The sequence below is a fragment of the Medicago truncatula genome, chromosome 7 (assembly GCF_003473485.1).
Source record: "Medicago truncatula cultivar Jemalong A17 chromosome 7, MtrunA17r5.0-ANR, whole genome shotgun sequence".
NCBI lineage: Eukaryota > Viridiplantae > Streptophyta > Magnoliopsida > Fabales > Fabaceae > Medicago > Medicago truncatula.
In genome coordinates, this window is record NC_053048.1 from 22245999 (window position 1) to 22318087 (window position 72089).

The 72089-nt window shown below is 34.1% G+C and overlaps 2 protein-coding genes and 1 pseudogene across 3 annotated transcripts; 2 read left to right on the forward strand and 1 right to left on the reverse strand.

Moving 5' to 3' along the window:
* Nucleotides 1-29546: 29546 nt before the first annotated feature.
* LOC112416838 (uncharacterized) lies at nt 29547-29628 on the forward strand (annotated as a pseudogene).
* Nucleotides 29629-33643: 4015 nt separating this feature from the next.
* Nucleotides 33644-52762, forward strand: LOC11436813 (E3 ubiquitin-protein ligase BRE1-like 1). Of its 2 annotated transcripts, XR_005643126.1 has the most exons (20): nt 33644-34279; nt 35549-35710; nt 35832-35916; nt 39523-39750; nt 39849-40010; nt 42929-43122; nt 43203-43286; nt 44630-44749; nt 44859-45045; nt 45123-45283; nt 45365-45436; nt 46539-46615; nt 46881-47075; nt 49013-49085; nt 49180-49266; nt 49848-49985; nt 50058-50260; nt 50349-50514; nt 51945-52240; nt 52358-52762. XR_005643126.1 is itself a non-coding variant. In XM_003622556.4 (19 exons), exons 1-19 carry the CDS (start codon nt 34172-34174, stop codon nt 52074-52076), a joined length of 2634 nt encoding a protein of 877 aa, XP_003622604.2. In that variant the 5' UTR covers nt 33644-34171; the 3' UTR covers nt 52077-52762. The 2 variants fall into 2 exon arrangements, 1 of the variants encoding a protein (XP_003622604.2); XM_003622556.4 differs by having other exon boundaries at nt 51945-52762.
* A 4150-nt stretch (nt 52763-56912) lies between these two features.
* Nucleotides 56913-58490, reverse strand: LOC11436276 (ethylene-responsive transcription factor ERF034). The gene has a single exon (XM_003622557.4). It carries the CDS (start codon nt 58239-58241, stop codon nt 57534-57536), a length of 708 nt encoding a protein of 235 aa, XP_003622605.1. The 5' UTR covers nt 58242-58490; the 3' UTR covers nt 56913-57533.
* Between the last annotated feature and the right edge of the window lie 13599 nt (nt 58491-72089).

Consider the following 72089-nt stretch of genomic DNA (forward strand, 5'->3'; position numbering starts at 1 on the left):
AATGAAGAAGAGACCTTATACGATTTTGTTGGAGCAGAGACAGATTTGAGGTTGCGGTAGGAATGGGTCGCGGTGGTGGTTATGGAGATGGCGGTGTTAAAGTGAATGATGGTGATATATATGGTGGAGGAGAAGAGATTTTGGGATTTAGTGAAGGAAAATGTTGGGAGGATGAAGGGGTTGCTGAAGAATGAGAAAGAGAAAAGAAATTAACAAAGAGGGTGTGAAGAGCTTTGCTGGGTTTCATAAGTTTATGGATTTTTTCTTTTTTTCTTTTTAATTTAATTTCCACATCAGTGTGTCCATGTGTTTAAAACAATGTCCAAATCAACATTAACTGGTTAAAATTAAGATGGGACTTAACTTTTGCAAAGGGAGTGAAAATTTGGGGACTAAAAGTGCATTTTTAAACTTGAGGGGCCAAAATCGCTAGTTTTAAAAACTTAGGGGGTCAAAAGTGCATTTTATCCAAAATGAAATAAAACATTTGTCACAACATTAAAAGTAAAAGGTTAAGTTTGAGAAAGCAGTTAAAGTCTTTAGAAAATTTGAAGATGGAAACTCTAGTTTAGATCTAAGTTCAGCTATGATAAAACATTACTGCGATTTACATAGCTATAACTTAGGTATAGCTTCAAGTGTCTCTTAGAGCTATAGCCAGCTCAAAGCATCTTTAGTCTTTGAGATACACATGGCTACATCCTTATATAGCTTTAATGTCTCACAGGGCTACAATCGTTTATTAGCCGCTCGCAACTCTGTGATCCATAGAGCTATATCTCTCAATAACCTGCTTCCTAGCGAACCAATTGGTCTTAGGGAGTGTTTCCTCATCCATCATGTTAAGGTTGGGACGACACTCATTTATGGGCTTGATCGATAGACTTAACATGCAACAATTGCTAGGTTCAGGTGTCCGGTCTTTTCACACTAAGGTATTAAGCTATGAGGTCCTATGTGCCATATGACAAGAGTCCTACCAAGAACGTAGCGCTTAGAAAAAGAGTGGTTTAACTTTTGTGACTTAGCACTATGGCCATTTATTAACCTCTTAAGTTAACTATGATTCACAGAGCTATAGCTTCAAGGCTCTTCTATGTTCAAGATAATTAACTCGAGTAGACCTTCTTGATCCTTTCACCAGTGTGGTGCTTAAGGATAAAATCAAGTCGAACAAACATTTTCCACTCCCATACCATGTCGGGATCAAGGACCTATAACATTAGAAATAAAAGTGATCAAAATTTTATTTCTAAAGATTTTGTGTTAAAACAGTTTGGTATAGTAAAGCACGGCGCTACAACTTTATATATCACAAGTAAATAAATAAATCATAATCTCACCATGTCTAAACCACTATAATAGGTTTAGCTCAAGGTGAGTTGAACCATTGAAATGGAAATGAAGATGAATATAAATGAAAACATAAAAAATAAATTGATAAATTAGATAGAGTTGTCACAAGATTACAATCCTTGAAGGAATAAGGTAAGCCAAAGCATCACCACGTAATTTACTCTAAACACTCTATATTCTAGTTACCATACTGATCTATAGAAGAGATGAAATGGAACGAGATCTCTAAAGCTGCTAACCCTAGCCATAACCTGACTTCTCCAATTCTAAGGTAAATTTTTTGACCCTTGACACTAACACATGGGTGTCCTTTTATATTAGAAGGCCACCCACTACAGGTTGTACCCTTTGGTCCTTTTACATGGGTTGTCCTTATCCATCCGTCCTTATCCAATCATACCTACCCATTAATTTATTTCTTTATTCTTCCTAGAATTCCAATCATTGGGGAAAACTCATATTCTTCCTTATTAAGCAATGGACAGACTGGACCCACGTACTCGTACTCGTACTATGTACGACCCGACTAAAGTCCCATGATTTTGCAACTTTCCACATCTTCAGCGATACATCTTCAATCCACGTTGCAACTTCCCACATCTTCAGAGTCATTCCTTAACCTACATCATCAAATATCATAAACAAGCATTACTAGTTCCAAAGTACTAAAAACACTTAAAACATTAAAATCCTAAAATATGCACTGATTATATGTTTAAGGCATTGCAATCACTCAATTACTTGTCCATTATGGGGGCTAAGTGCAACGTGATAAACCACTTATTTTCCGGTTATCACACATCCACCGTTAGTTGAAAAAGGAGTCAATGAAGCACTCTATCTACGACCATAGATTGTTTATCGATGAGATCTAATAGAAAAGAGAACATTTGAGGCATAATATAAATGGGATAAGATTCTAGAAACATCATAAAAAGTAATATAAGTAAGTAAAATAGTTAATGAATACACCACACATCTTTGAGTCAATCATGACATTCCTTTTGATTAGATTCCATTTGAGAAAACCCAATGTCCCAAGAGGAAATAAATTAGTTAATCTAACTTGCTTACATATGGAGAAAAATATGAACAAATTTAAACTTAAATAAATACCATGGAATAAGTATATAGAAGTGTTTTAAGTACATAAATTTTTCATTATAATAAGTAGAAAGGTGTCTACAAATATATAGGAAACAACAAGGTACTTGTGATGCCAATATTCAACATACATAATACAAATGACTTAAAAGATACATTGGCTATGTAAAACGAAAAACAATCTCCGTCACGCGCCACAGGGTCGAAAATCATAAAAATAAAAATAAAAAAACAAGTTAAAAGATATATAAATTTACATTTGGAATATAAATTTGATATGAGTGTGTAAAATGTGTAAACGATATACCAAGAACATGAATACTCATATCCTCACTAGTAAATGTATCCTAAACGAATAAATTTTCTGATCAGTTTTTAACTAGTTAATTTATCCTAAATTTTATGCTAATACTGATACTATCTAACATTGATGCCACAATTTTGTCATAAACTCTTATGAAATTCAGCATAACTTATCATGGAGTCTAGATGTTAAATGTCACCAACATTCAATATTAGGATAACCTACTATAGTTTTACCCATTTATGTACATAATAATAATCATAATAATACATTTCTCAAGAAACTAATAACCTACTTAAGTGTCGTATAGGCATGTTAACAATAATAATCATAATGAGATCATTCTAAATGACTAGGTCATTAAGAACATGGTGTGCTTATACACATAACATTGAACATATATATCACTTACGAAAACTATATGAGCCTCTTAGCCAATAATCCCTTTAGGTTGTGGAAACTCAAATCATATGCACAATCATGATCATATACCATCTCATAACTTAATAATTATTCCTATTATTACATATAATGACATCATAACTCTAAAATAATGTCACTTCATAAAGTCACTAAATGAGGATTAGAGACTAGCTCAAAATCTAAGAAAACATTGAAAAGCTTTCAGCATAAAGCTCATTATAAATTTTCTTAAGAAAACTGAATGGGATAAGTCCTGAGAAAGGGAAGGAGTGTAAAGAAAATAAACAGCACGTGAAATAGAAAACCCATGATAAAGTAACCATAAAAGAAAAATAAACTTAAAAAGTCCTAATCTATTACAAATATATGGATCCAAAATACTACAAGGAATGTCATCCAACTACACCAAATTTATATGTTAAAGACCAATTGATGAGAGTTTATCTGAACAATGGTTTCATTCTCTAAATTTAGAGAAACACATAAGTTTATGTTCTTTTATAGATCAATATAATTTAACCACCTGTTTCTTAGAGTCCATGAAACAGTGTCTTGATTTTTGAAAGCCAAATTAACAATATGTTGGCCAGTCTCCAACTACAGACAATGCCAATTTTATTAAATGCAATGTAAACATAAATTATATCACCATGGAGCTCGTCTTGAAAATTAGTACTAGTGTTTAAGTCCAAGTAAAAACAAGCATTGAAGTATAGTTTTTTTGTCTCTAGAAACTCTTTTAGAAGCACGTGATCATGTGAAGACTTTATCAATGCCATCAATGTTAGACTTGACACAAAAAAAAAAAAAAATACAAGAGGATGTCGAAGAAGTTCCTTAATACAATGGACATTAGGTGAATGAATTTGGGCTAAAAATTCCATAACAATTACAAATTGATACATAGAAGTGTAAGAAAAGTACTTGGTATGTTAAACAACAACAAAAGTATTCTAGCACAGAAAATTATAAGATGGACTAAAATACATATTCTTGTTGTCAAACGAATTAGTGTTTCTGCAAAACTAGATAATATTGAAAAAAATCATAATCGCAAAAATAATTACAATCTTACGTCGTGTTCGCCAAAATTTGTTATAGATATGCATCAGAACATTAATATAAGTTGTGAAAAAATATTGACAACAAAATTACACTTGACAACCATATAGCAACCAATACAACATAAATTTTCATCAATGAGACTTTGTTGTAAAGAAAATCATCAAATCATTATGGATTTTACAAGAAGGGGTAAATTGATTAAAAGGGGCATTAATATCTTCATTGAGGTAAAAAAGATATTATTTCATCTAGTGGATATACCAATTGTACTGGATGAAGGGTATGGCCCACGACCCAAGTTTCATCCATGTTTTGTGGTTTTGACATTTTAAATGAATTGTTCATGGTTATTATCGATTATTAAATATTTAAAGTTTAGTTAAATATAACATGTTTATGATTGTAGGATTATTTGATAAATTTTAACTAGGTAATATATGATGATTAGATTTTCTGGTGTGATATAGTTATTGAATTTATGTGAGTCATAATATTTATTTTATATTTAAAGGAGATGAAATAAGAATTTCAATGTAATGGAAAATATTGTGTTAAAAAATATCCATATATATTTTATTGTTATTGTAATGAAATTAAGCCTACATTAGTTCTCTGAAATTTCGTGTTAAGTTATATTGTAGGATTAAACTATCATGTGAGTATCTTTAATTTTAATCTTATATAAAGACTGGTGATTATAAACTAGTGATAGGCCACTAAGATATTTTTTTTCTTTTTTTGCAAACAATAAAGTATTAGTAAAAGTACAAAGTATGATACATTGGAATACAATGAGATTAGAAATAAAATGATAGAAACATGATTATTATGTAATAGAATATGTCAACATATTATTGCGACAAGACATATTAAACTAAGGAAAATTTGTACTTTCTAAGTCTAATATAAATCATGACTAGATCAATTGTTCTGAATGTATCATCATGTGCTTGTTTTCATGGATAACATGCAGGGCATTTCAAGAATACGAAGTAGCAATTTTGAGGTGTTTATTCATGAGAATAAAGTAGAGAATTATACACTCAATTATGTTATTTTTTCTTTAAAGTTTGTTGTATTCATGTTTATGTTTAAATTGTGTTTTAAGTCTTCAAAATTTTGACATCACGGCCGCGTTTAATGAATTAGTCTTGACTTATTTGTTGGATCTTGAGAAAATAATATGTCTCCTGCTATATTATGACTTATGAGGATAATTGTAAAACTCTAATAAGCCAAAATGTTTTATTTCAAATTATCACATTGAGTTTTTATTTCTAGTGATGATGTTACTCGATGAAATTCATTATTGACATTTCTAAATGTATTATATATATATATATATATATATATTACTATTCTTACAAAACTATTTATAGAATGCTCTCATGAAGGTTGGATGGAAAGGTTTTCTTAGTGATGGACAATTTTGCCAAGTGTACCAAATCCTCACAAGTAATAAAGTAGTAAGTAAGACCATCTTCACAGGAATCTCTGTTTCAACTCGGCAAATAGCGCTACTTATTTAAAACAAAAAACAAAACAAATAAAATAAAGTGAGTAAATTAAGGGAGGAGTTTGCAAAAAACAAAAATTGTACAAAGCCCTAGTGAGTTAGTAACTGGTTTGATTGCAAAATTTTAACGGCGGTTAGTACTCGATATTGCCTTGTTGGATAAAAGACAAATCAACATTCAGTTATAATAAAAGGGTTTTATCTAAGTAATGAGTTCGTGATCTAGTATGTCCCTCTAGCTATCTAGTTTCCTCTGTTGATCAATCTAAGGTTATACACAACACTAAAATGTGCAGGGTGGTCAATCATACATGTTCAAGTAGGCTAATGTACAAAGTCTGACTTTACTCTCTCATAGCTAATTGAAACATAAGTTCTATCTCTCTCTCTCTCTCTCTCTCTCTCTCTCTCTCTCTCTCTCTCTCTCTCTCTCTCTCTCTCTCTCTCTCTCTCTCTCTCTCTCTCTCTCTCTCTCTCTCTCTCTCTCTCTCTCTCTCGTTCAAATGTCTTAATGTTTAGAAACGGCTCCTCCCTTGAAGCTCCTGGTGTTGACCTTACTCTTAAATTGATTTGTTAAGAATAAATAATTGTAAATGAGAGGAGTTTTATTTATAGGTTGATTTCCAAGTGGGGATGGGTTGAAAAACTTTTTTTTTTTCTTTCTCAATCCTATAGGAGAAAAACAGCAAAAAAGTTGTTAGTTCCCAACGCACATGCTTCGCAGTTAGTATGGCGCACCTCAGGAATAGGCACAAAAACAATGATTTTTCAGTATTCTTTTGCACACCTTGGGCGTGTGGTGCTTTCCTTCAATGCATTTTGGCCTTTTTCTTAGTATTTTTAAGTGTTTTCTTCTTTGAAACTTATCTTGGGACCTAGGACATAATTTATCTACTTTGTGATCCCAATTGTTTTGAATTTAACTTCATCTTATGGACTTGAGAAGATAGGATTGGAAGTAGCTATTATTGGCCTTGAAGAAGATTTGGTCTTCTTAACTTTAGAATAGAAGTAGGTTTAGTGACTGATGGTCGGATTAGACAAGTGTATAAAATCCTTTAACAAGTAATAAAGTGATAAGTAGAGTATCGTATCTACAAGGATTATCATTTCATCTAAACAATTTGCATTACTTATTTGGGAACAATAAAATAAATAAAGAGATATGGGTTTAGAGTTTTGAAATTTAATATATTTACAACAGAGCAAAGTTTACCTGTTCTTGCAAAATGTAAGCGACAATTAGGATTCTTTGAATCCCCTCTATTCATTTGTTGGAATGAATTAACAGTAAGTCGCGTTCATTTATTCTAAGCATACTATCTAAGTGATGAGTTCTTTGGGACGTGACAACCTAATTAGTTGTCAAGTTGCACATGTTGGCAGCACGATGATCCTTACGTGCGGGGTTCTACTCTCTCATAGCTTTCAGTATATCCCTCCACCTGTCGAGTTGCACCTGTTCTTCATACGGTGGTGCATGCGTGTGGGGTCTTACTCACTCTAGAGTAATTGAAACATAAACTTAAATTAGAGTTTGTGGGAACAAAATGTGTTTAACATTACCACCTTTAAGTTTTGATGATAACAAAGTATTAAAAGCTCAATTGGGTATGCTAATATTTGTTTAAGTGTGCAGGACTATAGACTAAAAATTTATAAGTCATAAAACAAGATATTGGTTCTGAAAGAACAAAAGAGAGAGAGAAAGAATTTTCAAAGGAAGCTTATGTTGCAAGACTGTGTTGGAACAAAATGTGTTTAACATTACCAACTTAAGTTTTGATGATAACAAGGTATTACAATGTTAATTGGATATGCTAATATTTGTTCAAATGTGCAGGACCATAGTCAAAAATTATATGTCAAGTATTGGTTCTGGAAGAACAAATGAGAGCAATGGAATTTACAAAGGAAGCTTGTGTTGCAAGATTGAAGACAGAGTCTGAAGACAAAGAGCGTTTGAAGACCATCAGAAGATGACTACCAAAAGTTGACGTCATCATAGAGTCTAAAGAACCTCAGAAGCTGGAGTTCATCAGAGTCTGAAAACTGGAAGCTGGAGTTAGTTAAAAGTTGTTATTCTGAATGTATATCATTATAGAAGGAATGGAAGCCTGGAGCAACGACTATTTTAGATGAATTAGAAGGCATTGGATGCTTATCCACTGAAGAGCACAGGAAAAGGACATAGTACAATTGTACAACCACTACTTAACTCCTCATGTTTGCAGTAGTACAACATAACAATTGTGACTACACTGGTTATTCTCTATTCAAGGAATGAATTTGAAATTGTTCCTCCTAGGACAATAACCAAATCAAGAAACAAATCAATGATGATTATCAAGCTTCAACAACGACTCTTTTGATGTGCTGGCAATCAACAACATCTCTTTCACACCTCTATATAAAGGAGTGAAGACTTGAAGATTGTAAGAGACTCGCAAAAATTTTACAAGTGCCAAAACTCTGCGGACGTTTTTTCACATAAAGTTCATTTAGAATTTCTTAACAGCTTTCATATCTTATAAATTTTAGAGTCTTAAGAGTTTGTATCTGATTTGTATCGTGAACACCACTGATTGTATATATAGTGTTCAAACCTCAAACATTTTATGTGTAATTCTGTTTGATTAGAAGTCTCTTACTTTTGTGCTTGAGCATAGGAAGACTCTTACGTGTGTGCTTGAGCATAGAAAACCTCTTGCTTTTGTGCTTGACTAGTTTGAAGTCTCTTGCTTTTGTTCTTGAGCAATTGTAATCAGATATTGATTTTAGTGAACTCTCTTTGGAAGTGCAAGGGGGACAGGACTACTTCCGGATTGTGGAAGGAACCTGTATAATTATTGCTTTGTGTCTTTCTTTTCTCTCTATCTTTTTACATTATCCTCTGCATAAGACTCTAAACTTTGTTCCAGACTCTGAACATTGGACTTGGTTTTGAAAAGAAGAAAAAGCTACAAACCACTCTTCTTGTGTTTTTCTCACATTTTGTTGGTATCAGGAGCCTCTAGTTATGTTGTCTTAGCACTTAACAGTGTAACATATAAAGATCTGAGAAAAACATAGCATCTGTTGAAGGTTCCAGTTCTGGTGGTGCTCCATACAATATGATTATGGTACTTCTGATGATAAGTCATTTGACTCCAACAATAAAGCTCCAAGGTTTAATCAAGATCCTGAAACTTTCTATTGGTAGAAAACAAAAATGAATAGTTTCATTCTCAGTTTAGATGAAGTGATTTGGGATGTTCTTGAAGATGGTGTTGGTGACTTGACCCTAGATGAAGAAAGAGCTGCTATTGATAGAAATAAATACACTGCTGCTCAGAAGAAGTTGTACAAGAAACATCACAAGATCAGAGGCATTCTTGTTGCTGCTTTGCCTCACACGGAGTATCTAAAGATGAATGATAAATCTACTGCTAAAGCAATATAATGTTTGCTTCCTTGTGCGCAAATTATCAAGGTAACAAGAAAGTCATAGAAGCAAAAGCTAACCACGCTTGTTCATCAGTATGAATTGTTCAAGATGAAAGATGATGAAAGCATTGAGGCTATGTACTTAAGGTTTTAGACTCTAGTCTCTGGACTTCAGATACTAAAGAAAAAATATGTAGCTTCTAATCATGTGAACAAGATTCTAAGAAGCTTACATCCTAGATGGAGACCTAAAGTTACTGCTATTGAGGAAGCTAAGGATTTAAAAACTCTAACTGTTGAGGATCTTATAAGCTCTCTCAAGGTTCATGAGATTGGTCTAAATGAACATGAATCTTCTAAGAAGCCAAAGCCTATTGCGCTAAAGTCTAAAGGAAAGTCTTCACATGCTCTCAAGGAAAATGAGTCTGAAGATGAGTCCCCTGCTTGAGATTCAGAAGAAGATCATGCTGTTGTTGAGAAGATGGATATGCTTTCCAACAAAATTTAGTATTTTTCTAGGAAGAACAAGAAGTTTTTTAGCAGAAGCAGTGGCTACAAAGGCTCAAGGAAAGAAGATCAAAAGGGTTGCTTCAACTGTAAGAAGCCTGGACACTTCATTGCTGATTGTCATGATCTTCAGAAAGAGAAATCAAAGGAGAAATCCAAGAAACCAACCTTCAAATCCAACAAGTTCAGAAGACAGATCAAGCAGAGTTTGATGGCCATCTGAGAAGATTTGGATAATGAATCAGGGTCTGATAAGCATGGTGTTGAGGATGAAGCAAATGTGGTTGTGGGGTTAGTAGCTACAATGGCTTCAAATGCTGAACCTGAACCATAATCTAAAGATGAAAATGTGGTATATTCTATTTTGAAATGAATATTTTGAAAGGATTTGAAGGCATTGGATGCTTGTTCTTTGAAGAGCGTTGACATAGTACAATTGTACGAAGTGTACAACCACTATCTACACTACTCAGTTTGTGTCTCTGCTACAAGACAAGAATAACAACTCTGTCTGCAACAATGTTCCCTTATACTTGGAATGGATTTGAAATTGATCCTTCTTAGGACAATAACCATATCAAGCAAAAGATCATTGGTGATTGATCAAAGCTTCAAACGACTCTATTTTGATGTGATGGAAATTCACAACGTCTCTCTCACACCTCTATATAAAGGAGTGATGACTTGGAGAATGGCAAGACTCTACAACAATTTGAAAGCGCCAAAACTCTGCTGCAATTGTTCTGCATCAAAAGTTCACTTAGAATTTCTTATCAAAGTTCACATCTTAGAAATTCTAGAATCTTAAGAGTCTATATCTGATTTGTATTGTAAACACATTTGATTGTATATCAAGTGTGTTCAACCTCAAACAATTTTTTGTGTAATTCTGTTTGAATAGAAGTCTCTTGCAGTTGTGCTTGAGCATTAGAAGTCTCTTGATTGTATTCAGGAGCATAAGAAATCTCTTGCAGTTGTGCTTGAGTAATTTGAAGTCTCTTGCTAAGTTTAGTAGTGAGCAGTTGTAATCAGATATTACATTTTAGTGAACTCTCCATGGAATTGCAAGGGGGACATGACTACTTCCGGTTTGTGGAAGGAACCTGTATAATTGCTTTGTGTCTTTCTTCTCTCCCTCCCTCCCTCTCTCTCTCTCTCTCTCTCTCTCTCTCTCTCTCTGTGTGTGTGTGTGTTTTATCCGCTGCATTCAGTCCTGAACATCACTTCAGAAGCAGAATTATATTTGCTTCTGATTAGTGTTTTCAGCTAAGGACAAAACGAAAAAAAAGCTAACACAATTCAACCCAACCCCCCCCCCCCCCCCCTTCTTGTATTTTTCTCACCTTCAATTGGTATCTAGAGCCTTGGTCTGTTGTCATAACACTTAAAATGTAACAGAAAAAGATCTAAGAAAAACATGTCTGGTGTTGAACCTGGTTCCAGTCAGACTGATAAAGACAACCACACTGTTCCATATGATTATGGTAACAAAAAAAAATCTGACTCTGGAAAAGTTCCAAAGTTTAATGGAGATCCTGAAGAATTTTCCTGGTGGAAGACCAACTTCTATAGTCATGTCATGGGTTTAAATGAAGAACTATGAGACATACTAGAAGATGGTATTGGTAACTTGGTCGTTGATGAAGAAGGAGCTGCTGTTGATAGAAGGAAACATACTCCTGCTCAGAAGAAACTCTACAAGAAGCATCACACAATCAGAGGAGCACTTGTCAAAGCTATACCTAAAGCAGAGTATATGAAGATGAGTGACAAATATACTGCTAAGGCAATATTTGCTTCTATCTGTGCAAACTATGAAGGTAGTAAGAAAGTCAGAGAAGCAAAATCTCTTATGCTTGTTCATCAGTATGAGTTGTTCAAAATGAAAGATGATTAAAGTATTGAGCAAATGTACTCAAGATTTCAGACTCTAGTTTCTAGACTTCAAATACTGAAGAAAAGCTATGTAGCCTCTGATCATGTGAGCAAGATACTAAGAAGTTTACCTGCAAGATGGAGACCAAAGGTTACTGCCATTGAGGAAGCTAAAGATTTAAACACTTTAAGTGTTGAAGATCTGTCAATTCTCTCAAAGTTCATGAGATAAGTCTTAATGAACATGAGCCTACTAAGAAGAGTAAATCTATTGCTCTACCATCTAAAGGGAATTCATCAAAAGCTCTTAAAGTTGTTGAATCTGAAGAAGAATCACCTGATGGAGATTCTGATGAAGATCCTACTGAAAAGATGGCTATGCTTTCCAACAAGCTTGAGTATCTGGCAAGGAAGAACAGGAAGTTTCTGAGTAAGAGAGTTGGCTAAAAGAATTCTAAGAAAGAATATCAGAAGGGATGCTACAAGAGAAGAACTTATGAAGAAGGACTTAGAGGGTTTGACTTCATCTGTAGAACTTATGAAGAAAAACTCAAGCATCTTTGTCAGAAGCTACAAGAGAAGTGTAATCAAAAATCTTTAAGTAAACAAGAAATTGCTCTTGAGGAGTGTATTATGTCTGGTATTGACAGAAGCAAAGTTGCTTCTATGATTTATAGCATTTACAGAAACAATGGTAAAGTGATTAGATTTTCATAAGGGAAACCTAATGAAATCAGTCTTAAAGCATGTTGTGAATGCATCAAGGAAGGGTTGAAAACCTTCTTTGTACCTGAAGGTGCTAAGAGTGAAACTGTTGTTCAGTCAGAACCTGAAGCTACTAGCTCTGAGACTAAGATCTCAAAGATTAAGATTCTGAAGAGATCAGAACCTGTTCCTCAGAGTCTGTTGAAACCACAATCTAGTATCTTAAAGTCTAAGTTTCAGAGGAATTAAACCAAGAGCTATTAAACCTAAGGCACTGAGTAACCAGAAGCAATTAAACTCTCAGCACAAGGTACAAGAAGTGAAGAGTAAAACTTCTAGTACTAACCTCAAAGGACCCATAAAACAATGGGTACCTAAATCTGAAAATGTCAATATTGCAGATATGTCTAATAGCAAAAGTAAAGCAAAACTCATGGTACCTAGACAGTGGTTGCTCAATGCATATGACAGGAGAGAAGTCTATGTTCCTCACCCTCACAATGAAAGAAGGAGGAAATATGAAGTTTGGAGGAAACCAATCTGGCAAGATCATTGGTACAGGAACTATTGGTAACTCCTCTATCTCAATTAATAATGTATGGTTCGTAGATGGTCTTGAACATAACCTGTTAAGTATCAATCAGTTTTGTGATAATGGTTATGATGTGATATTTGAAAAGACCAACTACACTGTAATCAAAAAGGATGACAACTCCATAGTATTCAAGGGAAAGAGGATATAGAATGTCTATAAAATTAACTTCTCTGAACTAGTTCATCAGAAGGTAATTTGTCTTTTATCAGTGAATGATAAGAAATGGATGTGGCACAGAAGGTTGAGACATGCTAACTGGAGGTTAATCTCTAAGCTTAGTAAGTTACAACTGGTCAAAGGCCTACCTGACATTGATAATCATTCAGATGCACTTTGTGGTGCATGCCAGAAATGGAAGATTGTGAAATCATCTTTTAAAACAAAAGACATTGTCTCAACCTCCAGACCCTTAGAATTACTTGATATTGATTTATTTGGACCAGTTAACACTGCATCCTTATATAGAAGTAAATATAGATTAGTCATTGATGGTGATTATAGCAGATGGACTTGGGTAAAATTCCTGAGAAGTAAGGATAATACATATGATGTATTCAGTAACTTCTACACTCAAATACAGTCTGAAAAAGAAATGAAAATTTTAAAAGTCAGAAGGGATCATGGTGGAGAATTTGAAAATGATCCATTTGAATCTTTTTGTGAAAAACATGGAATTTTCCATGAATTCTCCTCTCCTAGAACTCTACAACAAAATGGGGTTGTAGAGAGAAAGAATAAAACTTTACAAGAAATGGCTAGAACCATGATTCATGAAAACAATTTGGATAAACATTTATGGGTAGAAGCAGTGAATCCAACATGTTATGTCCAAAATAGAATCTATATCAAACCTATCTTGGAGAAAACAACATATGAACTCTTTAAGGGAAGAAGACCCAATATCTCTTACTTTCATCAATTTGGATGTATTTGTTACATTCTAAATAACAAGCTCTACCTAAAGAAATTTGATGTCAAGAGCCTAAATGGAATCTTCTTAGGTTACTCTAAAAGGTCACAGGCATACAGAGTGTATAATTCAGAGACACTCTGTGTTCAAGAATCAATGCACGTTAAATTTGATGACAAAGAGCCTGGAAGTGAAGCTCCAAAGCAAGATGAAAGTTTTACAGATGTACAGGCTACTGAAGATACTCAAGAACCTGATCAGATAGTTGCATCTGAAGATAGTACAAAAGCTGAACCAACTTCAGAAGCAGAAGATGAAGATGCTTCTGGTGAAGCTCAAGATGGGTCTCAGCAAGCAAATCAATCTAAGAATACATTCAAATACAAGTCTTCACATCCTGAGGATCATATCATTGGAAACAAAGATAGTTCTAGAAGAACAAGATCATACTTCAGACAAGAAGAGTTTATGATAGGATTGTTATCAGTGATTAAATCTACTACAGTTGATGAAGTACTTTCAGATGATGGATGGATATTAGCTATGCAAGAAGAGCTCAATCAGTTTCAAAGAAATGATGTGTGGGATCTGGTATCCAAACCTCGGCGGAAGAACATTATTGGAACAAAATGGGTATTCATAAACAAATTGAATGAACAAGGTGAAGTAATCAGAAACAAAGCTAGACTTGTTGCATAATGTTACAGTTAACAAGAAGGCATTGATTACACTGAAACATTTGCTCTAGTTGCAAGATTGGAAGCAATCAGGTTACTTTTATCCTATGTAGTTAATCACGGCATAATATTATATCAAATGGATGTCAAGAGTGCATTTCTTATTAGAGTCATTGAAGAAGAAGTGTTTGTCAAGCAACCTCCTGGTTTTGAGGATCTTAAGCATCTTGACCATGTTTATATACTAAAGAAATCACTATATGGCTTGAAACAAGCTCCTAGAGCTTGATATGATAGACTAATGCAGGATGAATTTGTAATGAGCATGATGGGAGAGTTGAAGTTCTTCCTTAGAATTCAAGACAAGGATAACAGCTCTGCCTGCAACAATATTCCTACATATTGGGAATGGATTTGAAATTGATCCTTCATAGGACAATAACCATGTCAGGCAAAAGATCATTGGTCATTGATCAAAGCTTAAAACGACTCTATTTTGATGTGCTGGCAATTCACAACGTCTCTTTCACACCTCTATAAAAAGGAGTGAAGACTTAGAGAATGCCAAGACTCAACAACAATTTACAAGCGCCAAAACTCTGCTCAAATTGTTCTGCATCAAAAGTTCACTTAGAATTTCTTATCAAAGTTCATATCTTAGAAATTCTAGAGTCTTAAGAGTCTGTATCTGATTTGTATTGTGAACACCACTGATTGTATATCAAGTGTTCAACCTCAAACAATTTTTTGTGTAATTTTGTTTGAATTTAGAAGTCTCTTGCAGTTGTGCTTGAGCATTAGAAGTTTATTGATTGTGTTCAGGAGCATAGGAAGTCTCTTACAGTTGTACTTGAGCATTTGAAGTCTCTTGCTAAGTTTAGCAGTGAGCAGTTGTAATTAGATATTACTTTTTAGTGAATTCTCCTTGGAAGTGCAAGGGGGCATGACTACTTCCGGTTTGTGAAAGGAACCTGTATAATTGCTTTGTGTCTTTCTTCATTCTCTCTTTGTTTTATCCGCTGCTATTTTGTTCTGGAAATCACTTCAGAAGCAGAACTCTATTTGCTTCTGATCAGTGTTTTCAGCTTAGGAGAAAACGAAGAAAAACCTAACACAATTCAACCCCTCCTTCTTGTGTTTTTCTCACCGTCATACAACTCCTCTACCGAAGCAAAATTGGAAGAAGTAAAAGTTAGAGAGGAGAACTTGATCAGAAGTAATGAAGATTTCAAGAAAGATATGAAGCAACAAGCAGAAGAGACAAGCAAGATGATGAAACAGATGATGGAAATGTTCCAGAAACAAGCCCAACCTTAGTTGCACACCCTCAGCTTGTTTTATTTCTATTATTTATATCTTTGCATGTTTCTGCTTCTAAACTTATGTTTATATGCTTTTGAGTTACTGCTTTTAATCAATTCTTATGTGCTTCTGAACAGTTTTTGTGCTACTAAATATGCTTTGCTTCTGAACTATGTGTTTACTTATTAGCTTTATTTTAGAATTTCTCACTACGTTTTTCTCATCCCTTTCTTTTTGTCTTTAGTTTTTATACTTTTTGTTGATGACAAAAGGGGGAGGAGATGTATAGTATTTAATTGGTACTGAGCCCCATTAATTTAATTTTAAAAGTTAAATTAATAGGACCTTCTTCTTATCTCTTAGTCTTTTAATGTAAGATTATTCTGAGTGTATTTCGTTTTAAATGATGAATTTAATTAACTTGAATAGAACTCAGGGGGAGCTTACAAACCTCACCTTAGAGTACTATTGTACTTAGGGGGAGCTTACAAACCTCAAATCCTTATAGCCAACTTGTTAATTAGATTAACAACAATTGCACATTTTAAATAATAATGTTTGTCACCATCAAAAAGGGGGAGATTGTTGAAACAAAATGTGTTTAACATTATCCTTTGAGAGTTTTGATGATAACAAGGTATTAAAAGTTGTCAATTAGATATGCTAATATTTGTTCAAGTGTACATGACCATAGACAAAAATTTGATATCTTTATTAGGTTCTGAAAGAACAAAAGAGAGCTAAGGAATCAACAAAAAGGAAGCTTGAAGCGTCTAAAGAGAAGTGCTCCTGAAGTGATGATGTCATCAGAAGCAAGTTCATCAGAAGCATCTCATCAGAAGCAAGATCACCAGAAGTTGAAGTTCATCAGGGGATGCAAGACTTAAAGCTTCAAAGGTTGTTCAATGGATTTAATCACGTCTAAGAATTGCAGAAGACCAGAAGAGTGAAGCAACAGCTATTTTGAAAGGATTTGAAGCCATTGGATGCTTGTTCTTTGAAGAGCGTTGAAATAGTACAATTGTACGAAGTGTACAACCACTATCTCCACTACTCAGTTTGTGTCTCTGCTACAAGACAAGAACAGCAGCTCTTCCTGCAACAATGTTCCCTTATACTTGGAATGGATTTGAAATTAATCATTCTTAGGACAATAACCATATCAGGCAAAAGATCATTGGTGATTGATCAAAGCTTCAAACGACTTTATTTTGATGTGCTGGCAATTCACAACGTCTCTCTCACACCTCTATATAAAGGAGTGAAGACTTAGAGAATGGCAAGACTCTACAACAATTTGAAAGTGCCAAAACTCTGCTGAAATTGTTCTGCATCAAAAGTTCACTTAGAATTTCTTATCAAAGTTCACATCTTAGAAATTCTAGAGTCTTAAGAGTCTGTATCTGATTTCTATTGTAAACACCACTGATTGTATATCAAGTGTTCAATCTCAAACAATTTTCTATGTAATTATGTTCGAATAGTAGTCTCTTGCAGTTGTGCTTGAGCATTAGAAGTCTCTTGATTGTGTTCAGGAGCATAGGAAATCTCTTGCAGTTGTGCTTGAGTAATTTGAAGTCTCTTGCTAAGTTTAGCAGTGAGCAGTTGTAATCAGATATTAAATTTTAGTGAACTCTCCTTGGAAGTGCAAGGGGGACGGACTACTTCCTGTTTGTGGAAGGAACCTGTATGATTGCTTTGTGTCTTTCTTCTCTCTCTCTCTCTCTCTCTCTCTCTCTCTCTCTCTCTCTCTCTCTCTCTCTCTCTATTTTATCCGCTGCATTTAGTCCTGAACATCACTTCAGAAGCAGAACTTTATTTGCTTCTGATCAGTGTTTTCAGCTTATGAGAAAACGAAGAAAAAGCTAATATGATTCAGAAAGACATTATTGAAGCAAATAGCAAAAGCTTCAAGATGCTTTAATGAAGGAAAATTCCAATGGAATTTGGGAAAGAAAAGCTCCTGGGTGAAAACTACTGCTAAAGTTTTTCACAAAGATAGACTATCTGATAAGTATTATGATATGTAGAAGGAGCATAAAGTCCTTCAGAAACTGATTACAGATTGCTTTCTTCATAATGGAGGTGGTACTGACACTATGTCAATAGACCACAAAGTCTTTCTTTATTTTCAAATCATGTTTGAGAAGGTATATTTGCCAAGGTATATGTTCCATTATATGATATGGGCAATTAACGAAAGCCAGAAGAATAATATAAGGCAACTACCTTATGAAAGATTGCTCTAAGAGATCTTTTATCAAGGTAGACTAATCAATGTGCTGTAGAAGAATGGAGTAACTTCTGATGATGATCTTGGAACTATGACTACGAAGATTATCAATGGAAGAACCTTAAGATACATGAACATGGTAAAAGAAGTCATTGTACTAGAGTATGATATGAAAGAGTTTGATGTTGTATCTGACTTGATGGTTGACTTCCCCCTAATATCCAAAGAGGACAACCCTGAGGTTCTAGCTGCCTATGTTGTATCACATTTTGAAGTCAGTGGAGATATTATCAACTATAGTGTTATTCTTGACACTATGGGAGGTGCTCCTCTAAGGGTGAAATGAAAAAGGAAATCAAAGAAGGTTGTTGAAGAATCTGAACCAAAACCTAAGAAAGAGAAGAAGGCCAAGAGAGCTCCTAAGCTGGTTGTAACTGAACCAACTCTCCCAGCAATTCAAGATGAAGTTGCTGACTTAGGACCTGTTGAGGTTCTGAGTACAAGAACAAGAGGTGGTTCTTCAGGTGCTGCTTCTCAGAAAAAGCCAAAGGATCTAAAGAAGAAGGGTAAGAAGCAAATAAGGAAGTTGAAGGTGTCAACTTATACTGAAGAGGAAGATGCTGCAATTGAAGCTTCATCATTGGTTATAAGGAAAAGAAGCGAGAAGGTTGCTGCTGAAACATCTTCAGACCCTCAGACAGTTGTTCAAACTATTGATGCTGAGAGTTTGCAAGATCAGAGAATGGTTGTTCAAGATGAGGTTGTGATTGAAACTACTAAGAGCTTAACAAAAGAGTTGGGAACTTCTGTTGCTCATCTGGTGGAAAAGAAGACAGTTGATGATGCTTAAAAGGTTGTAGAGTATGCATAAGCTATTCAAATCTTAGTTGTTGGTGAGATGGGGATTTATTGAAGGCTACCATGCAAGTGAAGAGGGAACAAGCATGTTCAGAAGTTTATGCTTCAGAACCTGCAAGAGGTAATAGTTATGTTCATATCTCTAATAATATAATAGATATAGACCCATCCTCACCCTCTCACACTAATTTAGATGTTATATCATTGAATAGAATCTACACAAATCTAGATAAAGACTTAGCCACTCACCAACAACCAAAACCACGAAAGAGCCTGATGATCTTGATGATTCTGAACAACCATCCATAGATGAAAGGATTGGTTCTCTGCTTCAGAAAAGAATTGACACTTTTCAGAACCTGCTTGCAGATCATTGGCTTCAACCTCCTTGTGTGAAGCCACTTCAAACTCTTCTTCCTTATGAAAAGTTTGAAGAAGACTATGGGCAGACAACTTCTATAACACAATATCATCTCAACCAAAACCAATTACCCCAGAGTCACCACATACTATTAGAAAACTAGAAGATCATTTAGGTGGTGAACTGCTTGTAACTCCACAGAAAGCCTCTGAGACAACACCTGATATAGTTGTTTCAGAAAACCAACAACACCAACAACCAAACTAAAAAATGGCCTCTGAAACCTGTACTGTTTTGATTATACACCCTTGGGTAAAATTGTGTGGTTCAGATTTCGGGATAAGGGGGAGAGAGAGAAAGTGAAAAGTGAAAATGTAAAACTGTAAAATAGATGGGGTAATTTTTCTTATATATATCGAAACGGTTCAGATTATATAATCTTAACCCGTTTTCGTATTATTTTGGATTGTATAATCCAAAGGATATTTTTCTAAATTTTGCAGGGCATGTAGAATGACATAGGATGAGAAAAGTAATAGTCTATTTATTTATATCTAAGCCCAAAGCACAATTTTTTTTTATCAAGCCCAAACTAGATTTACGTTTTAGTAATTTTTTTTTTAAATATAAAATAACAGGTGGTGGACTGGTGGTGCATAGCAGTTGACCAACCACAACTACCGTTGACCACATTGGTCCTCCGGTGAATCACGACGACGGTTGGTCAGAGCTCCAATGAGTTTACGGCGACTCTCTGACGTTGACCAACATCAATATTAAAATAATATTAAATATTAATAATATATTAAATAACTAATATTTTAATATTAAAAAAATGATTTTTTTATTTTTTCTTTTAGATTTTTTTGTGAATTGTTTCAGTTTATTTATAAAATTGTTTTTATAAAAACGTTATTTTTATTTTATCAAATTAATGTATTTTTATTATTTAAAATTATCCAATGGATTGTTTGTTTTAAAAAGATAATCCATTGAATTTTTAAAATAAGGTGGATGAATCAAATCATGGATCCACATCAATCCGTTAACAAAATTTTTGTTTGGTGGAGGAATTGGATGGATTTTTTTTTTTGGTACAAAAAAATTTGATGGATTTTACGGTGTATGAATTTGATGAATATAGATTTTACATTGAATTTTTTTATGCAAATCAAATCTGCTTCAAACATTTTCATACCCAAAATCCTTGCCTTGCTAGTTTACTTTCCCCTGATGGCTGCCAATTTGAACATCGAAGGTCTGACTCTTGGAGAAGAGGGTATGACCCTCAGGATGGACCCTAACGCATCTGATATGCAGATCCTTGATCACTACCTGATCGGCCGTATTCTGACCGACAAACAGATTCGTATGAAGTATCTGCATTCACGTTTGGGTGAAATGTGGAATCTAGGCAAAGGTTTGGATGTTATTCCAGTGGACCAAAACAAATTTCTTTTCCAGTTGGCTTATCCTCTTGATGTTCAGCACGTACTAACCAACAGACCGTGGATGTATGACAACGCAAACATGGCTATTCAAAAAATATCACCAGGGGTAGTACCTAAGACAGTGCTAGCGAACAAACTAGATCTATGAGTGTAAGTCCATGGTCTTCATGTTGCTTTCATGCAGTCGAAGGCTAGTATAGGATTTGGTGCATATTTGGGTGAATTCAAGGAGTACTGTAAGCGCAACTCTATTCACAACAAGTATATACGACTGAAGGTTGGTCTTGACGTTGATGTGCCATTGAAGAAGGAGCTTAATGTCAGGCTTGATGAAGGTGCTTGGGTTATCGTTCTATTCAAGTACGAAAAACTCGGCGTTTTCTGCCATCTGTGTGGTATAATTGGCCATACGGATAAGACATATCTGAAAAGATTTGAGACAGAAACAGATGATGGTATCCGGGGCAGGAGTAATGACATAAAGGTTGATCAGAGAAGAGGTAATTTAGTGACGAAAAATAAGTGGACCCTTGATCCGAAAGTGGTGGTGCAGGTGCCGGAGATGGCTGCCGGTGGTGGGCAGAATTCGGCCAGCAATCAAGGAGGCATTAATGTGTCTGCAACAAATGCGAAAATGGCTAATGTGCACATTAATGTGGTTGCTAATTCTGTGCAGAACAATAATGCTGGTTTTATGACAGTGTCTCCTAATGTTAATGCGGTCAACATGACTATTCAAGGAAACTCTTCAAACTCTGATGTAGCTCACACCTTACTTTCTGAAGATGTTTTGATGCTAACTAATGTTGTTGAGTCAGAAAAAAAAAGAACATGAAGACATTGACAGTGATGGGGGCGAGCTAAGAAAAGGAAAAGAAGCGCTGAAGACAAGGCTAATGTAGGGTCTACTACTGTATTTATTAATAATAATCCTGTTTATGAGGATGAAAATGTATCGGCAGATCCTGAAACTCAGGCCTGCCGGGAGTCATGAGTCTTGTCAGTTGGAACTGTCGAGGCCTGGGAAACCTGAGCGTAGTTCCGAAGTTAAAATTCCTAGTCCGGTATTATAATTCGGATGCTCTTTTTCTTATTAAGACATTAGTCTAAATAAATAAAATAGAAGAGTTTCGTTATCTTTTGGGGTATGATTATTGCTTTGCTCCTGATAGAGTTGGAAGAGGTGGTGGTATTGCGTTATTCTAGCGCAAATCACTTAATTGTATTATTGTGAATTATTCATCAAATCATATTAATGCTAAAATAGAGGAAAAAAAACAAAGTTTCTTGGTTATTAACAGGTTTCTATGGCTATCCTGAGAATGGTAGAAGAAGAGATTCTTGGAACTTTCTTCGTCACCTTGCAATCAACACTAATCTTCCTTGGTGCATATTTGGAGACTTTAATGACATATTGCATGCACAAGAAAAGAAAGGCCGTGCAGAGAGACCAAATTCACTTATCCGTGGTTTTCGGAAAGCCGTCGAAGATGCTGGTCTTATTGATATGCATATGGAGGGGTACCCATTCACGTGGTTCAAAAGTTTAGGCATTCCACGTGCTGTTGAAGAGAAACTCGACAGAGCTTTGGCTTGGATGCAGATATTCCCTCATGCTCGGTTGGAGAATCTAATAGCACCATCTTCCGATCATTATCCAATCTTGGTAGAGAGAACCCCGATGCAACATCCACATAGAGGTCGAAGGTCTCTCAAATTTGAAAATGCTTGGCGTCTATATGAAGGTTTAAACGAAGTGGTGCAGAATAAATGACTGAATCATAATGATAATAATGTTATAGAGCTCACACATTGGAGCAAAACGCATTGCAATCGCTTACGAGTCGATATAGAAAAAAGCAGGAAAGAGATGTTACGGTGTCGTGGTAATGCAGGAATAGAAAATGAGCAGCATTTTGAATCTCTAAGAAAGTGAATGACACAACTTCTGGTACAAGATGATTTGTATTGGCGACAGAGAACCAAAACTCATTGGTACCGCCAAGGCGATCTCAACACTAAATTCTTTCATGTTGCAGCTATATCTAGAAAGAAGGTAAATGGTATTCCCTTTCTTGAAAATGATGAGGGAATCCGTGTGACTGATGATGCGGGAATGAGGAACATAGCACGACGCTATTTTGATGAATAGTTCGAAGAGAAGGCTAGTATGAAATCCCCTGTTATTGACGTGCTGCAACATATTATATGTAACACCCCATTTTTCCAGCATAAAAATTTCATTTAATTAATCAGAGTAATTCACATAAACGGAATGTCACACTTCTTTTCTTAAAATCATAAACGGAATAATTAACTAATTATCCTTCAAAATTCAATAACATAATATTTAATACTTCGCAGCGGAATTTATTCAAACATCTAAAATAGTCTTGGTACGAAGGCCTCATCAAAACATCTCATAAAAATCCAATTAACAACTTAGTCATGTAAATTCATAAGCAATACGTAAGGAATAGAAAAGCATGCAACAAAGTTCCCATCCCGTTACGTATCAGAGCACCTAAAGACACACGTGAGAGATAATCCACTGACGACAGCAATCTAACAGCAACTTAAACTCGATCACCTGCAAGTTACTCATACGAAGAGCAACATTTCCAAGCAGAAGAGGTGAGATTTCACAAAACAATAATATCAAGCATATAATTCATTAATTATATTTAACAACATAAATAACTTCATCTATTAGTAATAATAATCCTTCATGTAATACTTCTTAAAACTCAACCAACTTCTAATCATTATTAACTTCATATTCATCACATTATATACATCATCACTTAGCACATAATAATCAAATCATAACCATCATCATATAACATCATAAATCATCACATCATAAATATCATATAACATCATCACCATCTCACATTTAACATAAACAACCCAATATAATCATCATCTCTTAATAACCTAATCCACACAACATAATCGTCACTTAATAATAATAATCATATACAACATATTCATCATCTCATCATAATATAACAACACATATTCATCATCTTATAATAATATAAACATCACATATTCCTCATCTCATCATAATATAGCAACACATATTCATTAATATTCCATGGTTTGTCATTATCAACAACTTCAACGATTCGTCAACGACAATGTCAACCTGACAACATAGCCACCTCTTATAATACGACAACGTAAGAGTACACCACCTCTTATAAGACAACAACGTAAGAGTACACCACCTCTTATAAACAACAACGTAAGAGTACACCACCTCTTAAAGAATAACAACGTAAGAGTACACCACCTCTTAAAGAATAACAACGTCAACTACGACTTAAACAACTTAGACAACATTAACAACTTAAGATTCCAATACTTTGGAAAGACAACTAACAACTTTACAACTTAGACCAACACCCGCAACTTGATCAATATGCAACAGCAACAGAAACAGTACAAGCAATTCACAACATAACAATATTAATGAAGAGCATCAACAACTTAAACATCATGCATTTTCCACAAAAGGCATATAACATTTCACATAACCAACAACAGCAACATAGGCAACACTTAAACATCTCAAGATATAACAATATCGAATGCAAGTCATCAACATCTCATAGCAACAACATTAGATTATACAATTCAGGCTTACTGAAACAACAACAGCAAGATCAACAACTTAGTTTCTAACCTCTAAGATCAACTCACATCAACTCATGCGACAAGGATCACATTTAACCTAACAAGGCATTCTGTAACTGGGCAGTTCGCAAGGCGAGGGCCTCTACTCGCCATGGCGAGTTCCAATCTAACTCTCAAAAATTCGTTCTTAAACTATTCCAGGTTCAATCTCAAACTCCAATCTTTCCTAATCATTATTAGACATGTTCAAGCACTCAAAAACATTCAAGGTTCAACTTAAAGGTCAAAATTACGAAATCATGACACCTCTCTGGTCACACTCGCTGGGCGAGTGAATCTGCTCGCTATGGCGAGCTGCAGGGCATGGCTCGCGAGGCGAGAAGAAGTTGCTCGCGAGGCGAGCGATGAAGATCATCCCTCGCTATGGCGAGGATTATCACTCGGGAGGCCAGCGATGAATGTTGGCTCGGGCAGAAGTGCAGTTTTCACGAAAATTCACTTAATCACATGGTTTAAGCCTTAAATCTGGTTCATGTAATCACCTATGGATTATCTAAGATCTGTAAACAGTTTCTACATCAATCTATCAACTTTTCATCAATTAATCATCAATTCCTCACTTTAACCTAATTCTCCAACTTCTCTAAATTAATCCTACACTTGTTAAATTAATCATCAGAAGTACAGACTTAATAAGATTGAATGCTAGTCTCACCCTTACCTTAGCAAAATCGAAATCGAAGCTCTCTTGAAGGTTCTCCTCTCGTCTCTTGACTTTTCTCCCTTTTCTCCAAAACTGATCGTATGTACTACTTTTTCTACACTAGGTCTTCTTCTATTTATATCTCCTCCCATCCATTTTATTTTATTTCCCTTAATTCCACAAAACTCTCTAAATTCACAAAACAGCCCCTATCTCACTATTTATTCTATTTTCAAATCTTATTCTATTAAATACTACAATAAGCCACTTAATAAATCACATAATCATATAAATATATTCTAAACCTATCAAATAATTCAAAGAGGGTGTTACATTATAAGTGATGAAGATAATGCGTAGCTTACCGCTCCTTTTCAGGTTGAAGAATTCAAGGATGCAATGTTTGGAATGCAGCCGGATAAATATTCGGGACCGGATGGCTTCAATCCCGGTTTTTACCAACATTTTTTGAACACATGTAGTGCGGATATATACCATGAATGTTGTCAATGGCTGAATGAAGGTCAATTTCCACCATCACTGAATGCGACTAACATTGCTCTTATTCCGAAGGGTAATGAACAGAGGTCAATGAAGGATTGGAGACCCATTGCGCTGTGTAATGTTCTATATAAGCTAGTGTCGAAGGTCCTTGCAAACAGGTTAAAGAAAATTCTCCATAAATGTATAGCAGAAACAAAATCTGCTTTTGTCCCCAATAGATCAATTCTTGATAATGCGCTTGTTGCTATTGAGTTGGTTCACTACATGAAAACCAAAACAAGAGGTAATGATCGGAGTGTAGCGCTAAAATTAGACATCAGCAAGGCGTATGATCGAATTGATTGGTCTTACTTGAAGGATGTTATGTGTAAAATGGGCTTCTTAGATAGGTGGGATGATTGGATCATGATGTGTGTAGAAACGATGGATTATTCCGTCATCGTTAACAAAGATATGGTTGGTCCGATTATCCCAGGTCGTGGTTTAAGGCAGGGTGACCCTTTGTCGCCATATCTCTTTATTCTTTGTGCATAAGGGCTCTCAGCGCTAATTCGAGATGCTGAAGCAAAAGAAGAACTCTGAGGTGTCCGTGTCTGTAGGAATGCACCGTCGGTGTCCCATTTGCTTTTTGCAGATGATTGCTTTTTATTTTTTCAGGCTAAGGAATGTCAAGCCCGAGTGATGAAGAGAATTTTGAATACTTATGAGGAAGCTTCGGGGCAAGCTATAAGTCTCCCAAAATCTGAAATATTTTACAGTCGAAATGTTCAGCAGCAGCTTCAACAAAATATAACTCATATTCTCGGAGTACAAGCGGTGATGGGCACTGGTAAATACTTAGGCGTACCGTCAATGGTAGGACGTAGTAAAAAGTCAACCTTTGGCTTCATTAAAGACAGAGTGTGGCAAAGAATTAATGGCTGGAGTAGCAAGTTTCTGTCTAGATCCGGAATGGAGGTTATGATTAAGTCTGCCCCATTTTGGTTTACACATTTCATCACATTAGAATTATTCCCACACAAACTTATACTACTTTTAATCTGAAGATTTTTAAGGGTCCAAGTTACCATTAAAGTTAGAACGTGTTCCTTAAAATACCTATTCATACACTTACTCAAGGATTGCAACTAGGTGCTTTTCTCATTGGAGAATTTTCACAATAAAACTTGATGTGGGTATAGCAAGAACACTTACAACACAAAAAATCACTTTCATGTACAAGAAACGACCATTGAAGAGACAACAAAAAATTTATGTCATAATAAAACATTAAAAACAAGCTGCTTATTCATGCCTTTTACAATAAAACAAAACAAAAGAATAAAGTTCAAGGGAGTTTGGAAACACTACGACTAAAGACACTTTATTAGGCTCCCCCCACACTTAGGAGAAGCATTGTCCTCAATGATTTAAAAGAAGAAGAAGAAAAAGAAGAAGAAGAAGAAGAAGAAGAAGATGAAGAAAGAAGAGAAGTAGAGAAGAGTAGAGGAAGAGGAGAGCTCAGAATTTTATTGTAGTCCATAAGGTGGACCTTGGAGGTGAAGGTGTTGCATCATGTATCGGAACATTGGATTGTTTTATTCATTCATTTGATTGCTCCTTAGGACATCGTTTCTTAGCCCGATCATTTCAACACCTTGTCTTTGTTGCTCGGTGCATGTTCTTTGAACTTTGGTTTGCATCCATGCCCACCGTTCATCATTATAGTGTCCACCGGCTTTTTGTTCATGGTGTTGTGCACCTACCTCCTCTTCATCACCACCATCATCTTGTACCTGTGGGTTAGTACCAACATAAAGCAAATTTTCCACCACCTCCGGATTAGTAATGTCCGAATTAGGTAGAATAGTCAAACAATTAGCTCTAATAATTCTCCATTCATATTGGTAATTGTGAGTAGGGTCATGGGTTATAAGGAAGGACAAAGTAGTAAGAGTATATAAGTTTAGATAATAGTTTTCCTCTATCCTCTTGATCCCTTGATTCACACTCACCCTAAACCTCTTAGCAATAAAAGTGATGATTCCACCTGCCATTATGTCACCCTTATCATCCGGTTTCTTTTTATCAATTGAAACAAGATAATCAAGCAAATAATAGCAAATGTTTACATGGTGGTTATAAAGCATGTCTCATAAATAGCTCATCATTCCTCATCAGTCCCTACCTCTTTCCTAGTCTATCCATAGCATTATTATCAGTGTATCGACAAGCATAAATAGATTGAGAGATAAGAGCTTTAGACCTACTCCTTTGCTTGTCATCTTTAAAATTGATGCCATGGTTCTTCAATGTTGCTTTCTCTTTCTTTGCACCACTTCTAGAGCTTTCAATCTCCTTGCCTTTTTTATGCCATTGACCTAGTTGACTTGGTTTGGGTTTTAGGGAAGGTTAGGGTTTGGAAAGGTTGGTTTAGTGATGGGTTAGGGTTTAAGTGAGGTTGATGAATTGATGAATGGAGATTGGTGTTTGAATGGATGAATGTTGGTTTTGATTGGTGGTAAATGTTTGGAATGATGAATGGAGATAGATATGGAGGTTTAAATGTTGATGTTATGGAGGTTTAGAGAGGGAAGTTGAAGGATGAGGGAAGTTTGTGTTTGTGAATGAAGGAAGAAGAAGAAAAGTGAAAAAAAATGGTAAAAGAGGGTCTGGGACCATGGCACGGCCGTGCCACTACAGGCACGGGCCGTGCCAACTCTCTGGAAGTTGGTCAACTATGGCTAGGTCACAGGCACGGCCGTGCCATCACTGGCACTGGCCGTGCCAAGCTTCTGGACATGCAAGGCTCAATTTTCTTCATTTTTCGCATCATATTTGGACAAATACCTACAAAACAAATTAAAACAAAAAAAAAACAAACAAAATAAAAGCAATTAAACCTGTGGGTTGCCTCCCACGAAGCGCTCGTTTAAAGTCATTAGCTGGACAATCAAGAGGTTTCTCTACCCTATACCCAATCATTCCCAAAGGGATAACAGCGTCAACCTGACATTCTCTCCCAAATCAGACATGGCTTTCTCAATGCTTTCGGATCCTATGACACAAGGTATGGGAAAACTTTCTGGATTCTTAAGTTTAGATGGCAATTTGTTTGGAAGTATTTCAATAAAAATTCTAAATTGGTCATCTAACTTGGATTTGACAAAACCTTGTGCTAATGGATTTTTAGGCTCATGAGGTGGTGAAACAAATGGCTTTTCGTTCTCTCCTATAGTTTTCTCACTTTGAGGCTCATCACTTCCTATCTCTCCCTCATTGTTCTTAACTTTCACAACGGGGTCCTTTAATTGGGTACCATCCCTAAGAGTAATAGAGCTTATATGGCCTTTGGGGTTGGTTTCAGTTTGACCTGGGAAGATCCCAGTGGTTTGAGAGGAAGCAGTCACGTGTTGGGCCACTTGAGAGATTTGGGTTTCAAGCATCTTATTGTGAGTTTCTATGGAGTCTACCTTGGATGTGATTTTGGCAAGAGAGTCATTCAAAAATCCAGTTTGATTTTTAAGCTCGTGGAGTTGCTCGGATTGATTTATAACATAATTTTCCATTAAAAGTTCCAAGCTGGATTTTTGAGGGACTCTTTGGTTGTTTGCATAACTGGGTGGTGTTGTTTGTTGTCCAAAAAGATTTTGATTTACTTGCTCAGGACCTCTAACAACACTACCTAGTTGGCAATCAATGCCAATATGGCCAAATACACCACAAACTTCACAAGGAGGTGATACAGGAGCAGGTGTGACAACACTAGTATTCATTGTATCAAATTTTTGTGTTAGTGCGTCAACCTTAGCAGTTAGATGATCAAGGGAGGAAATTTTGTACATACCTGCCTCTTTTTTAGAGGGTGAAGAAGCAGTGATGAGTCTCTCACTTGTCCACTGATAGTGGTTTTGTGCCATGCCCTCGATCAAATCATATGCTGCTGTGTAAGTTTTATTCATCAAAGCTCCACCTGCAGCTGCATCAACATAAATTTTTGTGGTATACGAAAGACCATTATAAAAGGTGTGGATAATAAGCCACTTCTCTAAACCATGATGGGGGCAAAGCCTAAGCATTTCTTTGAAACGCTCCCACGCATCGTAAAGAGATTCACCATCTTTTTGAGTGTATTGAAAAAGCCTCGCCCTTAATTGAGCGGTTTGAGAAAGGGGAAAGAATTGGGCAAGGAAAGCTCGCCTCATTTGGTCCCATGAAGTGATAGAACCAATTGTCAATGAATGAAACCAAGCACTAGCTCTATCCCTTAAGGAAAAAGGAAAGAGGTGCAGCCTTACGGCCTCTTGGTTTGCCTTCAAAGTTCCACTGAGTCTTAGAAAAGTTGAAATATGAAAATTCAGATCCTCAGTGGGTGATCCGAAAAATTGATTCTGCTGCACTAAGAAAATAAGTGCAGGTTTTATTTCAAAATTATTACCCTCAACCGTTGGGTACACAATAGCATCGTATGGCTCATCAGAAGATGTGATTGCATACTCTTTGAGAGCACGTTCCTCAACCATATCGTTATTATTATGTGTTTGTCATCTTCTTTTATGTAAGAATCTTTCGATCTCGGGAACGAATTCACCAAGACTTTTGTTTCTTCGCATAAAAGAATGAGAACCCAAGAAGTTAACGGTAAAAACTAAGAAATAAAAAGAGGAAGAAAGAATAAAAATAAAGAGAAAGATTTTTTTTTTTTTTTTTCAGTCTAATCGTTTAAAAAAAAATTAATCAAATTGCAATAACTCCCCGGCAGCGGCGCCAAAAACTTGATGGGATAAAACCGCAAGTGCACGGTCTTACCGAAGTAGTAAAATAAGAGTATCGTTCCGACAGGGAGTTATGAATTCAATTAACTTTTAATGATGATTAGATGAAAGAATTTTAGATAAAAGTTTGGATTTTTAATTACAAGAAAATAAAAGAAAAGATAAAAGCCTTGGGATTATTGGTTCATCTAATTGACAAGTTCTTCACAAACCAAACTATTAAACTTATAACCTTATGCTAGACCTAACTTCTAAAGACAGTTTCTCTTTTGTTCCTTTAGCAACCAAGCCTATTTCGCTGACTTGATTACTATTAGATTTTGGTCCTAAGTTGCAACCAAGCCTATTTCGCTGACTTGATCACAATTTAGAATCCTTGAAGTTCGAAACTATATGTCTCAAAGATTGTAATGACTATTTCGCTGCCTTTACAATCTTTGTCTAAATTCACTTGTTCGAATATCAAAACTCCACTTTCATTTTATGAATTGATATTTGAGATGATGGACGAACAATTATCAAACCCTCCACTTTCGTTTCCACAGTTTGATAATGGTTAATCCATGTTAAAGCGGTGAATTTAGATTAGAGATTAGGGTTACATAAGATTAAGGTTTAAAGCTTGGTTTGATTAGGATTATGTCATTAGACTTATCCAACAATCCCAAGACAAGAGAAGTCTACTCACTAATGTTCATCGTAGACAAGGAGAAGAAGAGAGAAAGCATAAAAGTAAATAACAAGAAAGTAAATGAACTTTTATTAGAAAGACAATTGTCACATATTGTATTCCAAGAAAAGATGATTATTTGTGATGGATGGCTACTCTATTTATAGCATTCATTCGACTTAAAATCTAAGCAATTACATTCGGGTTAAAAATAGAGTAGCTTAAAATCTAAGCAAAAGCAGCAAAAGGCACTCTGGAGGGTGGCACGGCCGTGCCAAGCTTCTGACTATAGGGGAGACATATTTTGTCTTCCAATCTTTGTATTTTCGTACCGAATCAGCTCCAAGTCCCTTTCTTTTGCTCCAAGACTCAATCCATCCAATATTCATTCCTGAAATATAATAAAATGCAATTTGTAGTAAACTATCTTAAAAAGGAAATAATATTAATATAAAATAAACTAAAATCTAATTAAAACTAAACTAAATAATATCTAGAAATAGGTAATAAATGACTCATCAGGCATGACGGTGCAAGTAATAAAGGAATTCACTGGTTGGCGTGGGATAAATTGTCGGCTCACAAGAGGCATGGTGGAATGAGATTCAAAGATCTTGCGACGTTTAATGTAGCAATGCTCGGAAAGCAAGGGTGGAAATTCCAAACTGAACCGAACACTTTAGTTTCCAAGGTTTTCAGTGCAAGGTATTTTCCTCATGGTAATTATCTCAGGTCAAAATTAGGACATAATCCTAGTTTTGTTTGGCGGAGCATTTTTAGCGCAAAACTGGTTGTGAGGCATGGAGCGCGATGGAAGGTAGGATCAGGTTATGATATTCCTATTTTAGGGGAACCTTGGCTCGGTGTTGGCACTAGTATCACTCCGGTGAATCCTGCACAACAGATGGCTCTGCAAGGTTATTCGGTTGGCCACTTAATTCATCAAGGAGTAAAGTGTTGGAATGAAGAGCTTGTGGGAAATGTTTTTGAAGAAGGAACAACACAACAAATTTTAAATACACCACTGTTCCCACAGGTAAATGATGACATACTAGTGTGGAAATCTGAGAAGAACAGACAATATTTGGTAAGAAGCGCGTACCGTTTGTGTATGGAAGACAAAATGGATAATTCTCATCTTAGGAATAATGGTCATTGGAGTGGCATGTGGAAATTGAAAGTGCCTCTGAAAGTTAAGAGTAGTGTTTGGAGAGTGCGTAGGGAATGTTTACCTACGCGTGTAATACTAAACCGTAGAGGTGTTATGTGTTCGTCATTGTGTGTTAAGTGTGATGATACGCATGAAGACAACTACCACGTTTTCTTCCACTGTTGTACAACAGTAGGCGTGTGGAGAGCAGCTGGTTTATGGCCTATCATTGAGCCGTTGCTGCACAGATTTGACGATGCACCAGAGATTATTTTTTATGTGTTAGAACACGCGGCAGTAGCACAACAGGAATTGTTTGTTACGATTTTATGGAGCATTTGGAAGAGCAGAAATCTCAAATTATGGCAGCAGGAGAGTGAGAACAATCGCAACATTATTGAAAGGGCTAAGCATTTGTTGGAGGGTTGGAAATCTGCCAATAGAAAGAGGCAAGCAGTGCAGCAAACTGTTATAACAGCTGCTGTCACGCTGCCTTCAGCTGTGCAGAATGCAAACAGTAGCATTGTAGGTGTTCGGTGGCAGAAACCGAGGCGTGGAAGAGTGAAATGCAATGTCGATGCCTCTTTCTCGACTTCTATGAATAGGTGTGGTATTGGAATATGCATTCCTGACGAAGAGGGGCAGTTCGTGCGTGCCAAAACTTTATGATTCTCACCAATGTGCTTAGTGGATGTTGGAGAAGCCCTTGGATTGTATCATGCTATGCGGTGGGTTAATGAATTACAGCTGCCAAATGTGGATTTTGAAGTTGACTCGAAGCGAGTGGCTGACTACTTTAATCGAGGCACCGGAGATATCACCGAATTTGGAGCTATTATGGACAACAATATACAATTTTGTGCTACAATTTTAATAAACTCTCGAGTCGAGTTTATTAGGAGGCAAGCGAACGCAGTTGCCCATGAGTTAGCTCAGGCAGCTACTTCCTCACCTAGCTTCCGTATTTATAAAGATGTACCACTTTGTATAAACGATTTGATTGCTAATGAAATGCTATAAGCATACTTTTCTATAAAAAAATAATTTGGTGCATCGAGTTGTGCCACCCTTGCATTTTATCATATAATTTTAATTTCTATAAAATAAAAATCTATTTTTTGACCAAAACCAAATAAATTTCCATAAAAAATAAAATATCCCAAACAGGCCACCACCGATTCGTTGATTCACGCGATCCATACATGCATTCCACTTCACACGCGTGAACTCAACTCATCTATTAAAACGGACCATGTTCAAGTGCAGTCATACATCATTAACTCCATACAGCCAAGAAAGTTTGTACCGTCTGATCTTGATCGAACGATTCATAATTTAACATCAGAATTTTACATTAAACTAACAGAAAACTGTCTTATAGATTCACCGTCAGATCATGATCTTATGGTTATGATATTCTGAGTGCACCTGAATACACATCGTTATAACTGCATCTAATCCAATTTCGTATTAAAATACCCTCCTAAACTTTTATAATTACGCTTTTACCATTCTCCGAAAAAGAAAAATACAAAAACATCCACTTTCTCTCCCACTTCGTGTGTTTCTTTCATTCTTCAGAAAACTAAGAATATGCAAAGAATTTATAGAGAGAGAATTTCTAGAGAGAGAAATCGGAAACACTCGCACAGAGAGAGAAAATCGATACCCTAGCTTTCAATTTTTGCAACAAATTCTCAAACTAGTTCATAGATTCAGAAAAAAGTGAAGTGAAGTGAATTAGTTTGTGTTTTTTTGTTGTTGTAATTTTCAGTGGTTTTGGTTTAAATTAGGGTTTGTGGAATTGGTGAATTAGGGTTTTGTAGTTGAATAGAAGTGTTTGATTGTGTTTATTGATAATTGGTGAAGTTTTGAATAGTTTTTTTTTTGTAAATTTTTCAGTGTTTTGGTTCTGTAAGGTTTGATTTGAATTAGGGTTTTTGGAATTGGTGAATTAGGGTTTTGTATTAGAATTGAGGTTTTTGATTGTGGTTGTTGATAATTGGTGAAGTTTTGATTGAAGATTTTGTGAAAATGAGTGAAGATAGTGGTTTCTAGGGTTTGGGATTGTGAGGTTTCAATGGGGAGTATGGGTGAACATGATAGAAAACGGAGATTTAGCTCCTTGTCACCTACACCTGCTACTGCTAAGAAGCTACCCTTCTTACCAGTTTCTGAGGACAAAAAGGTATACAAATTTTTAATTGAAGCTTTAATTGAAGTTTTAATTGTTAGATTGATATTGGATTATGTATAATGATTAAATGGAAATTTTGTATCTGTGAAATTAAATTCTGAATGCTACTTGTGTATGGTTTTATTTTTTCACTATTTTAATCCATTCTATGGTTAATTGTTGATTGTTGGTTGAATTTTTATTGTTGATTATGTGGAAAATTGTATCTGTAAAATTTTATGGTGAAAGTTAATTGTGTTTGATTTTATTTTATTTTTTAATTTGTGATGCTTTTGAAGTTTTTAAATGAAGTTTTTAATCCAATTGTTGTTAGGTTTAAATTTTTTATGCTTTTGAAGTTTTAATTGTTGATTGGTTCTTGAATTTTACTTGATAGATGTAGGATTATGTAATGATTAAATAGAAATTTATATCTGTAAATATTTATGCTGAAAGTTAATCATGTCTGATTTTGTTTTGAAGTATTTTGCTGCTCATAGGATTATGTATTATGCTGAAAGTTAATTTTGTGGTTAAGTTATGCTGAACTTTTAACTGTTGATAGCTGGTTGTAGTTCTTTGTTCTTTAATGAAGTCAAAGGTTTTTTAATCAATTTTTATTGTGAAAACTGGTTTGATTTTAATTGTTCTCGGTCTCAACGAGGCCAATGGTTTCTAGTGATCTACATAGTTGATCTGCCTTGTGAGGTCAGACTTGTTTGATGTTTATCAAGATACAAGTTTACAAAAACACCCCTTGTAATCTGCCTAGTAGACCCTAAGAACCCTTTTCTGGCTTCATGATGCTTAGAATATATAAAACTATTTTTATTATGGCTTTTTCTTTTGCTCCGTGCATTCAATTTTCTGACTTAGGGGTCGAGGATGCAAACATCGTTGAATGGGACGATTGATCTGTTTACTCTTGATTTCAGAGATAGTACTTATACATCCTTAAATCATTCAATGCCTTTCTTAGCTATGAACACTGCTGAATAACTTGAAAATCAATAAGAGTGCAAATTTGTTTATGTAGGATGATGCTGATTTAGTTTCATTCCTTCGTAAAGATCTTGTAAAAGATTTTCACTGGATGTAAATATTTAATATTCCAAATCTTGTGAAAGATTTTTACCATATGTTATTTCATGGCATCTCATTTAAATGGTAATAAAGGTCAATATACATCATGTATTTAATGCATCGTATGAATTTCATTTGCAAATCTAATAAGGGTTCACTGTTAGTATTTGAACTTATGCATTTTTTCTTATGTTGTAGCTTGATATTGCTGTACTTCAGTATCAAAACCAAAAGCTTACACAGAAATTGGAGACTCAGAAGTTAGAATATGCAGCTCTTGAGAATAAATTTTCTCAACTGAAGGAGAAGCAGCAGTCATATGATTCTACTTTAGCAGTGGTCAAGAAGTCTTGGGAGCAGGTAATGGTTCAATTTCATTTTCGCTACCATCTGTGATATTATATGATTAGGTTACTTTTTACTCTTCTTATTGATTTATATCACTATAGCATACTGATTATTGTTCATCTTCTGATTGTAGCTGGTTAATGATTTAGAGTCATGTTCTGAACATATAAGGGAGTCTAGCAGCAAAGTGGATTCTAGATTTGCATCAAGCACAGATGGTAAGGATTGTTTTCTCATTTCCTTTAATTTCTTTCGTTATCTTGTTGCAACTTGCAAGAATATGTGATTTAATTTTTTTTATTTAATTCCATCTATTGACACAATGTATTTTCTACGTTTCACTGACATTTGAGCCTTGTTTATTTTTTCTTTGATGGGATGGATTGAAAATTTAATTTAATGTTGTCTGATTATATAATTTTAGGGACATTGTTTGCTAGCGAGTTCATTTGTCAGAATTATTTTACAGAAATTTCAGTGTTGGGTGTAGATTATCCATGCAAACACTAGTTGTATTATATACTTTACCTCTCAGAATCTTAATTATGGTCCTTCATTGAAGTGTTACTTACAAGTTTCCATTTTATGTGCCCTGCAATATGAATTTATGTCAGTAAGCATAAAAATGATATAAATTACAATTTTGGAATATCTATTTATTCAACTGGACATCATGCATCTCTTATGTATGCATTAATCTTGCTTTTTTAGTATAAAAAATTAGAGCGATGGATCCTACACTAGCTTTGCAGAAACCAGCCATTTAATGCCTGAGTAATCTCCAGCTATGCTCTGGCTAATTTGGTTCTCGATTCTATTGAAGCTGTGTGACTGATCATTCTTCAATTTCAGCACATTTCTGTTCATTCAATTCAGCCACAAACTTCTCTATTTGCACTTCTCTTTAAAATAATATTTTCCAGAGTGCAAAAGCCAATTGCTTAGTTGTAGCTCTCAATTTCCCTTATGTCTTGTAGAGATCCTGTTGGAACCTTAATGAGGTCAACAACTTGGCTATTTGAAAGTTTTGAAGGCCATGATGTTTAATTTTCATTAGGTAATTTTTGTTGTCCTTATTAGGGTTTCATTTGGGGCTTCAAGTTTACGCTATTCAGGTCTTATTAGGTTATTTAGGTCAGTATTTAATGAATAATGATTAAATGTTGTTTTTTTGATTTTACTGCACCATCCTTTGTTTGGTATTACAATTAATAGGAAGTCTAATTCTTCTTGGGATTAGATTTAGAGCCTTCATTACAGTCTTTCTCATTTAAATTTGGATGAGTGGATATATGGATAATCTGATGTTTCTTTCAATGATCATAAAATTGAAATTGAACTTACTCACCAAGTTTGCTCATTATTTTTGCTAGAACCCAGCTCTTGGCCTGGGCAACATTTTTCTATGACAATTGATTTGTTTCTATCAAAGTTAAGAACATTGTCCGGCACAGTTCTTTTTTCATTCCAAGAAATCACTTTTTATTGGCACTATTTATATCATACCTTTGTGCTTTGGCTTTCAATCCAGTCTTTCATTAGTCACAGGTGCTTGTAATCTAATCTCCTGCTAACCACCGACACAAGTTGCTTGATTTACTGGCTTTACTCCTTGAATCTAAGTCTAACCTTAATTTGTTAATGCTTAAATTGTGATTTGAAAAAAATGGAATTTCATTAAATGGAATTGGGTGGTTCTAGGTTCTATTGTTCAAACTGATTAAATTTGGCTGGATTGGAATTAATGGAACTCGATTGAAATGTATTCATTTTATTACACTTTATCCAATACCCTCTTTTTTTCTTCGACTTGAATATATGAAGTTTGTGATGGAACCAACTTTTCTTCCTGTTACATTATTATAAGAATATCCAAACAATGGAACCAACTTTTCGTTCCATTATGTTCCATTTGATTCCATTCTGTTAACCATAACCAATTCCAAACACCAAAGGTTGCATTTGGTGAGACGAATGCAATTGCACTGTGATAAATCCTAGTTAGTTGGTGGCCAAGTTGGGGAGAAAATTAAGAGAAATTAAGCAAGTTTCCTATAAATAAGAGGAGGGATTGAAAAAGAGGGTGTATTTGTCATTTGAGAGAATTAGGGCCTTTAAGCAGAGGGAGGTCCAGACCATCAAAGTTCTGTGGAATTTTATCCTTGTAATTGGGGTTATTCCTTAAATTCTTTGTAATAAAGTACAGTTTCTTATATATTGAACAAAATAAGAATTCATAAACTAGAACAAGAATCAGATTTTGAATGACATCGAAAGAATTTTAATTTGGTTTATTTGTTCAATTAATAGTGAATAGTTTGTTACTGGCTTAAACAAATTAAATGCTCTTTAATATGAAACAAAAAGCTCAATTGTTTGATTTTTCCCCATGTTTGCATGTGCATGTGCATGTACATATATGAATATGCATTTTTCATATTAATATTATTAGAGATGTACTTTTTTTTAATAAATTTAGGTCATATTGACAAAAAATTGGAATCTCAGCTCAATTTTTTTGGAAGAATGATGTTTTAGAGTATAAGGGAATTAAGCTTAGGACTCATACTATTAAGCTATTGATGGTGGCAATTGGGTGAAGATTAAACAAAAGAACCATAATAAAGAAAATTAATTTGGTGCTAGGCTGGATGGGTTGACAATGGACGTTGTATTCTTTCTATGAGGACTTGTGGAGAGATAGGAACCGAAAAGATTTACACGTGATTTCTATTGATTTGTAAAAGTTGTGTGTTAAGGTGCTTAGAGAGGTATTGTGGAATGCCCTGGAGAAAAAAGAGTTGATATAATTGCTTTTATTCAAGCAAATAAATATATGTAAATGGGAATATTTTACTTATGATGGATGAGTGGACACCAAACATGATGGGATTAGCCTTAGGAATGAAAAGATTAGAGACAGTTGGGACAACACCTACCTTAGAAAACAGTAGTCTTGCCTCAGGTGATTTTGGATATGTGGAGAAGTTTTGTGGAGGTACTTGCAAGTGGTTTGGGGGTAGAGGAAGACCTAAGAAAATTATTGGTCAACTAAGAAGGATTTAAATTTAAATAGTTGTGACCAAACATGCTTTATGATAGGACAGTTGACATTGTTTATCTATGTAGTTGACCCAACTATTGGGAAAAGGCTTTGATGGTTGTGATGAGATTTTAGAGCGGCAATGCAACATGCATGTTTTGTCTCATACATGCTTGAATAGAAATACACACTAGTCCTTTGATTCCATGATTACGTCCAAAATAACATTTCCCTTCACACCAAGCAAAGCACTAGTCTAACAGGCATTCATTCATCTGTTCAATGTTAATTGGTTATTATTTATGCCCTCTGTTTGGTGTTCACTGGCTATGAAAACAATCAGTGTTCAGGATGTGCATTATTTGGTGCATAATTGTTTACTCTTGTTAGTTTATTTATCATTTTAAATTTCTGAAGTTCTCATTTTGTTGTATTTTCTTTTGTCAATTGAAATACAGTATCATAGTATACATGTTTTAATATTGTTCTATATGTAGCAGAGAATCTTAGATGTTTGTTCGGTAGTTTATATTTTAGGTATGCTTCATAATTCTCAATTCAACCTTTTAACCCATCAATACTGCATTTTACTCAGACGCCCCTTGAAGTTTGAAATACTTTCAATGTTGTGTGCTATGGTACCTATCTTTCTGGGGGTTACAGTGTCTATCTTTAATTTATTAAATTATTAAAAAGTTTGATATTACATTAAGACGACATTAATTGTTTATATTTTGGGGAAGTATATTAGCTAATGGTAGTTCTTTGATCTTTTTACCAGATGGTAGTTCGTCTACTGTTCAAGATGTTTTTCTTAGCCGACTCTTGCAAACTGGTGCAACTGAAAGTTCATCCTCTTATCACTTTGCCAACGAGACGGAACAACATAGAGAAATTACTGCTGAAAAAGCTAAAAGCATCTTGAACAATATAGTGACATCTATTAACAACTTTCAGTGTCTGAAAGATGGATTTCATACTGTACTACTGAAAAAGCTTAGAGGAGATGGTAAGCTATAAGTGTTTATTTATAAGACTACGATTATCACATGGCTTATTCCTTAAGAGCAGTCTCTAAGCTTACTTGGCTACATTGGCTGTTTATAGTTTCATGTGGGCAGATGTTATCCAATGATCTGGAGGTTGAAAGTAAAAACTTGAGATTGGCATTAAGTGAACTTCACTTAAAGCACAAGTCTTTAGCAAGTGATTTCCGAACTCACAGGGATCTGGATGCCAAAAATAAAGCCGAGCTTAAACGGTTAAAAGGTAAATTCTCTATAGTATGATCTTAAGCAATTCTTATCCTCATATTTTAAGATATGCAATAAATCTGTAAGTGACTTGTTTCAAGTACAAAATAAAATAGAAATGTTGAAAAGTACATAGAAATTCCAATGGCTGAATAATATGCATATGACTATGTTTGTGTGCACTAAATTTTTTTGGTAATGAGTTGAGGATTAATATGTTTGATATGTATTAGAGATTTGCCAAAAGCTCGGTTGTTCCTTGCCTACTTTTAATTTGGTATTTAATGGATATTAATTAAATGACTGTAGAAATATCAATGGAGCAAAGAAGGAAAAAAACAACCATGGAAAAGATAAGATTCATTTGAACTATTAAAAACTATAACAGCACAAAGAAAGAAAACAATACTTCAAACTCAATGGAAATAAACCACTCACCTTGAGTTTCCATGAGCTAAACACTGGAGCTAGTCATAAAAGAGAGTTCAATCATATAATTGAATGGGCATGATTGCCTCCTTGGCTATACTTCATACCCGTACGCTCAGAAGGTGTGAAGAAAAACTGTTGGAAAGTAAGACACACACACACACACACATATCTGTGTGCGTGTGTAAATGTTTGGGAGATGAGCAATACAGGATCTTCTCATTTTTCCGTTTCCTTGTATTTGATCATTTCCTTTTTTAAAATTTGTGGGATAGGATTACTTTTATACTTCACAACCTAATATCATTTTATAGAATGTGGAATTAGCTAATTGCCTAATTCACCCAATGGATTGATACTTTCGATTGTCATTCTCTACCTTTAATTGTTGGAGTATACTTTGACGGATCAACTTTCCTTTTCTTTGTTCCTACAGAGATCTAGGCCCAATATGAGTTCTAGGATAGACTCCTATACTATTTTAGAATTTGGGCTCAGGGCCTAACTTAACCCGACAAAACTGGCTTGTCAGATGAGGATTGTCTTGTGAACACTACACATGTCAATAGCTAGTTGATCTGTGATTCTTAATACACTCACACTAAGAATTGGATATCGAAAGTGTGAAGTAATGTGGGTGGAATAAGAGGGATTTCAACATATTCAATAGGCATACCGAATATAAAACTAAATAGGGTATTTTTAGCAAAATTGACAATTTGAATTTATATGGGTTTGGATTGGATTATTTGCAGCTCATTCAAAATTTGTTGGGATCTTGCAAATCTGTTGTTATTCCCTCCACTCCTTTTTCTAAGTAACCAAAAAAAAAAAATTAAAAATTCCCTCCACTCCTTTTTCTAAACAAAAATATAAAAATCATCAAGACCAAGGAAGAGCATTTAAATGCGTTAACGTTAAAGGGGCAGCGTTGGAGCAACGGTAAAGTTGTTATCATGTATTTGAAAGGTCACGGGTTCAAGTTCTAGAAACAGCCTCTTGTGTAAAAAACAGGGTAAGGCTACGTACAATACACCAAAATGGTGGGCCCTCTTCCCGGACCTATCATATGCGGGAGCTTTGGTGCACCGGGCTGCCCTTAATGTTAATTTTTATCCCCACAAAAATACCCAACAACTACCAAGACCTATGAAGCACATACATTGACACCGTTCACGACACGGACACTGATAATAATTTGAGAAAATCACATAATTAAGTGTAATTATATGTGCCGGTGTCGTGTCGGACACACATAATCCAACAAGTGTCAGTTCTTCATAGACCAAGACTTATCCCACTAAGTGGGGTCGGATTTTCCAAAAAAAAAAAATACCAACATACACATTTAAATGTATCCACTTATATGGGTAATGGATGGGTTTCTAGTTAAATAAGGGTATGCAAGGAATTCCAACAATTGAAACTTGAAAAGTTGGTCTGCATTGAAGAAACTGGAAAAGGAAAAAATAACTTTTGCAGGAGAGACTAGATAAGGTGAACTACCTACAAAGCTATACATCTAGCTGAATTAACTGCAGTCGGTTACAGTTACAGTGACCTGATAGACTAATGAAAGAAAAATGCAATGCATTAATGAGTAGGTTGAGTTTTAACGAAAGAGCTCTAAAAAGCTCACACATGTTTGTGGCGGGTAAGAGCCTTGTAGAGAAGAAAGATCACACACTAAGCTTGGACATTACAAACACACAGTTGTTGGGAGAATAAAACTGTTTCTTTCATCCTTTAGTTTAATGGAAGTGGGTCTTTTTTCCCTGATACTATCACTAGCAGAAGCATCTATGACTCACTTTTTGAATGATTGAATTAAAGTATTATTATGGACAAGATGTATTTTATGCTATATTTCACAATTTGAGATTCAAACCATGATTTTGAAAACCACGAACAGATGTGTAAATAGTAGGTAGTCTTAGATTTATTGAAAATCCAATGGCACATGATCCAACTCAACAGTTGGATGTCATATAAACTGAGATCAAATAGCAGAGTAGCTGCAGTGTTGTGACCTGTGATTACACTTCTATAATCAGCTGAATTGAATTGAATGATTCTGTCCATTCAAGCAGGGTAGAATTCAGTTCTTCAGTGCTAAGGTTGTAACAGATATGATTGAAGAATATGGTGGTCGCATGCTGACTGAACATTGTATTTCACCATGCCCCTTTGATGTTTCTAAAATCATGAGTATAGACCAATTAAATAGGTTGCCACTACTTAATTAAATGGAAACAAAACTACTACAATTCTGTTTGTTCTTTTCTATCGTTCAGAACTCTTGAACACATGCTTTCCCCTGATTTTGTCACAATTGATAGATGGTATATGATTTAGTTGCTCTGGACATGACTTCCCATTGTTCTCTCCATATAGCCGAGGAAAAGAGTGAAATATAAATCTACTCTTAACAGTAATCTAAATTATGCTTTGAAGGTTGACTTGTAATACACAATTTATTTACCTTGCTCTCATTTATTTGCTTAGGGGAACTGGAAAGCACAGTTGCAGAGTTAGAAGAAAGCAATCAGAAACTTGCAACTCTTAAGGTAGAGAAAGACACAGCCAAAGGGGCAGTTCTCCCAGTATTAGCTGTTGGGAATACACTTATTCCTAATGATAAGATCAAAGACAAACAAAAGGATTTGCAAGATATGGAATCTACTTTGAAGGATTTATTGGTATCATTTCTGGAATTTATTTATTTTTATTTGGTTTTATAATTTATAGAATATTTTATCTTAATTGTTGGGTTTCTTAGGACCAAGCTTCAACACGGGCAGTGGAACTGAAAAATCTTCATGAGGAAAGAATAAGGTTATTACAGCAATTGTGCGATCTACAGGTTTGTTTTTCATTGCTTCATTCTCTACTTCAGTATTTTTTATCCAAATAGTTATCAATACCGAATAGCGGCGCGGAGTTGCTATCCCTGCATCTGGGATCTGTCGAGTAATGTTTTTTATAATAGTTAAATAATTAACACTATATATAGACTATAGATTAATGAAAACTAAAATAACAATTGGTATTTGGTACTGTTCAAGTGTTAATTAAATAATTTAGACTAAAATAATTCCCTCAAAAAAAATTTAGCCTAAAATAATGAATACTATATGTATAAGTTCTGTTTAACTTCATATTTTGCTTATTATGTTTCTTTTTAGTTGCCAAATCCAATTTTTTTGGTGACTGCAGTGCAGTATTCTCGTATAAAATGGCGTCTTCATTAGTATTTATTTTATAAATGATTGTTGAGAATGTTGTTTTTTTTAAATGAATGTTAATTACTCTGTAAATTTTTTCATTGTAGAAATGCAATGAAGGGAGCTGTGCTCAAGAGAAAAAATAAAATAAAATATAGCTTTTATTTATTTCTTTTGTTAGCTAATTATGTTTAATTTTTTAAGTTTGTTCTCAATACTAGTTTTCATGTTGAGACTCTTATTTTTGTTAAATTTTATTGTTGATATTAATGTTTTTTATCATCTACTTTATTTTGTCTAACTGAATAATGGTTTGTCCATAGCATAGCGATTAATATATTTAAACATATCACATACCCAAATAATGTATCGACTATGTATACTTCTCACATACCCAACTCTTTTTAGAGTTGCTACCGCATACTGGATACCTTACCATGTGCCAAAACGAATTGTGAACCAGGTAACATTGGTTCTTCTTATTCTAGGCCCAAATCACTTATCACTTACTATAGGCCCATAGTTCATTTAAGACAAACAAATAAAAATAAATTAAATGTTAAAACCCTAGTTAATAAGAGATGCACAGCGTGAGTAACTAGTTGAAGACATTTCGTAAGTGCTGGACTGGCCAGAAAATGCAAAAGGTGACCGGAAAACGCGGGTGGAGTGATTCCGCAATGGAAGGAAAGCTGTCACACGAAGTGAGAAAATCCACTTTCCCTTTTGTTTTTGAGTTTTTTTCCCCCCTTTTATGGCATGATATTGTTGTGTGCCCAATTTTGTGATTTGGGCCACAATTATGGCCCCTATGACCCTACCATTATTCTGCGGCGCTAATGCTGCAATATAGCGTCTGCCATCCACTCCGCCCGTCTTTGTAGCGCCGCTATTTGGCACTATTGACAACTTAGGTTTTATTATTGTTTATGATTATGATATTATGCATAATTTTTGATATTATTGTTTATGATTACATCAGAACACATTGAAGAATTTGAAGTGTATTACCTCTTCCCATGCATTCCAATTGGTTAGAGATCAGACAGAAAAATCAAAATCTGAAGTGCAGGAGTATCAGGCCTTATATGAGAAACTACAGGTTGTTACTGGTCGGTAGTTTCATTTGTGTCGTTTGATTGTTATTTCATTGGCTAGGATTATCTCTGATGATGACATTCCCGCATCGATTATGCTATATATACTTGTAGGCTGAGAAGGATAGTCTTACATGGAGGGAGAGGGAGTGGTACATTAAAAATGATTTAGCTGATCTTTTTCAAAGATCTGTGGAAGTTTCTGATCTTAAAGTGGCTGATATACGCACTGAGTTACGGAAAACAATAGAGCAAAGAGATGTGATTGAAAATAAGCTGAAAGAGGAAGCAAGAGAACCAGGTTGGTATTTCCACTCATTTCTTTGTAAAACATGCTATTCAATTCCTTTATTGTTGATGCATTTATTTTTGCTTCAGGAAGGAAAGAAATTATTGCTGAATTTAAATCTCTTCTTTCTTCATTTCCTGAGGAAATGGGGTCCATGCAAAGCCAACTAAGTAAGTATAAAGAATCAGCTTCAGATATCCATTCTTTGCGTGCAGATGTGCATTCTATTTCCAGTATTCTCGATCAGAAGGTTGGTTTTTGTTTATATGAACTGTACTTTTTGGCGACACAAAATCACAGTTCCTCATAAATGTTTGTTTCTGAACTCCAGGTAAAAGAATGTGATGCATTATCTGTTAGGTCTGCTGGTCAACTTGCTGAGATAAATAGACTGCTTGCTGTGGTATGTTACTTGTTTGTTGAAAAAATCAGCTATACTGAGTTCTGGTTCTTCAAACTCGCTTGTCCTATTTTTATTCTACTGTAAAACGTTATTGGAATAGTTTCTTTGAAATTTCTCTCTGATTTAGATGCCAGTACTGTGTGTATAAATCATAACAGAGAACAGTTCTCCAACATAGCTTGTATTTATATCACTGAAAGGTGGTATTTTTCTTCTCATTATTGAGTGTAAATTACATGTCAATACTACCGCCTTAGTGTCTTTGTGTAGGCAACCGACATTCCAATTTATTTGGGCCAACAGCCTTCTGCCGACATGATGTGCCTCAAATACTCCAAACTACATTTCCTCTAGTGAGTGACATGAATTTCCAATCTTCGGCTGTAAATCAAGATGTTATCGAAAAAGTCTATTACAAATTTCCTAAGAAATTGCTTGAACACTTCATTTATGAGTGATTGGAATGTATATGGTGTACCTGTTAATCTAAAAGGCATTACCAGAAACTCATAAGTTTGTTGGACTAGAACACGATTAGTACACGTTGTAATAATGCTTGCCCTCAATGCTCCACACTTAGCCTTTCAGTTTGAGGCTTTGGTAGTTATGGTACCTGTAGGGTCTAATATTAGGGGTATGGCTCCATCCTTCGGTTGTATGGCATGGTCTTGCCTTTGTTTACGTGGTAATTGCTTTGGGTGCTTTAAAACATCTTCAAACTCATGCAGAACCCCTTCAACAGCCGCTGAGATCTCTTCTTTGCCAGAATAACCTGTTACAGCATTGCTGCCAACGATTAAGCCCTCCTTGTTTATAATTTTACTTTACTAAAAGTGCAGACATGGCCGATTCTGGCTCTATAGGATATGTTGTATTAGAATATGCATTGTAATATGGGGCCTGTGATTTGACTCTAAGTTTTCTCTCTTTATAATGTTAGTTCTGCCTTGTAAAGAATAAGTTTAGTTACTTATTATGATGCATGTCAAGTGATATAAATGGTTAGTCAGGTCTCTGAGTATGAAGGCAGACAGAGACAGCTTTCTATTCTGTCTTTTCCTTTTTCTTGTTATAATAAACTTCCCTTAACTTTTGATTACAGGTTCAAGATTTACGAGTTACTGAGGATGAGATGAAGTTGATACTGCGAATGTTTAGACGCGAGACCATTGATTCAAGGTTTGTATGATATCCGACTTGTTCTGGTTTATATTTTTTATAACATTGATGCTGCATGGAATACTCTGGATGCACAATTTCCAAAACAAAAGATAATAAAACTTTTGAAAAATGTTAAATAAAGGCTATGGCCGTTTTGTTGACCCAATGATGAGGTAGAATGACTGCTTCTTCTGTTCATTGGCTTGGGTAGTAAGTAGCCCTGCTAGGTTCTTGAATGCATGAAAAAGGATATGTGGAACACTAACAGAGATCTTTGTCGCAGGGATGTCATGGAAGCAAGGGAAGCAGAATACATAGCATGGGCACATGTTCAAACATTGAAATCATCTCTTGATGAGCACAATTTAGAACTTCGAGTTAAGACAGCAAATGAATCAGAAGCCAGATCGCAGCAAAAACTTGCTGCGGCTGAAGCTGAGATTGCAGACATGAGACATAACTTAGATGATTCTAAAAGGTTAACCTCCAACATTGCCTTATTACTTTTTAATTGAAAATGTCCTCCAATCTGATGTGCTTCTTAGTTATTTGCAATTACCGCTATACGCTATCCCACATTTGGAATTGGCCGCTACGCGCCGCTATCCGGGATTGACAAATATGCCATATCCATTTTGTTTTGCCTTTAAGTACATACATATTTGGCGATTTTTTTTGAATGCTTGCATGCACTTTTGGTCTTCTATCTATTTGGTTGTTTTGTTTTGTTTGTCAAGAATAGAGTTGTTTTATGATGGAGATCTTTTGATTTTTCTTCTCTCCTATTCTCATAAAAGATTCTGAGTGGATTTTTCCATTCCTAGTCTCTATTGATTATGGTTTCTGGAGTTGTTTTTTTTTTTTTTTTTAAACATGGCTTCATATTTTTTATGAGCTTCTCTGCACATTTTTCTTGTGCTTCCAATTATTTAAACCAAGTTACTTTGTCAATGTTCTGCAAATGCCATTATATGTTTAAGTTATAGGTTTTAGATAAACGAAGGAGATAAATAATAAGAACTTTGAATTTTATTGATAATAATTTGATTAACGTGATGCAAATGAATAACACTAACCCCTATTTCTAAAGATAAAAAACTCATGATCCTAAAATAAATAAGAAAATGAGAAAACTTATGGTCATAACTAAGTAATATGGAAAGTAATCCTAGGAGATATCTATATAATTAGAAACTGATCCTAAATCACATACTAATATATTCTGACATAATTAATATCAAAGACATGGAGATATTTCATATATTATAAGACTCCCCCTCATCCTAAAGCCTAGATAGCAGCCCTGAGTGAAATTTCATGGCAAGGAATCAAACAATGCAAGGTCCATCCTTCTCAAACCCACATTTGGATCTTCAAACCAATAACACTGAAGACCCAAAATATTTACAACTTAAAATTAAATCTAACAACTGTTTCAGGGATAGAGACATGGCCAGTGCATCTGGGGCAAAGATGAAGACAGTGCAACTTGGATGACAAATATAGGTCAAAGCCCGTGCTTTTGGAACGAAGACGGGAGAGTACATCCAGGATGAAAGCCAAGGCCATGGCATCCATGAAAAATTGTTGGGCTAGTGAGTCATAACCAAGAAAAGTCACCAATGGTATGATCATTGATACGAAAATAAGTCCCCCCTAATATGATTCATCTGTGGTAATTGACTTGAAAATAAGTCCCCGCTAATATGATTCATGTATGGTAAAAGAACCACCACTAGGATGATCATTAATAGGAATAGAAGCCACAACAGAACCCAATGGTATAGATCTTGGTCGAGGATAGAAGGGCAATGCTAATGCAAGAGCTATTTGGAATAGTGGCTACACGTGTGGCGTAGGCGAAGGCTGCCACTTGAAATCACACGACAATGTTCAACTGTGTAAGAGCGAATCCGAGCTCTAGTAGCCCTGAGATCTCGTGATGGCATGGATCGGCAGTCGAAAATTCGATGTAGGTAGTTTCATCGGAAAATGCTCCAACATAGAAGACAGTGGCAGGAGATGGGCTGAAAAACTTGAAAACCTGTCGCAAGGAAGGACAAGATGGCGGAAGAAAGCAGAATTCGGTTGAAACCAATAAGTATATGGTTCAGTAAATAAATTCCATGTACAATTCATTTATAATTACATTCCAAACCTTTGGAAACTCTTCAGCCGAATAGTGATTTATGTTACTTGGCTTTTTCTTCAGTTGTTGGGTGTATTTACTTATTTATTATTTATTTATTTTAAAGTAGATTGGAATTAGATACATGCTAAATGTGAAAGTAGCTGAACGGATCTCATGGAACAATGTTTTAGTTCTCTGTCTCTTTTCAATTGTATGGCTTAGTTCTATGCTAATAATGCTAATCTTGGTTAATTTTTGTAACCCGTGATGTTTGACTTTTTTAGGGCGACATGTAAACAGTCTGATGTCATGAGATCTAAAAATGAAGAAAATGAAGCCTACTTATCTGAAATAGAGGTTGGATTTTTTATCATGGAGGAATGGAGTTCTTCTTTCTTCATATTACTATGTTATTTTTTTGTTTATTGCTGTCTGAATGATTTTCATGCAGACTATTGGACAAGCATATGATGACATGCAAACCCAAAACCAACATCTGTTGCATCAGATTACTGAGAGAGATGACTACAATATTAAGGTATTTATCTTACAATAGGTTGCACTGACAGAAGTGTAATTGGAAAATGAGATATAAAATTGTGGCTTCATAACCAGGTAGGCTAAACTACAAGGTTATCTGGTCACCATTATTTCACATAAAAAAGAAGCCACATAGCCAATCTGAACAGAGAAAGTTCCCTGTGAATTGAAGCCTTTGCGTAACCAGATGCCTGTCTATAGGATAGGAATAATAACTTCTAGGATGACAAAATTAGAAGAAATGCATTACGTTGGACATGCTCTCTTTTGTACCACAAAATCCACATTGATATAATCAGATGTAGAATCAATGCAATATGGAGTAGAATCAATAACCATCATGGGCCGTTGGGTTGAGGGCTGACTGTAGAAACAATGCAATATGGAGTACTTTAATTTTAAATTTGAGTTCAGAAGCAAATTCTGGATTTGGGTTTGGTACACATCAAATTGAAATAATCAGATGTTACTTGCACGGAGAAAAGGAATTGAATTTGCTGTCTGTCAATATTTTATTTTTACTTATATATTGATATTTTTGTTGGTTACTTATTGATATATGTTGCACTGCTGTTGTAGCTTGTTTTAGAAGGTGTAAGGGCTAGACAAAAGCAGGATTCTTTTATCATGGAGATGCGATTGATGGAACAAGAGATGCAGCAATCAAATGTATCTCTGAATTTATACAATACAAAAGCTGCAAAAATTGAAGACCAGGTAGCTAGGTCTTGATTTAAATCACATGTTAGATGTGAACTTGGAAATGACTTCTGTTTCATTGATTTGCAGATGAGATTTTGCTCAGATCAGATTCAAAAACTTGTGGACAATAAACTTCAAAGTTCTGTCGATTTGGAAAATACACAAAGAAGGCTGTCAGATATTAGACCGTCATCGCAACAGGTTAGGAATACAGTGGTGGAAGTGCAATCTAAAATAACCAGTAGTCGGGTGACTCATATGGAGTTACTAGTAGATCTTGAGAAAGAAAGGTATTTAGTCTGTAACGTACTCAAGTGATTCTCTTCAAATATTATTAGTACATAGCAGTTATGGAGCTTTTTGTCTTTTTGGTACTAGGTTTGCCAAAAAAAGAGTAGAGAAAGATCTAGAGGTTGCTAGGAGAAACTTTTCACATCTTAAAGCACAAGATGAAGATTCCTCTGAAACTGATAAGCTTCAACAGGAACTGGGGGAGTACAGGGATATTGTCAAGTGCAGTATCTGTCGAGACAGGACAAAAGAGGTAATTTTTTTTATTGCAGTTTGAACTATTAACTGAATTTTAACCAGAAGCTGGCTATTGATGCTGGAGAGTATCAATGATGGCATGTGGCTCAGTTGACAAACTGATTCACCCACCTGAGCTCCCTGTGGGTGGAAACCCCAGCATCATGTGTTTAGCGTCAAGCTGATGTCAGGATGGGAGTTAGTGAACACATTATCTTACTGGAAAAAAGAAGAAGCTAATTGACATACTTCCAAAATGTAGCTAGGAAAGAGAAATTGAAGATACCAAACTAATTGGGACTTAACCCTTCCATTTGAATAGAGGTCTTTGTAGTCTGAAAATAAATAAATTACTATTCTTTGCGAATCTGGGAGATACTGAAGAGTTCCGAGTCTGATCTTACTATTCTCAAATGTCCATTGCAATCACAGCTAGTATTAGTGTATGATTCATTTTTGTTGAACTATAGATTGTCTACCCTGTCTTTGTATAACAAATGAACAGAAGTTAACTACTTCAAACACCAACTATAACTGTTCTGGATTGCTAGTGTGTTTAGGGAACCCCTCCTTAAAAATTAAAGTAGCTATTGAGCGAGAAGAACCAAGCCTCTTAAATACTCCATTAAGTATCACATCGCACTGTAACTTAGAAACCTTATAATACCTAAGTTCGAAGCATAGCACTGCTATTGAGAACCGACGTCCCAGCAGGTCGACTATGATATTTTTTTCGGCCTTTTCAGTCAACCCCTCCATGGGTAGCCATTTTCAATCCACTGCTAACCAGTTCAGATGTCAATTGATAAGAATCCAAGTACTTGAGGAATCCTCGATGATAAACTTGCTATCAAGGGGAAGAACCAACCTTCAAATACTCTACCGAGCATCCCATACTTCTCGATGTGGGACTTAGGTCTTAGGCAGCCCATAATACCCAAGTCACTATCGCTTTGCTCCATTTGTATTTTTTTCTTTCTATTTTGCCCATGTAGGATTGCAACACCTTTTTCATTTTGCATCTTGATATTTGTCATTATGATTTTGATTAAGCATTTGAAGTTCTCTACTTTTCATGTTTAAGCTTAGATTTTCTATGAAACCAAATGAAATTTTAGACCATTTTCAGATTTTTGTGTATGTTTGTCTAAAGTAAACTTAATTAAGTCTACCATCACATTATTTTAGATTTAGATAAGCTTCGTCAATAAGGCATATATATTAGTCCACGTATACTTGGATAAAGCTAGTAAAAGCTACTACTATGTTCTGATTTTCCCCATTTCTTTAATTTATTTTGCTGCACTACCATATGGTTAGATATATTGCAAGTGATATGATCTATTAGGAAGCGAACTTGCTTTTGTTGTCTTTTCACATTAAATTTGGAAAAATACTTGGCTCTCTTTTTGGGTGTTTCCTCATATTTTCAATTTTTTTTGTCAGGTGGTAATTACAAAATGCTATCACTTGTTCTGCAACTCATGTATCCAGAAAATTGCTGGGAGCCGGCAGCGCAAATGTCCACAATGTGGTGCATGCTTTGGGGCTAATGATGTTAAGCCGGTTTATTTGTAACTACATTCCATCATGCTTTTTGAGAAGACCCCAGTGTTCTTTTGAAAACGATCTGGTGTATGGTTCAATTGTATGCTCGTGCCAACTGTTGAGATCAGGAACGTTGGCAGCAGCAATCAATGGGTGCCTTTCTCCTTTCATTTTGGAAATGATTCTTTTTGCTGGTACTTCCAAGTTTCAAAGTACCACTTGTACACTTTCGTGAATGTGAGATGTTTGGTTTTTTACTTTCAGTGCAAAGAATTTGAAGCCACACGAAACATGATATTCGTTCTTTGCAGATTTATCATAATTCTTCTTCCAATGAGATTTGGAGAGGCCAATGAAGGTTGTTCTTTGACTGTACAATTAATATTTCAAACTATAAAAACCCCGAACTGGCCATTGATCAATATGTGCCTTGGAAGTTGACTCCTAAGAGTGCAATGACAATGTCTTACACTTTAGATCAACAGTTCTTTTTCCTGCTGCTATGGCAGAAGTTCAAATTTTGGCTTCACAGGCTTGTGTTGTACTTGTATATATCTTAGATTCATACGAGGTCGTTCAATTTTGGTTTATCACAGCCTGTAATCTGTGTAATCGTGTAGATGATATGCCAAGATATCATTGTAATTGATGTTGTGTTGTAATCTACGAATGCCCGATTTAATTGAATTATAGTTATTCTTCTAAATTCTTTCTTATCGGTTGTATGTCTTTGTAATTGAAGATATAAAAATGCTTTAAACAAGCATTTGTTTTCATTACCAGTATGGTATGGTATAAACGCTAGAGTCTTTCAATAATTTGGTTGGACATTTGAAAAAAAAAACATGTTTGGAATCTGAATGAACCTTAGTCTTCATAGTTGTCCGAGTATTTTGATTTACCAAAGAGTTAAAAAATATATTCGTAATAAGAACTAGTATTGACATAGTGCTTGTTTGGTTGCACGTCCAGCACTCCAAAACGTACGTTTGTGGTGTTTAAACGTGATTACTTAAATTTTGAATATGTTTGGATGTGTGTTGAAAAATTGATTCTGGACCTTAAACTCAATTCTAGCTGAAGCAACTAATCCTAGCTTTGCCAAAATCAATTCTTGGATGTCAATTGGGATTTCTCGAATTTGCCCTTGTTTGATGGCCGCTGTTTATATCTATTTCTCAAGGTTAGAGAAGAGAGGTTATTGGGCTGGGTCCCATTTGTTTAATTATTATAAAAAACAACTAACAAAGTGGAAAACGGACTATTTATTTTTTAACGTGCTTTATTTTTATTTTTTCAGAGGTTTAACGTGTTTTTTTATATTGTAGACAGAAAATAATTTGTGTTTTTTAAATGTTTTTACGTTTTAGTATAAATTTAATTGGTACAAAGATATTTGAGTTATTTAAAAAATAATACTGCTTGAATAAAAAATTGACCCCCAAATATATATGTTAAAACCTATTTTGGTCATTTGCACACCTAAAAGCAATTTTGACACACAGTATCCAAACAACATTTTACATACAAATTATTTTTTTGCAAAGATATTCAAACATAAACCACTTTAGATTAAACTCACTTTTCATCAAAAATCAATTCTGCAAAATCAATTCTATCAGAATCAATTATCTCCACCGCAGAACCAAACACATATAATGATTGTTTAAAAAGTAGTTGCGCAACAAGTAATTGAAGCTATATGATTTTTCATTAGGCATTTTTCAATATTTTTTTTTAACATGTATTGTATACCTTCTAAATTTTAGTGGAATATTTTTGAAACACCAATTTAACGTGCATACTGGTTCTTTGGGGGCATCTCCTTATTAATGAATGACATGTATCAAATGTGCTCTTAATAAGACTCTTAATAAGTGTCCCGGGTTCTTGTTAATATTTTCTTTATAAAAAATGGGGGTTAGCCCCAAAACAACATTCAACGCAGAAGGCAAGGCCTTGAACTTAAAAAGAAATTTCACTATTTTTGGTGTTTTCTTCTAAAATCTAATGTAGCATCTGATCATACGAGAGAGTAACCGTTCACCAAGTGAGGTACCAGAGACTCCGACGACAAAGTTGGTTATGTATGTCATTTCAAATGTCTCCTCTCGTCTCCCCTTTCTGCCCATCTCCATTATGGAAATCACTCTCCTTCTCTTCATATTGTTGAACCAAACGTTATTTAAAGGTGTTTTGGATTGATTTATTAAATACTTCTGAATATGCTTCTTAATGTTGGTACATGTCCATCGAAAGTTACACCCTAATGAGATCCTCACATTGATAACACAATTTAAATTTGCATCTTTACACAATATGATTTGTATCATTAACAATAAGATTATAATTAAACTTTCGTAGCCACGCTATGATTATATATACTCTGCTTTCTTTATGCACCAGATCGTATACAGTATTCAATAGAATATGTGACATAAGATTCTTAATTCCTCTCATGGCATTATTTATCTTTGGATTACATAAACTACAGCGATTAACCTTTTGTTAATTAGCCTACTTGTTTGTATTTACATAAAATTTTGTGGGGAAAAGCTGGCAATAATCATTTTACTTTGAATACTTGGTTGATAGTGACATATAATAGAAATTGGCCAATTAAAAAGTAAACCGTGTTCAATTATTAATTAGATTCAAGAAAATATAGTTATTTGATTGTGATATATCCCCTTTCTGCTTTTGTTTTTCATTCTTTGTCTGTGACGTCATTCAGCACTTTAATATTTTCAATAATTCAAATAGAAAAAAGATTTCTTTGTTGTTTTATGTCTCGTTTTTTTTTTTAACAACTAATATCGTAGTGCAAAATATCTACCTATTTATTAATGATTCTTCTATACAAGGAAGAGAAGATGAAATTCTAGTTAGAAATGCTGCATTTTTCAAAACAACGACAACAATTCTTTTTGACATTTTCATTATTTCAAAAAATGCGCACTTTTTTAAATCTATCATGGGTTCCTTTAAGTTTAACGTATATATTGGATTAGTCATTTAAGTTGTTTTAGTTGTAAATTTGTCCTTTATGTTAGTAAAAGTGTGCACTCAATCTGTATGTGTATGTTTATTGTTAAGTTGGCATGTCTATGTCTAAATTAATTGCTATTAATACCAAGGTTTATAGGTGTATTATCTAGTCTTAGTTTAAACAAAGTTGATCGATTACTTGAGTTTTAATGTTGTTGATGAAATACTCGTATGTAAAATTATGATTAAATTGAAAAACAATAAAAAGAGAATGTGTGTAAGTAATTGTGTTTGGTGTCATAAACACATTTTGGATCTTATGCTTCAATGTTAAATGGTTGTGTAAATCCTTTTTAACAAAATTGAAAGAAAAGATGGATCAATTTGTTACACATATGATTTTAAATGACCAAGTTGTTCACTTTTAATAACATAAAAGACAATTTTAAAATTAAAAAACTAAAAGCATTAATATGATATAAATGCTAAATTTAAAAGATACCAAAATGTATTTGACCATAAAAGTAACACATACTTTAGAAAATGAAATTAGAAAGTATTTCGACAAAGTAAATGAAGCTTAGTCCTCGTGAGCTTAACTCAGTTGGTAGAGACATTGTATAATATATGTAAGGTTGGGGTTCAAATCCCAGTCACCAAAAAAAAGTAAATGAAGCTTAGTTAGTTTTAGAATTAAGAGCATATTTTATGCATGGTTATTTTTGGATATCCCAATTGCTTTTTAACGACGTCTTAGATGTAAAGTATCATCTCAACTTGTAAATGATATTATTCTCTACGAAAGAAAAACATGACCATTCACTTTGTTTTTTTAAGAAGTTAAATTAGCCCAATCAAATTGACATTGGGGAAAATCGAACTCGAAACTTTAAGGAGTAGCACACTCCTAAATCCCAAACTAATACCATCCGGCCAACCTAAGTGGTTTCATGACCGCTCGCTTTTAGTTGTATCTTCCGTCTCAATTACATTTTTTATTTCTAAAATACTCAAATTTAATACCTTATTTAAGATATCGAAATCCTTTACAATAATGATTGTTTCGTTAGCCTTAGTTACTCATGTATAAACTAATCCATACGTACAATAAAATACCGATTTCCGTCTATAAGTCATAGATCAATGGACAAAAATTTCGAAGAAAACTGTTAGACCGAATATTGTGATTGGAATTCGAGTCTCTACTTCTCGATTTGTGTGTGAGTTTCACTCTTGCCATTCTATTTCTAACCAATGAAAAAAAATATCGATTCAGCAATTGCTTAAAAGATCTGAAGGGTTTGCCACTCAGACTACAATGATATATTGACTTTTGATTTGCTATTTAATCACTTTAAAGTTTAACCACACATAAATTTCTTTCTCAAGATGCATGTTGTCGACTACTTTGGATACCTACATGCATGTGCGTCTAATTAGAAACCGAGAATCAAATAAAAAATTTCATACACTTAATCATGAAGCAAAAAGAGAAAAAAAAATTGTATTCCATCAAGGTTCTTCTGGATGCTTGTTTATTATTTTATCATCCAATTGATAAAAAAAAATTATTAATAAATGATGCAATATCTTTCCAACATAAAGATAAACAAAAAGAGAAAGATTTGAGGGTTTCCTTGCTTTACAGTCAACTGCATTAAACCTTCATCAATATGTTGAGAACAAAATCATTAAAGCATAATGTTCTTTACTTCTTTTAAGACAAGATCTTTTTTCCTAAAATAAATAAATAAATAATTAAGCAATCAAAGTGAGAAAATAATTGAAGGGTATATGATGCTCACAAATCTAGTAAAAAATCATTCTCAGTAAATATAATAAAAGAATATCAAATTTCAATCATATGCACACATAAAGTTCATAAAAGATGCTTCTTTATTATTTTGTACATTGCCATACATTTTAGTAAAAAAATTTCAATATCTATTTTAGTCTAAGCATTACTAAACTAAATTAGACAAAATAGCTATAGACAACAACCATGTACATATTCAAGTCCAAACATTTCCTCAAGTGACATTCACCAACCTCATAGCTAGGCAATGATTACATAAGAGATAAATTTCACTTAATTTTATTTCCTTTTTGTTTTCTTCTTATTTCGCATTTTATTTATTTTTTGAATGTGAAACAATAGTTATAGCTAGTAGCAAGGTTTTAAATCATAGTCGTGGCTTCATCACAATCAACACACTTTTAACACAATCTTTTCAACACACATTTTTTAATTGGTTGAAATTCAAATGAGTCACACTAAATCATGTAGGCTGCACATAAATTTAGTGAGACGCATTTAAATTTCAATCAATTACAGAATGCACGTTGAGACAAGTGTGTTAGAGAGTATCTTGTTAGAATAATTCTACGAACAATTGAGGTCAAATGTAGATGATGCAAATTAATTTGAGGTCGAGTTGGAGCCTACAGTTACAAAAAGCTCGATGTGGCAGCCCAGATAGCAGTCGATCAAAGATGACGCTAGTAATACTCCCATGACGAAAGTTGCTCCTCGAGGCGAAGTCCACTATCAACAGCACATAAATGCCAAGAAGAATAATAAGAAAGAATTCCATTTTTTCCATCAGGAAAAAGATCTGGAAGATCAAAGAGTGTGTCATCAATATCATCATTTGTAGTAGCAGTTGTAGATGGAGAACTTGAATTAGACTCTTGAACATTATCAATGGAAGAAAGAGTTGAAAATGAAACTTGATCTTGATCTTGATCTTGATCTTCCTTAATCTCCTCAAATACAATGGCTGCTGCTTTTGCAGCTGCAACTTGAATGTCCTTAGGTGATGTAGTCGAAGGCCTCGGAAGATTTTGAGCCAAATTAGGGAAATTGAGGTAAGCTGAATGACCCTTTATGGCTAAAGCAGCTACATCATGAGCTCTAGCTGCCATTTCAGCTGTAGGGTATGTTCCAAGCCATATTCTTGACTTCTTTCTTGGCTCACGAATTTCAGATACCCATTTTCCCCATGCTCTCATTCTTACACCTCTATATGTAGGGTGTTTTGTGTCATTTTCATTTCTCTCTCTTTTCTTGGATTTTTTATTTCCATTTTGAGGATTATTTTTGGTTTCTAGATTGGTAGATGAATTTGAATTTGAATTTGAGTTAGAAGATGTTGGTGTTGATGATGAGGATGTGCTAAAGAAGTTTTCATTAGCATCATTTTCCATGTTTTCCTAAGTTAGGGGGTTATGATTAGATTTAGAGAGGTGTATAGAGAGGAAGAATGAGTGTGGAAGGTGCATAAAAATAGAGTGGAGTGTTTGTATTTTATGATTCTCTAAAAAAATAAATTGGATTTATATAAAGAAGAAAGGAAAAGAATAAAGAAAAGAAAAAGAAACAAAAGCAAAAAAATTAAGGGAATATAAAACATGGGCTCCAGAAGGTAACAATTCAGCTACTTTGTTTCCCATGTTGAAATTGAGGAGCATTGCCTTTAGATTTAGATGTACTATATAAAAAAGATAAATGGATGCTAATGCTTTTTATTTTTTGAGGTCTCTTATCAATATACGTATTCCCTATGTTTCACATGTTGGTCCTACTTTTTAGGGACTAAATTCTTTTACACACATTATTTTTTTTTTGAGAGGAATGCACATATTAATTGATGTTCATCAATAACTGAGATCGATATATTTTGCCATTAAAAAAAAACTGAGATCGATTGACCCATATTTCATTTTTTTTCTTGATATCATGAAATCAACCATCCGTGTCAAAACAGGACAAGAATGCATACAACACACTAATTGGTGGGACTCTTTTCAAGACTATGTATATACGGAAGCTTTAATATACCACAGTGCCCTTTTTTTATCTTCAAATAATCTTCGATGATAATTTGAGAAGGGACAACAAAGATCAATAAATGCAGCATGTATCTACCGATGTAATCCAAATGAGGGATGCTATTTATCCCGAGAAAAAACGTCCCAAAATCATCCTGAACAGTTTCTATCCGTTGGATGCTATGCTTGATGGAATACATGGGTTGTGTGATATATAAAGGTGGGCCGTGGCTTTTGTCAAAACAACATCATGATTTTCTCAGGACACATATTTTCTATGTAACTAGCATTAGTGAATCCAAATATAATACTGTGTAGAGCAGCTTGTCCTTAGTTAGGTTTCTTTATAAGTGGTTGTACCTACGAGTGTTCGCGGTGCGGTTGGTTTGGTTTTGAGGTTGTAAGTCATGAATTATAAGATAAAAAAACATGTGGTTTGGATCAATTGAGTTTTACAATAAAAACCAAACCAAATCAAGCCAATATTGTTTTGGTTGGTTTCGTTGTTGCAGTTTTTATCGAGACAATACAAATTTTTCTTTCCAACATTAAAATCAAGTTAAATACAATTTATTTCCTGCAATGTTTTAAATTTTATCCAACATTATAATTTCATTTTCATCCAACAATATTCCCATCAACATAGACCAAATTAAAAGCATCGATAAAAAAGAAACCTATTTGGGGAGAAATGAAAAAAAAAAATTTTTTTTATCATTTTCTAAAAGTTTTTATTGAGTTTCTACTTTTCAAGATATATCTACATAAACAGATATGCAAAAGTGCAAGTAACATCAAATTAAATAACATAAATACACTTTTGAAATAAAAAGTAAAGAAGAAATTTAACAAGAGAAAAAACATGTGAATCTAAAAAAGTCTCATTCAGTTTTTATGAGTACTGGGTTGATTGACATATGTTTAATTAATGTTTCTCATTTACTTCAATTGGTAAAATAAAAACAAAAAATTGAACCAAACCGAATGGTTAGGACAAAAAAAATGTTCTGAATACATCCAAACAAAACATAATTTTTTTACAGTTTTCAATTTAGCTTAATTCAATTTATAATTTGTTATTAGATTAGTTCGATTTTGAACAACCTGAATATACCTTTACTTATCTAACCATGATTTTCACATGAAATTCCCCACAATAATAATCCTTCTAATTTTGACCATTGATTCTTTTTGGGTGGCTAGTTGGGTCCATTTTGATAGCAGATCCTAAATACATTAATATATACAGGCCTTTTCTTTTTTTATTCTTGGCCATGTGTTATAAACTTTAAATTAAGTTTGTATAATATAAAATATCAGTGCCACATGAAATTCAAGATTTTTATATCATGTGCTTGTTGTTCTGTCCTCTTCCACTTGACTCAATTTTATAAGGTAACCTAAATAACTAATCACATCACAATTATTTTAAGGCTGTTTGGGAGTTTATGAGCGAAGTGAAGGGTCTCGGAAGGAAAGGATTTTAGTTTACTTTTGAATATAATACAAAATTCATCTAATTGAAAGGAAATTTAAAATTGTATTGTAAAAGAATTTTGAAATGTTTTAGAGAGCTGTGATGAATTCTTTAAATTAATCTATGTTATAAAACTCTAAAAATTAGCGATATACTCCATTCGTTTCATAATACTTGTTGCTTTTGAGGAAATTACACATACCAGAAAATCAAATAAATTTTGTTATTTTTGATGAAATTCTGTGTTTTTTCTATAATACCCTTAACCATTTATTATTTCTTCTATTATTTCTCTCCCTACAAAAAATATAAAAGAGTATTGACAAACCAATATTTAATGTTGTATTGAAACTTGAAAGTGACAAGTAAAGTGAAGCAAATTATTCTCCAAAAACGACAAATATTGTGAAACAGAAGGAGTATCAGTTGTCGGTATCCATCTATCATTTTCTACAAAAATATGCTTTGAATTAGAGTGTAAAATTTCTCTATATTTTTCTCTCCTCTCTCTCTTCAAACTTCTGAACCGAACCAAGTATATTTGGATAGAGAGTAATGGAGGAGGATGGGATTTTTGTTAATAAAACATCTAATGATACAATGAAATATTTTTAAAAATAAATTATGTGTGATTGAAGTATTATTTCATCATTATCATGTTGTTTCTTGTTTTATTTTTTAAAAAACACTATCAAATATATTTTTAAATATAGACTTAGCCTTTAAAATTTTCCCAACTAAGTATCAATAACACATTTTTCTCCGTCTTGTATAAGAGTTTATTTTTCTCCAAGATATTTTAACCTTCCTATATAGAGGAGATTTGAATGGTCGATCTCTTAGAATTACAATGTTAAACAATCACCACCCCATTAGAAGCTTAGCATTAGTTACACATTCTCTAATACTCTATTCAAATATATTTAGTTTCATTGATTGAAATTCAAAGTCTCATTATTTTGAGAATTTGACCCCAAAATCACAAGTTCTATATAAATTTAATGAATCTCATGAATTAAAACTAGTAAAACAAACGTAGCGTCCAAAGAGTTTTTTGTTTTTGTTTTTGAGAGGGCGTCCAAAGAGTAGATAGTATTTTTCATATTTGTTAATTGTTATTTTATGTTGTGATCTTGTGATACACAAATGGAATAGGACTAATGTGCATATATATTTGGAGCAAGGGTTCTCTATATTTCTCAAAAGCTATAGTAGAGATGTTTATTACTATAATTTTTATATGTATAAACAATTATCACCGGTCTCAAATTATAAGCCGTTTTGATCTTTTCATACAAATTAAAAATGTAATAGTGAAAAAAAATTATATTATAATTTATTTTATAAAATTATCCTTCATTAATGCTACAGGGAAGAGAAATTTAAAGAATTGAAAGAAGAGAATATTAAATAGCAAAGGATGTCGGCCCTTTTGGCACCATGTTGTTTGTAAATACTTAGCGGTGTCGCACTCTTTGCACATCTTGTGCAGGGTGTTTCATTCGCAATATTAATATATGTCATTTTAACTTGTGCAAAAAAAAATAACAAAGGGTATAGTAGGAAAAAAATCATTAATGCATCATTGATATTATAAAGCAACTTATAATTTGGGACGAAGAGAGTACACACAATCACATTAAAAATTTATTACATTAATTAAACATTTATATATAAAAAATTATGGTAATAAATATGAAATTTTTATCCTGGTGAGCATTGTTCACTTGGTACGAACATTATATATTATATGCAAAATCTGAGATTTAAATCTCCGATTATCCACTTACTCACCTAAAAATTGAAATTCAAACATGGAAACTTACTTAAAAAAATACAATTTTCTATTTAAGAAACAAAGAGTATCTGTACTCACAGTTTTTAGGTGGAAGCTAATGATCATTCCCAATGGAGGGAGCTTGCTCAATAAATATTTGTACTATTAGATTTTTGACTCGTATTCCGCTCGGGTTTATTGTAAAGGGATTGACATACGAATAATAAAATGCACTATATAATAGGTAACTGTGGAAAAATAATACGTGATAATCCATAGTAGACAAAATAAAATACTTCATAAAATGTATGAAATCTGAAAATATTATAAAAGAAAATTTGGTAATCATATCAATAATTTGGGTATATATAACCAAGTTTACATGGAAATTAGGGTAGTCGAGTTTGTATGGAAATTAGTTAAAAAAAAGTGTAAAAAATATTGTAAAAAAAAAGGGCATGAAATACACAATATTGTCAAAAAAAATCCAAAAAATAGAAGGCATATCATTGATATGCTCATAGTTTGTAGAACAAAAAAGTATAACATAAAATGTATCAAACGTGATCATTAATATGCTCATAGTTTCTAGAACAAACGTGCACCATCAAATAAGTGTAGAAAATATTTTTTTAAAAAAAAAAAAGGCAAGAGGATGGAATGATATTGGTGCGATGCATTTTATTTGATGAAATTTGTTAGGTTAAATAACTGCAAATCTAATAAAACAAATGAGCGGAAAAAAATTAGATTACATTGCTGCATACCTAATAAAATTAAGGGTTAATAGTGTTTTTCACCCTTGTAATATATGTCATTTCCGGTTTTCGCCCCTATAAAATTTTCGGTTTGATTTGCACCCTCGTAAAAATTTTATTTTCCGGAAAACACCCCTAATAGGCCATTTTCAGATTTTTTTTTCAAGAAATTTTGGTTTTTGAATGGCCTATTAAGGGTGTTTTTCGGAAAATAAATTTTTTACGAGGGTGCAAATCAAACCGAAAATTTTATAGGGGCGAAAACCAGAAATGACATATATTGCAGGGGTGAAAAACACTATTAACCCTAAAATTAATAAATAAGGATATCGATGATGGAGTATGGATACCCCTGTTGGCGTTACAGTAACATGATACTTTATTTGAAGAAGAGTTTATATAGGTACACATTGTCACATTCTCTCTGCAAGGTCCACATATTTTTCACACTAAAAATTTGAACTTTCCTTCTTTCGACTCGGGACCCATTTTTTAAAAATAAATTATTATTGAATAATATATATGATTAGTAGTGGAATCCAGTAAACAATTTTTTTTTAAATACTCTATTAAAGTGATTGAATATTTATTAAATATTAATATTTAACATTATAAATGAATATTGTGTAGAGCAGTACCTAGCTACTTAAGTAATAAAATTGAAGTAACTCATTTGCAGAAGCTTAAAACATGATGAATATTTTTGTTCTTGAATGTGCAACGATTAGTCATCAGTGTACCAAAATTTTAATATAGTCCAAAATTATACACTCTGTTAGTCAAAAAATCTTTGACGTTAAAATAATCTATCAATGTTAACGGTGACTCTTTTTTTATAGTGACTGATATGACAATAAGTGATTGCTCCGGTGACGATCGATATGAATCTGAGTGGTTGTTCATAGTGCTCTGGTGCGGCAGAGGTTTAGTCTTCACGATTGAGGAGAAAGGTGCATGTAGGCATGTTAGCACTCCAACGCTCAAGTCAAGTGATCAATCTGGTGACGATCGATGAATCTGAGTGGTTGTTCACAGTGCTTCGACGTGGTGGAGGTTTAGTCTTCATGGTAGAGGATAAAGGTGCATGTAGGCATGTTAGCACTCCAACGATCAAGTCAATATCTAAATGAGGTGGTTATGTGCAAAAGTGATGAAAAATGAAGTGCAACTTGAGGATGATGCTGAGTCACCTTTATAAAGGCGTAGAGGACGCTTAACGGTCTCCATGAGATGTGACGTCATCTAAGTAGGCCGTTAGTGATGATCTGGACGATGCAGATGGAGCCAAGGCATATTCTTGTGAGGTGATCCGCACAAGACTACGTGTGCTTCATCACCATGTTCTACCTCGTTTGTCTTTGGGTTGTGGCTTAATGGATTTTGCTTCTATGGATGTCTAGCCGGTCTGAAACAATAAGTAAATATTTATATGGATAGATATAACAATAAGTTAGTAAATATATTGAGAGACTAATATAAGATTATTAACAAGTCTTGTAAAAAAATAAGATTAGTAACATAGTATTTTAAGTCTGAAATTATTTTAACTAACGAAATATAGAATCAAAGACTATTTTAGAATTTTGATACATATAAAGGCTATGGTAATAACATATTGATGAATAAAAATAACCATTTATTAAATTGTTATTTTTTCATAAAAAAATTTGTTTCCAATGATGAATTTCAAGTTTTGACCAATTTGATAACGGTGGCTCCCCACGTGGGCTGTGATATCAATAGAAGCAACAGGCAAAATAGTACTACGCTATTCACGAATCATGAGCTGAGAAAGTCTTCTTGCTCAGGGACAAATACAAATGTAAAAACTTTAAGCATATTTACATAAATGTTTATTTTTTAAAAGATAAACTAATTTATGGTGTTAAATGATGTGATTAATTTATTTATTATTTAATTTTTTCATTGTTGTGTGTGTCTAAATAATTTTATTTGTGTTTGTATTTATGTAAGACTTTCTCATCATAAGCCTATTAAACTTTCCTAATTTGTGAATCACAATATTTTCATATATTTGTTATTATCAGATCGTACTTTTTTAATGCAAACAGACAGTTATGTGGAACTAAGTCTCTAAAAATTTGGGGCCCAAATTTTGTTTTTGTTGATATATAATGCAATAAAGATGGAATATATCCTTATAACGCGTTTGAAATATTCGCTTTGGTGACCCCCGATACTCATTCAGAGACATGTTGTCAATCGGCTCTCGTACCTCATTAGTTGTCTTGATTTTCATGGTTCCTCCTGCAGAAGCATCTAGTAAAATCCGGGTCTCTAGTTTTTGTCATGTAGTGAAGGCTTGCATGATATCCATTTCTAACAACTTGTGACCGGGACACCTCTTCAACAGTAGCTTGAACCTCTCCCATGCATCATAAAGTACTTCTCCATCTTGTTGCTTGAAGCTGGAAATCTACTTCTTTTGCGTCAAGTATTTTGCAGTTGGGAAATACCTGTCAAAGAACTCCCTCTTGAGTTGATCCCAAGTCTTGATTGTACCACTTGTTAATGCATCCATCCAATCCTTTGCCCTTCTGGTTAGAGAATACCCAAACAACCTGAGTCGTTTGTCTGCTTCTGACACCCCAGTTGGGTTGATTCTGCTGCATGCATCAGGAAAGTGTGTCAAATGAGAATTACAATCTTCCATCTTCTTACCTGAAAATTGGTTAGATTTGAGATTCATCATAACACTGTTCTTGATGTCAAACACCACCGGGTTTGCTAGTCAGCAACCAAGTGATACTCCATCCAAGTTGTCCAGTCTCCCATAGTCTCATAGGGTAATGCGGTGTTCGTTTCCCATTTCTGACTTGTCTGATGAATAGTCATGAATTGGGATTGTTTCTGGTTGTTATGTCCTTTCTCTTGCAAGTCAGACTACTTTCCGAAGTGCTCGTTCAGTTTTGTCTATGTTTGGATCAAATTGCAAAACACTTGTTTTAGTATTACACATAAAAAAAACTACACAAAGTTCTTAGTAGGACAAAGTCAATTGGAATGATATTTTTGGTATTTTAAATTATTTTTGATTTTTTTGGTATTTTTGAATTTTGAAAACAGAAAAATAAAATTCGGAAAAATAAATGATTGAAAATTAAATGACAGACAAATAAAGATAGAAAATAAGTAATTTAAATTGCTTAGTCGAAAATATCAACAATCTCCAGCAACGGCGCTAAAAACTTGATAGTCGGATTAGAAAAGTGTACCAAATCGTTTACCAAGTAATAAAGTAAAAAGTAGAGTATCGTATCCACATGGATTGTCGTTTTGTGCAAACAATTCGCGTTACTTATTTTTAAGTTGACGATATAATAAAAGAGTTAAGGTTTAGAGATTTTCAATTTTGATCTATTTGCATCTGAGCAAGTTACATGTTTTTGGTTGCAAAAAAGTAAGCAGCGGTTAGGATTCTTCGAATCTCCCCTATTTATATTGTTGGATATTAAATAAAAGTAATGTCATCGTTTATTTATCTTAAGTAGAATATACAAGTGATGAGGCAGTTGGGACGTGACTAACCTCAAAGGTATGCATTTGGACCCTTAAAAACATGAAAAATCAACGTTCTGGAACCCTACACATTGGCACGGTCGTGCCTCCATTACGCATGGTCGTGCAGACCAAGTGCGAATGGTACACACGGTTCGTGCCTACACACGTATGGTCGTTCACGACCCATAAAACATCATTTTCAAAAATTGTGTTTTTGCGCGGGGGAGTCTGTTTTCGAAACCATTTTCGACCCCAATTGCACCAAACGCATCCAAATTACTTATACCATTTATACTCACTCAAAAAAAATAGTTTTCTAACCCAACAACACTTAATCCAATTCACCCAAAAATGACTTATTTCTCAAAAGGGATTTAAATGGCTTTTTGCTCAAAAACCTAATTTTCCCCCAAACAATTCCACACCCAAAACCTGGATTAGGATCATCTCCATTTATGTGTTTCTCCATTTCTTCAATTTGGAGAGATAAAAACACGTAAAATCTTGAAAAAAGTAAAATATAATTAATGATGGTGGGACACACTTAGTGGTAGGATCCACCATCTATTTCTTATGTCTATCTCTCTCCAACTTGCAAAACTCCATTTATTTTGTCAAATGGAGAGGATCTTCACCCCCAAAACCTTAGATTAAAACATAAATTCTAGTCAATCTATTTCAACATAACAACTTCATTAATGCAATCAAATTCATCAAATCAAATTTCTCCTCTTTTGACCCATTTTCACAAAAATAACCAAAACACAACAACTTAACCAAACATCACATTTATCACCATCAAATTCATGGATTCTCAACACAAACATATACCCAAGAACATTTATAGCTCACAATTCATGAATTCAACACTAATGAACAACAACATCATCATCTTCACCAATTTAAGCTAATTTCTCAAAGTAAACAACTTAACATATATCAACAATGAAATTTATGCATCAACAATAAGTTTTCAACAACTTTCGTATACCCAAATTCACCACTCAATTCCAAGAACGAAAGTTACACATATAATCATCAATTTTCACAATTCAATCAAAAAAAGTATGACCCATAAGTTAAAAACATGATTATATATTATTAGGAAGAACAAACCTATCCCCTTACCATGATTCCTCTTAAGCATAGATAATTCACAAAAATTTTCACTCCCCTCATGAATCCTAGCCTTCCTCTTCTCTTTTCTTCACTTGGGTTCTCTTCCTTTTTCTTATATCTTCACTTCTCTTTCAATTCTCTATATTTTTCCTCTAGCCACTTTTGTGTGAATGTGATAAATGAGTCTAACCCTAATTCTCTTCATAATTCTGTGTATCTTACCACTTAATTGAAAAGTTAATATCCACTTAACTCTTAAAACATCTCTCATTGATTACCATATCAAAATAATTACCCCAGGTTACATCTAACTTAATAATAATAACTATTAACATTAAAGTACTAAAATATTCTACATTCTAAAATTACTAATTTACCCTCACTCATCAAATGACCAAAATACTCTTAGTCTTAAAAATGACTAAAATACCTTTCTCAACTAAAAATCCACTAATTCCAAGTAAAACACACAAACAAGAAATTAAACACATATAATAAATAAATAAAATAATCTTAACGAAAAATGGGTTGTTACACGTGTCATCTAACTGAGAGAAAAATTCTCTCTGTCCCACACGCCTAGGCCGCGTGGCCTCTATAACAGCCCGATTTTCGTTAGATTTATTTTAATTGTTTTTATGTGTGTTTATATATTCTTCTGTGTATTATTTGCCTATGTGTGTGTTTTAACGGGTTTAGTGTTAGAAGGGATTTTGGTCATTTTGTGGGCAAGGGTAAATTAGTAATTTTACCATATAGATTATTTTAGTGGTTTGAGTGAGAATAGTTATTGTTATTAAGTGACTAGAAAGTTGGGTAATTAATTAAGAGCCGGTGAGTAATTGTTATTTTTACCGTTAAGCGAGTAAAACCTTGTGAATTGTTTAGTGAGTGAGTTTAGCCCATTAAGACATAAAGAGTTCAGCTCAATTTTTGAGGAGCGTATTTAAACTCTAGTGGTGAGGAAAATTAGGTCACCTAGTATCATTTGTTCATTCTCACAAAACATTTTGAGAGAGGTAGAGAGAGGAAGAGCTAGACAGAGGGTTTTGAATAGAGAATAACTTGATTGACAAGAAGAGGGTAGAGGTTCAAGGGTTTGGAGCTAAAGTGAAGCGCTATCTTAGATTTGTGAAGATTTGAGGTAAGAGGGTTAGTTTTCATTCATAATCTTCTTGTATAATCTATTTTCTACTTCTACCCATAAGTGCTTAATTGTGCAAATTGATTATTATGACTTTAATTGATGAAATTCGTGCTTATGCCTTGATGTAATGTTTGGATATGTGAATTTGATGTGGATTAAGTTATTGATGATGAAATTACATACTCTATATGTATATACATGTATACTTTGTGTTTTCACTCAAAATTGATGAAATATAACGTTGTTGTTGATGAATTGTTGATGAATTCATGATTGGTTGTTGTTGTTACTGTTATGAGATGTTGTTGTTGATGATTGATGTCATGGGTAATCATAATCATAGAGCTTGCTATGAATTTGTGTTGTTCTTGAGAGTTTTATGAAAAATGGGTCAATTGGTGATTTTGTTGAAATGATGTTTTGAATCAAGTTTTATATGGATTTGAGTGTCTTTTCATGTTTATAAACTTTGGGATCAAATTTGGGCTTAAGGGATTCAAAATTATATTTTGGGGTGAAAAATGAAATTTTCCCGAGAGCTACCTGTCATGGCTCGCCATGGCGAGTAATGTTGGTCGTCATGGCAAGTTATGCAGATGTCTAGCTCGCCATGGCGAGTGATGTGGTCATTGTGGCGAGTTGCACAGTGCAACAACTCGCAATTTTGTCGTTTTAGGTCCTTGGGGTCGATCCGAACCACTCCAAACTGATTCCTTTAATGTGATTAAATGTAATCAAACTTTCTAAACCTCTGTAAACATAAATTGAATTGATTGAACTTGGTTTGACGATTGCATCTCAAACTTTTGAAAATGTCCTTGGTGTCGATTTTTCAAAACTTGTTTTCTCAAGGAAAAAGGGGTAAAGTCTAGGTTGTATAATGTTTATATGATTTCTAAAAATGGCTGAAGTTGGTTTTTTTGAGTTTTAAATGATTTTGCTTTGAAAATGGAATTCTTTGGAAAAGTGACAATGAGAGGCGAACTTTACATTTTCCTATGTTTCCGTTGTGATTAGTTGGTGAAACGCACATGTATCCTCTACTGCAATTATATGTGGTGTAAGTGTATGCATAGTTGAGGCATCATACCTTGTTTGTTTGATTTCGACTCCTTTGTTCCAATTACTTTAAAGTTTTAAAATGATAGACGAACCTTGTCGAAAGTAATCTTTAAGACCAAATACTTGACAAATCTTTTGTGGATAGTTTGATATGACTATATGTAGATGTATGAATGATTTATAGGAGTTGAATATGATGTGTATCATGATATGGCGTATTTTCTCTCTTACTTTGATTATGAGAAATGGTAGGAAGTTGTTGAATTATATGACTTAGTTGATGTTGGTGAACGCATATATATTAATTGATGGTTATATTGTTGGTGAAGGCATATATGTTAATTGATGGTGATATTGTTGGTGAACGCATATATGTTAATTGATGGTGATATTGTCGGTGAATGCATATATGTTGGTGATTTGATGTTGAACTTATGCATAGTGTGTCGTAGGTTCATGCATCATATGTTGTCGGATATTTATATCCAGGTGAGGTGACCGAATACTTTGTAGTCAAATGTTGGTGATATGATGTTCTGTTGGCATCATAGGGTGATGGTGACGGTACCGCATGCATATAGGTGTCATGTATAGGTGCATTGTACATGAGTCTTAATTGTCTATGTGCTTGGTGAAATTGTGCATTTGGTGAAATTGTGGAATGTTGTGATTATGTGGATTGATGTATATGTACATTGGTGGATCTCGTTAACAGTTGAGAATAACTTAACCACGTTCTAATCGTATGTCCTAATTATTCGTGCTTATACACTTGGTGAATCTATTTGATGATAATTCGGTTGAATAAGTTGAATTGAACCATCCATTATGTAATTAATTGAAATGCTTATCCTTTCAATTTATTTATGCTGATTATGATTGATGTGAAGCTAATCCCAGTGGGTTTGACCGCCTACCTGTTTGTATGGATGGGTAGACGGAGTGCAGGAGTAGTTTGTTTGTTTGGTGAGTGCTTGAGGATAGCGGGAGCTTCCTTTATTTATTTGTTTCGATGTCTTGGATTAGGCTCTGATCTAGGATGTTAGTCGTTACCTTTGTTTTGTATCATGTTGTTGAGATTTTACCTATATGTCGGGATTTGGAGATTTTATATGATGATGTTTTTTTTTGACATGTTTATTCTGGAGATATATATATATATATATATATATATATATATATATATATATATCCGCTGTGTAGCTGTTTGAATGAATGTTATATTTTGGTGAACTCTTGTAGACGTGACGTCTATTTCTTGAATGATTGTATTATTCACGTATTTTATCGCTTTAATAGGAATAGGGCGTTACAACCTCAACCTTCAGTGTTTTTTTTTTTGCCTTTTTCTTCGTTTGTTCGAGTGTTTTTCTTCTCCGATTTAATATTGGGACTTGAGATAAATTTTCTTCAATTTGTAACGTCTTCAAATCCTTCTTGAACATTGATGAACTTCATGCATGTCTTCCAAAATTTTCATAAGAGGTCTTGCTTTGTCGAATTAAATGATTTCTCAATAAAAGACTCGAAACACCTACAAAATTGTTTGATTTAGAGAAGAAGCAGTATTACATGACTCGATTGAGAACATTAAAACATGTCCCTTAAACCATGGGAAAATTTTCTAAACTTCTTTTTTATGAACTCAAATGACTAATAATGTGACTTAAAAATACCAAAAATAACATAAGATGATCTATCATCATGGCCTTCTATGTAAATATGAGAGACTCTAAACTCAAATCCTCAAATGATATTAATGCAGTTCATCTATATATGTTTCTTAAACTCGAAGGAACTAAGGAAGAGTCAAGGAAAACTTTAACAATTAGAGAATAAGATTCGTAACAAAAAACGAGACAAACTTACCTCATAATCCTTCTCGATAGCAAGCATGAAAACAATCAATTAAACCCTTAAAAGCACTATAAACCCCAATTTATCTATTAATCCACCAAAATCAACCAAGAAAACACTATTAATTGCAATCCCTAGACAAACCACCTCAGGCCAAGACCCCATAAACTCCCCTAGAAGACACCAACATTACAACATCACTCCTTCTTGAATTACTCATTTTGATCAGATTTTACCCCACTAGGTTTTCGTAGTAATGTTTTTAATGAAGCAGTTGTCCAATTTGTTTGTTCTCATATTGAGTTTTGACCTAGTTCCCTTGATGTCTTTTATTATATTTTATTATTTTATTTATGTGTTAAATATGCTTTTGATCCCTATAAATATTCTAACTTTTTGATTTGGTTTTCCTAAAATTTTCTTTGACGTTTAGTTCCCCAAAAGTTTTTCATCACCACTTTTGATCCATGCTTCTAAATCACCTCATGTTTTAAATTTTAAATTT

Bases quoted from the DNA above. Each gene is read 5' to 3' on its own strand.
- LOC11436813 (XM_003622556.4), top strand. From the start codon at position 34,172: ATGGGGAGTATGGGTGAACATGATAGAAAACGGAGATTTAGCTCCTTG. The intron at 40,011-42,928 runs GTAAATTCTCTA...TTATTTGCTTAG, and splicing joins CGAGCTTAAACGGTTAAAAG to GGGAACTGGAAAGCACAGTT. The intron at 49,267-49,847 runs GTATTTATCTTA...CTGCTGTTGTAG, and splicing joins GAGATGACTACAATATTAAG to CTTGTTTTAGAAGGTGTAAG.
- LOC11436276 (XM_003622557.4), bottom strand. From the start codon at position 58,241: ATGGAAAATGATGCTAATGAAAACTTCTTTAGCACATCCTCATCATCA.